This window comes from Halichoerus grypus, chromosome 1, assembly GCF_964656455.1.
Source record: "Halichoerus grypus chromosome 1, mHalGry1.hap1.1, whole genome shotgun sequence".
Lineage (NCBI taxonomy): Eukaryota > Metazoa > Chordata > Mammalia > Carnivora > Phocidae > Halichoerus > Halichoerus grypus.
Genome location: NC_135712.1, coordinates 22,062,597 through 22,134,685, shown reverse-complemented (window position 1 = coordinate 22,134,685; position 72,089 = coordinate 22,062,597). Strand labels below are relative to the sequence as shown.

The 72,089-nt window shown below is 41.1% G+C and overlaps 1 pseudogene; it reads left to right on the top strand.

Annotated features, from left to right (window-relative positions):
- Positions 1–39,648: 39,648 nt before the first annotated feature.
- On the top strand, positions 39,649–47,166 carry LOC144381386 (protein downstream neighbor of Son-like; annotated as a pseudogene).
- The last annotated feature ends 24,923 nt before the right edge of the window (positions 47,167–72,089 follow it).

Below are 72,089 nucleotides of genomic sequence, written 5' to 3'. Positions count from 1 at the left end.
AAACATTAAAAAAATAAAAAAATAATTCCTAAAAAAAAAAAAATAAAGTGATGAATACGATTTTTTAAAAAATCAGTTGCATTTCTATGCACTAACAATGAGACCGAAGAAAGAGAAATTAAGGAATTGATCCCATTTACAGTTGCCCCAAAACCCATAAGACACCTAGGAATAAACCTAACCAAAGAGGAAAAGGATCTATACTCGAAAAACTAAAGAACCCTTATGAAAGAAATTGAGGAAGACACAAAGAAATGGAAAAATATTACATGTTCACGGATTTGAAGAAGAAATATTAGTTAAAATGTCTTACGCTACCCAGAGCAATCTACACATTCAATGCCATCTCTATCAAAATGCCATTGACATTTTTCACAGAGCTGGAGCAAATAATCCCAAAATTTGTATGGACCAGAAAAGATCCAGAATAGCCAGAGGAATGCTGAAAAAGAAAACCAAAGCTGGTGGCATCAGGATTCTGGACTTCAAGCTCTATTACAAAGCTGCAATCATCAAGACAGCATGGTACTGACACAAAAACAGACAGACATCAATGGAACAGTATAGGGAACCCAGAAGTGGACCCTCAACTCTATTGTCAACTAATTTTCGACAAAGCAGGAAAGAAAATCCCAAAGAAAAAAAGTCTCTTCACCAAATGCCGTTGGGATAATTGGACAGCCACATGTGGAAGAATGACACTGGACCATTTCCTTATACCATACACAAAGATAAACTCAAAATGGACGAGAGACCTCAATGTGAGACGGGAATCCATCAAAATCTTAGAGGAGAACACAGCAACAATCTCTTAGACCTCGGCTGCAGCAACTCTTGCTAGACACATCTCCAAAGGCAGGGAAACGAAAGCAAAAAGGAACTATTGGGACTTCATCAAGATAAAAAGCTTTTGCCCGGCAAAGGAAACAGTCAGCCAAACCAAAAGGCAACCTATGGGATGGAAGGAGATATTTGCAAATAACTTATCAGATAAAGGGCTAATGTCCAAAATGTATAAAGAACTTATCAAACTCAGCACCCAAAAAACCAAATAATCCAGTGAAGAAATCAGCAGGACACATGAATAGACATTTCTCGAAAGAAGACATACAAATGGCCAACAGACACATGAAAAAATGCTCCACATCAGTCAGAATCAGGGAAATCCAAACCAAAACCTCAATGAGATACCAGCTCACACAGGTCAGAATGGCTAAAATTAACAAGTCAGGAAATGGCAGATGTTGGCAAGGATGCAGAGAAAGGGGCACCCTCCTACACTGTTGGTGGGAATGCAAGCTGGTGCAGCCACTCTGGAAAGCAGTATGGAGGTTCCTTAAAAAGTTAAAAATAGAGCTACCCTCTGACTCAGCAATTGCATTACTAGGTATTTACCCCAAAGATACAAATATAGTGATCCGAAGGGGCACATACACCCCAATCTTTATTGCAGCAATGCCCACAATAGCCAAACTGTGGAAAGAGCCCAAATGCCCCACGGCAGATGAATGGATAAAGAAGATGTGGTATCTGTACAGCATGGAATATCACTCAGCCATCAAAAAGGATGATAGCTGACCATTTACATCACCGGGGATGGAACTGGAGGGTATTATGCTAAGCGAAATAAGTCAGTGAGAGAAAGACAATGATCGTATGGTTTCACTCATATCTGGAATATAAAAAACAACACAGAGGACCATAGGGGAAGGGAGAGAAAACTGAATGGGAAGTCACAGAGAAGAAGAAAAACCATCACAGACTCTTAACTATAGGAAATAAACTGAGGGTTGCTGGAGGTGGATGGAGTGATGGGGTAAATGGGGGATGGGCATTAAGTAGGGCATGCGATGTTATGAGCACTGGGTGTTATATGAAACTGATGAATTATTGAGCTCTACATCTGAAACTGATGTTGTACTATATGTTGGCTAATTAAATTTACATTAAAAAAGGAAAAAACAAAGTAAAATAATTTAAATAAATCAATTATCAATGAAACTATCAAGTATTCAGAAATCTGCCCCAAAATATGCAAAGCCTCTATAGGATAGACCAATGGGAAACACTAAAAAGTTCAGAAAGGCAACACACCATACATGGCTATTAATTCACATCAGAAGAGGCAGAAAAACGGAGGGTATGGAATTTAAAATACAGTCACCTTTCCATGTAAAAACAAATGCAACTGGTCCCTGCCACAAAAACCCCATCAAGGTTTCCAAATTATCCAGATGTTACCTTCCCGATCTCTGGCCATTCTTGGTTTTGTTTGTTTGCTTGCTTGTTTGCTTGGTGGATCCTCTAGTTATAAACACAGTTTCAGTTGTCAAGAGGACAGAAGATAAAGAACAAGCTAACTGAATATCTGCCTTCTTGGTTGGTGTGCTTTGGAAAGTGAATGTGTGACGGACGAGAGCTGAAGTCACTGACAATGCCTCATCCATTCCGCCCTTAGCAAGCCCCATCATGATGGAGTTCAAGCCATCTCGGGATGTCCTCTTGTCCTTGAATTGAAATAGTTCTGGAGGCCGCAAGTCGAGATCAAAGTGTGGTGTCGTCAGGGTTGGTTCCTCCTGAGGGCCGTGAGGGAGAATCTGTTCCACTGTCTCTCCCAACTTCTGGGGGTTTGGTGGCAATCTTGGGCATCTATTGGCTTGTAGAAGCATCACCCCAGTCTCTGCCTGTATCCTCACATGGCGCTCTCCCTGGGTGTGCTTCAAATCATTCTGGTTTTCAAAAGATACCTAATGATCTAGAGAAGTTTTATTACATATAATATATGTATATAATATACCTGGCATATTACATTAAATTTAAAAATAGGCATCCAAAACAGTTGTATGATCCCAATTTTATAAAAATAACAATGTATGCATTTTTAAAAGATTAAAATGCAACAAAAACAGTGCTCATACATGATTCTTTTACATTTCTGTTTTCTAAGTTTTTCACTGAGAGCAAATACTACATCCACAGTATGACACGTAAACAAATGTAATCAATGAATAAAGTGTGGACAGAAATCATTTAAGTAAGAGGCTCTGGTACGTGTGAGAGATACAAAGAGATTTCCATAACAACAACCACACAATGAGCACTTGTTATGCACCATGTGATGCTCTAAGAGCTCTCTTTGTGTAAGTCACAAAAGCCCTATGAGGCCAATACTTTTTTAGGCCCATTTCACAGATGAGGAAAGAGCTGGATAGTCAGCAGATCCAGGCTGGTTCAAGGATCAAGGTAACATAATGTGTCTACTTGCTCACTTGTGTGTTTGAATTTGGTTTTTCAAACACAGGTTGCTGCCAGCACAACTACATTCATTTTGTTTGGTAATGGGGCAGAGGAAGAAACTAGTGGGTCAGTATCGTTATGGGTTAGTTTCCACGGGATCCAATAAGTACTTTGTTTGCATTTTTCACTTTTAACCTCAAAAAGCATTTTGTTTACTCCTGCCCTGCTACTGTTTCACCCTAAAAACCACAGCGGGCACAATCAAGCAGGAGTTTCAACTCCACTCCACTCTAGGGCCTCCCCAGCCCTTCCGGTGAAAGGAATCAGCAGGGTGGGAGAACGAACCGGCTCTAGTCCCGGCACGGGTGGTCCCATCCCACCGTGGTCCAGCCGGGAGACCTTCTATATTTGCTCCATCTACAAAGTGAGCTATCTGGGTAGATCTCCACCAGCTCCTTTCGGAAAGCCACAGCTGGTGGGTGGTAGAGCTGAGCTCAACCTCTAGGTCTCCACTTTAAATCAGACTAATATTTAAGGTTCTTCTTCCTTCTGTGAAGGGCAAGGTCACAGTATTTCTCCTCACGTTGTCTTAGAACAAGCTCTGTTCACCAGTTAGGATTTCTAAATCAGCTGTCGTTTCGTTCACTCCTTGATGTGTCACATAAAGAGCCAACTGATGGCTTGGTGTCTGTGTGCATCTGCACCATTTGGAGGAATCACGGGTTTTGGAACACTCTGCAGATACCCAATGCGGCCACCTCTCCTCCCAGATTGCTTTATCATCTTTATTTTTCTTTTCTTTTCTTGTCTTTTCTTTTCTTTTCTTTTCTTTTCTTTTCTTTTCTTTTATGATGTTATGTTAGTCACCATACTTCATTAGTTTTTGATGTAGTGTTCCACGATTCATTGTTTTCATATAACACCCCGCGCTCCATGCAGTACGTGCCCTCCTTCATACCCATCACCAGGCTAACCCATCCCCCCACCCCCCTCCCCTCTACAACCCTCAGCTTGTTTCGCAGAGTCCACGGTCTCTCATGGTTCACCTCCCCCTCCGATCTCCCCCGCTTCATTTTTCCATTCCTCCTCCTAATGTCTTCCATGCTATTCCTTATGTTCCACAAATAAGTGAAACCATGGGATAATTGACCTTCTCTGCTTGACTTATTCCACTCAGCATATTCTCCTCCAGTCCCACCCATGTTGATGCAAATGGTGGGTATTCATCCTTTCTGATGGCTGAGTAATATTCCATTGTATATATGGACCACATCTTCTTTAGCCATTCTTCTGTTGAAAGGCATCTCAGCTCTCTCCACAGTTTGGCTATTGCGGACATTGCTGCTATGAACATTGGGGTGCACATGGCCCTTCTTTTCACTACATCTGTGTCTTTGGGGTTAATACCCTGTAGTGCAATTGCTGGGTCATAGGGTAGCTGTATTTTGAACTTTCTGAGGAACCTCCACACTGTTTTCCAAAGTGGCGGTACCAACTCGTATTCCCACCAACAGTGGAAGAGGGTTCCCCTCTCTCCACATCCTCTCCAACATTTGTTGTTTCTCGCCTTGTCAATTCTTGCCATTCTAACTGGTGTAAGGTGGTATCTCCATGTGGTATTGACTTGAATTTCCCTGATGGCTAATGATGTGGAACATTTTTTCATGTGTCTGTTAGCCATTCCTATGTCGTCTTTGGATATATTTCTATATATAGTGTAGATAGAGAGATACATATGGTATTTCTGTATACCAGTGAGAAAGAGGTTCAAAATGAAATTTAAGTAAATTATCAATACCGTTTACATCAACGTGGACGCAACTAGAGGGTATTATGCTGAATGAAATAAGTCAGTCAGAGAAAGACAATTCTCATATGGTTTCAGTCATATGTGGAATATAAGAAACAGTGCAGAGGATCCTAAAAGGGAGGGAAAACTGAAAGGAAAGAAATCAGAGAGGGAGACAAACCCAGAGATGCTTAACTATAGGAAACAAACTGAGGGATCCTGGAGGGGATGTGGGGTTGGGGGTTAGATAAATGGGTGATGGGCATTAAGGAGGGCACCTGATGTGATGAGCACTGGGTGTTATATGCAACTCATGATAGCTGAACTCTACCTCTGAAACTAATGAGGTACTCTATGTTTGCTAATTGACTTAAAATTAAAAAAAAAAACTTAAAAAGAACCTGGCTGGCCTCCCCTCCCTCCGGCCCAACTGCTCTGCCCTGCTTGCCGGGCACCGGCTGACCTCATAGGTGGAACTCTCCACAGGGTTCTGAGTGGTCAGTTGCGGCCACAGGACTCTGGCGCTCGGAGACAGAGCTGTGGAGCCCGACGCAGCCATGGAGGGCCCCCCCTCGGCCGCCGGATCCACTTGCCAGCTGGTGTTGGAGCACCTGTGGGGGGCGCTGCTGCTGATTTCTGGAAGCTGGGGACACAGCCCGAGTCTCCCCGTGTTGCCCTGGGCGGTGCTGCTATGGACTGTGCTGCTGGTCCTCGTCGTGAAGAGACGACTCACTCGAAGAAGCGCGAAGGCGCTGGGCCACAGGGGCTCTGCCCGCCACGAAGTGTGTGGAGCCCGCCGTGAGGAGAGTGGCCCAAGCACACAAGCCGAGGCCGCCCTCAGGCCGCCCGCGGTGGTGGCCAGTCCTCCGTCGTTACGAGCCCTGTGCTTGTCGGCAATGAGCACAGACCTGAGCAGGCTGGTGCTTAGGGACACTGTCAACTTTCTGAGGAAGGCACTGAAGAGCCAGCCTCCCGACCTGCCCCAGCTCCCTGGGGAAAAACCCATCCGCAGAACATCGGAGAAGGATGGAGAACAGCTTCTGAGGAAAAGAACGAAGGATCCGAGTGAAAACACTCGTTTTCCAGAAGGACCCGAACCGCTCAACCAAGACGTTTCGACATGGAGGCCGAAAGGGCAGGAGAAGGAGGGGGAAGAAAGGCTGGAGCCGTCGAAGGCATGCATGGAGCCGGTCCCGAAAGATCAAGCCAGCCAGTCCGCGTCCAGAGCCAGACCCGGGCTGCAGGCCGTCCCCCCGCCTGACCTCCCTGCAGAGCACGCCGGTGCCGGGACCCGGGGAGTGCAGCCAAAGAGGGGGCAGGAAGTGGCCATCAGCCCGCCCATGGGGCAGCAGTGGATCTGAAGGGCGTCCCTGAGGATGCTGGCTGCCCTGGGTCCCCTCCAAGTCCTGAAGGGGAACAGCAACACAGAGCCAGACGACTGTGGGCAGAAAGGCGAGAGATGGCGGAGCTGACACGACAAATCCACAGCCTGCACACCCAGGAAGCCTCTTTGCAGAAGGCAACTTCACAGCTGACGCTGAACCTTCAGAACCCCCTGGATGAACAGGACCAGTCCATCCTGCAACTTCACCGAAAAGTGTTTCAAGCGGAAGCTCAGTGCTTGGAAATGAAGAAGAAACTGGCCAGCGTGTACAGAGAAATGAACTTCACGTGCCAGATTCGCAACCTCTACAAGAAGATGGCCCAAGACCTGGGCAAGGAGCTGGAGAGAACCACCTCCTACTATCGCAAGCTGGTCCTCTTCCATCAGGGCAGAGCCACAAAGAGCTGGGTGGGAGCTGCGCCCAGAGAGAGGGAGTTCCAGGAGCTAAGGGAAGAGAATGATCGCTTGAGGCGGATGCTAGCCGGTGTGGAGTCCAGCTGCCGGCCTGTCCTGAGGGACCCTCTTGGTCCTGCTGCTCCGCCCACAGCCCACGCAGGCTGGGAAGTGTCAGGGGGTCCCCGGGGTCATCGGGCCCCCAGGGGGGATGCAAGGCCCACCGTGAGGGCCCCGGGACCTGGAGTCGCCTGCAAGGGTGACCGGGCTCAGGGCAGCTGGGCTCTGAGCCGCCACAGCCCGGCTCAGCATCTGCGCGCAGCTCCGTGAAGAACGTCTGATGGCTCTCTCTCCAGTGAAATGCCTCCTATTTCGGAACTGACGCCACAGTGACTCTCCGCAGGAGAGCGGTGTAACCCCATCGCGGACTGTGTAACTAGAGCTTCGTCCACATTGTCATGAAGACATAGCTTCCCCGCCGGACGCTTTAGAACTCTCTGCTGTAGGTATGGTGTTCCAATTTAAATTAATGCCACTGGGGCTGAAGACATCCTCTAGCGTGGACATGGATAGAGACTTTCAAACAAGACCATTTCTGTGCTCTAGGACTAGGGTTTACAGTTCCGCTGAAATAACTCAGTATTTGTGTCAATAAAATGTGATTGCCTGAAAAAGAGAGAGAGAGAAAAACTTCAACAAAACATCCCACTCAAACTGTAGAAAACAGTTAGTGTAGTCCTAAGTTCAATTTTAGTCCTAACTCCTAGTTTAGTCCTAAATTCAAATTTTAGTCGTAAATCCAAATTTTAGTTCTAAATTCATATTTTAGTCCTGAATTCATATTTTAGTCCAAAATTCATTGCATTAGTTTAGTCTTAAATGTATAGATAGGAAAACTTAGCAATTTGCAACCATTTCTTCCTTGTTCTGCAATTTTTTTTTCTTCTTAATCTTTGTTGTTCTGTTTAAAATACTGTTGGTTGTTTAACATTGATGAATTTTATGCAGTCGAAATACACAGTTTTCTCCCGATGACAAGCATACACTCCCATGCACGTGGCCGCGTGCACACGCACACACCCCAGGATGCAGAATCTAGACTACTGTAGTTGTTTTGTGAGTCCCTGAAAATGTAAAAATAGAATTGAGAATTTAAAAAATTGCTTGTAGATAAATAAATTACTGAAAGGAAAAAACGTGTGTGTGCAATGTGTAAAGAGAGGACAGGCTCCTTGATCTTCTGCACCGAGGACAGAGTGCCTGATGGACCGGGGAAGATCCCAGGCAGGAGCGCTTCTCCCACCCGGTGCGGAGGAGGAGGCCAGGGGACAGTCCCCAGCTGCAGCAGGGAGGAGGGCAGGACCAAGGAGGGGGCTCCCAGCCTCCATCCACAGGGGCAGGCGGTCCCACCCCGGGCCTGGAGGCAAGACAGGGAAGTGGCGTCTGCTGAGCCCAGCGGGGGGCTGTCCCACTGCAAAGTGCCCCCCTCTGCCACCCGGGCCTCCATGGACTGCTGGTGCAGGGCAGCCCCCAGAGGGCCTGGACAGCAGGCAGGCGAGTAAGCCTTGGGCACAGAGCAGGCACAAAGGGGTTCGGGAGCAGTTTGGAGAAGGACACGCACTCGTGACTCTATTTGATCCAAAGTGTGCCTGTGTGTGCTCTTTGCCTTCATCCCCACCCACATATGGAGTGAGTATCTCTGTCGCTTCTAAGATGTCTTTGGTGCTGTTCTGGTTGGTGGGGTGCAGTGATGTCAAAAACCACCCAGTGAGGCCTGTGGACCCCCAGAGCTTCCGTCCTAGTGAGGGGGAAGGCCAGGGAATCAAGCACAAGAACAAGGGGACGAGGAGTAGCAATCTCTGCTGTGCAGAGATTTCGAATGGGGTGACGGCTCCCGGGGTCAGAGGCCACACCCAGAGGGGACGTTCAGGCTGAGATGAAGGTCACAGGAGGTAGTCTGGGAGGGCAGGGGGGCAGAATGTTTCAGGCAGGGAGCACAGGAGTATAAAGGCCGAGGCAGGGCTGTGCTGCCGGGGCAGGGCAAACAGGGCACAGGTGACAGGGAAGGGGGCAGGCAGCAGGGCCCCTGCACAGAGCTCTCCCTCGTGCAGGGTAGAGGCACCCGGGGCGGGTGTAGACCTGGAGACAGGGGGTGGTGGCTGGGCACGGGTGTGATGTGTGTTCTGCACAGATCTGCGTGGCTTTGGGGACAAGGGAACGAGGGGAGGGGGAGACGGGGCTGGATTCTGGGAGAGGGCTCACGGGGTCTGCATGGAGCACTGGGGGCTGGCACTGGGGTGGTCATCATGGAGATGGAGGGGGAGGACAGATCGGGGCTGTGTTGGGGCAGTTGGGGGGTCAGAGGAGAGGCAGGAAGAAAGACTCCCACCTTCTGTAAGATCGCTCTGTGTTGTCTGGGCGTCCTCAAGGAACCCTTAGAAAAATCTCTGCGTGGGGCCCTGAGGAGAGTCAGCAAGGCATGGACCCATTGCACGCAGTGAGGAGCCCGCATTCTGAGGAGTGCGGCGTGGAGTAGGCCTGTCCATTTGGGCTCCCGCCAGGTTTCCACCGTCCCTGAAGGCCCTCGTGAGCAGGTGGTCTCACCTCCCCGCTGCTCGCACGACAGGGACCCCAAGGGCAGCTTCGGGAGGGGCTGGAGTGCAGGGGGAGGATTTCCACGGGGACGCACGTCCTACCTGACGGTGCCAGCGCTGCTACCAGTGGGAACCGCGACAAATCCTACGTGTCCTCCCACAGAGTCACAGGCAGCAGGAGAGAGAGGCTCGGGGACTGGAAGTGCTCCTGAAGGTGGCATGTGCCCTCACTGCTGGGCCACCCCGCCTCTCTAACTGTCCCTGCTGCAGGCTGGGGTGGGGTGGCAGGGCAGGGGGCCTCTCCGGACGAGGAGGCCTCTGAGCTGAATCCTGAGAGATGAGGAGGAGTCCCCGATGGTGCTTCACAGTTTAAAGAGCACAGGAATCCTTGGAGACCTTGTCACAGAACGATTCCGATTCCTCAGGTTGTGGAGTTGAAACTCAGCACGGCCTCCATGTGAGCTCTGTGTTGGGACCAGACATGGAGTAGCAAGGGTCCTTCGATGATGATCGGAGAGGAGTGGGGGAAGTTGGTTGATACAGGGGCTTTTCTGGCAGAAGGCCCAGCACAGGCCAAACACAGGGCCGAAAACAGTCTAGTCTCAGGTAGCAAGGCAAGTTTGTGCAGTTAGCTTTCTGGAGTCCAGTGCCGATTGGCTCCTAAGGGAATTCTGTCAAACATTTAAAGAAGAATTAATACCTATTTTTCGGAAGTGGTTTCAAAAAATAGAAATGGAAGGAAAACTTCCAAACTCATTCTATAAGGCCAGCATTACCTTGATCCCCAAATCAGACAAAGACCCCAACGAAAAGAATTTCAGACCAATATCGCTGATGAAAATGGATGCCAGACTGTTGAATCACAGATCTGTACCTCTGAAACAAATAATTCAATATATCTTAAGAAGGAAAAAAGAAGAAGAAGAAGATAGCAGGAGGGGAAGAATGGAGGGGGGCACATCGGAGGGGGAGACGAACCATGAGAGACGATGGACTCTGATAAACAAACTGAGGGTTCTAGAGGGGAGGGGGGTGGGAGGATGGGTTAGCCTGGTGATGGGTATTGAGGAGGGCCCGTACTGAATGGAGCACTGGGTGTTATGCACAAACAATGAATCATGGAACACTGTATCTAAAACTAAGGATGTAATGTATGGGGATTAACACAACCATAAAAAAATTAAAAAACATTAAAAAAATAAAAAAATAATTCCTAAAAAAAAAAAAATAAAGTGATGAATACGATTTTTTAAAAAATCAGTTGCATTTCTATGCACTAACAATGAGACCGAAGAAAGAGAAATTAAGGAATTGATCCCATTTACAGTTGCCCCAAAACCCATAAGACACCTAGGAATAAACCTAACCAAAGAGGAAAAGGATCTATACTCGAAAAACTAAAGAACCCTTATGAAAGAAATTGAGGAAGACACAAAGAAATGGAAAAATATTACATGTTCACGGATTTGAAGAAGAAATATTAGTTAAAATGTCTTACGCTACCCAGAGCAATCTACACATTCAATGCCATCTCTATCAAAATGCCATTGACATTTTTCACAGAGCTGGAGCAAATAATCCCAAAATTTGTATGGACCAGAAAAGATCCAGAATAGCCAGAGGAATGCTGAAAAAGAAAACCAAAGCTGGTGGCATCAGGATTCTGGACTTCAAGCTCTATTACAAAGCTGCAATCATCAAGACAGCATGGTACTGACACAAAAACAGACAGACATCAATGGAACAGTATAGGGAACCCAGAAGTGGACCCTCAACTCTATTGTCAACTAATTTTCGACAAAGCAGGAAAGAAAATCCCAAAGAAAAAAAGTCTCTTCACCAAATGCCGTTGGGATAATTGGACAGCCACATGTGGAAGAATGACACTGGACCATTTCCTTATACCATACACAAAGATAAACTCAAAATGGACGAGAGACCTCAATGTGAGACGGGAATCCATCAAAATCTTAGAGGAGAACACAGCAACAATCTCTTAGACCTCGGCTGCAGCAACTCTTGCTAGACACATCTCCAAAGGCAGGGAAACGAAAGCAAAAAGGAACTATTGGGACTTCATCAAGATAAAAAGCTTTTGCCCGGCAAAGGAAACAGTCAGCCAAACCAAAAGGCAACCTATGGGATGGAAGGAGATATTTGCAAATAACTTATCAGATAAAGGGCTAATGTCCAAAATGTATAAAGAACTTATCAAACTCAGCACCCAAAAAACCAAATAATCCAGTGAAGAAATCAGCAGGACACATGAATAGACATTTCTCGAAAGAAGACATACAAATGGCCAACAGACACATGAAAAAATGCTCCACATCAGTCAGAATCAGGGAAATCCAAACCAAAACCTCAATGAGATACCAGCTCACACAGGTCAGAATGGCTAAAATTAACAAGTCAGGAAATGGCAGATGTTGGCAAGGATGCAGAGAAAGGGGAACCCTCCTACACTGTTGGTGGGAATGCAAGCTGGTGCAGCCACTCTGGAAAGCAGTATGGAGGTTCCTTAAAAAGTTAAAAATAGAGCTACCCTCTGACTCAGCAATTGCATTACTAGGTATTTACCCCAAAGATACAAATATAGTGATCCGAAGGGGCACATACACCCCAATCTTTATTGCAGCAATGCCCACAATAGCCAAACTGTGGAAAGAGCCCAAATGCCCCACGGCAGATGAATGGATAAAGAAGATGTGGTATCTGTACAGCATGGAATATCACTCAGCCATCAAAAAGGATGATAGCTGACCATTTACATCACCGGGGATGGAGCTGGAGGGTATTATGCTAAGCGAAATAAGTCAGTGAGAGAAAGACAATGATCGTATGGTTTCACTCATATCTGGAATATAAAAAACAACACAGAGGACCATAGGGGAAGGGAGAGAAAACTGAATGGGAAGTCACAGAGAAGAAGAAAAACCATCACAGACTCTTAACTATAGGAAATAAACTGAGGGTTGCTGGAGGTGGATGGAGTGATGGGGTAAATGGGGGATGGGCATTAAGTAGGGCATGCGATGTTATGAGCACTGGGTGTTATATGAAACTGATGAATTATTGAGCTCTACATCTGAAACTGATGTTGTACTATATGTTGGCTAATTAAATTTACATTAAAAAAGGAAAAAACAAAGTAAAATAATTTAAATAAATCAATTATCAATGAAACTATCAAGTATTCAGAAATCTGCCCCAAAATATGCAAAGCCTCTATAGGATAGACCAATGGGAAACACTAAAAAGTTCAGAAAGGCAACACACCATACATGGCTATTAATTCACATCAGAAGAGGCAGAAAAACGGAGGGTATGGAATTTAAAATACAGTCACCTTTCCATGTAAAAACAAATGCAACTGGTCCCTGCCACAAAAACCCCATCAAGGTTTCCAAATTATCCAGATGTTACCTTCCCGATCTCTGGCCATTCTTGGTTTTGTTTGTTTGCTTGCTTGTTTGCTTGGTGGATCCTCTAGTTATAAACACAGTTTCAGTTGTCAAGAGGACAGAAGATAAAGAACAAGCTAACTGAATATCTGCCTTCTTGGTTGGTGTGCTTTGGAAAGTGAATGTGTGACGGACGAGAGCTGAAGTCACTGACAATGCCTCATCCATTCCGCCCTTAGCAAGCCCCATCATGATGGAGTTCAAGCCATCTCGGGATGTCCTCTTGTCCTTGAATTGAAATAGTTCTGGAGGCCGCAAGTCGAGATCAAAGTGTGGTGTCGTCAGGGTTGGTTCCTCCTGAGGGCCGTGAGGGAGAATCTGTTCCACTGTCTCTCCCAACTTCTGGGGGTTTGGTGGCAATCTTGGGCATCTATTGGCTTGTAGAAGCATCACCCCAGTCTCTGCCTGTATCCTCACATGGCGCTCTCCCTGGGTGTGCTTCAAATCATTCTGGTTTTCAAAAGATACCTAATGATCTAGAGAAGTTTTATTACATATAATATATGTATATAATATACCTGGCATATTACATTAAATTTAAAAATAGGCATCCAAAACAGTTGTATGATCCCAATTTTATAAAAATAACAATGTATGCATTTTTAAAAGATTAAAATGCAACAAAAACAGTGCTCATACATGATTCTTTTACATTTCTGTTTTCTAAGTTTTTCACTGAGAGCAAATACTACATCCACAGTATGACACGTAAACAAATGTAATCAATGAATAAAGTGTGGACAGAAATCATTTAAGTAAGAGGCTCTGGTACGTGTGAGAGATACAAAGAGATTTCCATAACAACAACCACACAATGAGCACTTGTTATGCACCATGTGATGCTCTAAGAGCTCTCTTTGTGTAAGTCACAAAAGCCCTATGAGGCCAATACTTTTTTAGGCCCATTTCACAGATGAGGAAAGAGCTGGATAGTCAGCAGATCCAGGCTGGTTCAAGGATCAAGGTAACATAATGTGTCTACTTGCTCACTTGTGTGTTTGAATTTGGTTTTTCAAACACAGGTTGCTGCCAGCACAACTACATTCATTTTGTTTGGTAATGGGGCAGAGGAAGAAACTAGTGGGTCAGTATCGTTATGGGTTAGTTTCCACGGGATCCAATAAGTACTTTGTTTGCATTTTTCACTTTTAACCTCAAAAAGCATTTTGTTTACTCCTGCCCTGCTACTGTTTCACCCTAAAAACCACAGCGGGCACAATCAAGCAGGAGTTTCAACTCCACTCCACTCTAGGGCCTCCCCAGCCCTTCCGGTGAAAGGAATCAGCAGGGTGGGAGAACGAACCGGCTCTAGTCCCGGCACGGGTGGTCCCATCCCACCGTGGTCCAGCCGGGAGACCTTCTATATTTGCTCCATCTACAAAGTGAGCTATCTGGGTAGATCTCCACCAGCTCCTTTCGGAAAGCCACAGCTGGTGGGTGGTAGAGCTGAGCTCAACCTCTAGGTCTCCACTTTAAATCAGACTAATATTTAAGGTTCTTCTTCCTTCTGTGAAGGGCAAGGTCACAGTATTTCTCCTCACGTTGTCTTAGAACAAGCTCTGTTCACCAGTTAGGATTTCTAAATCAGCTGTCGTTTCGTTCACTCCTTGATGTGTCACATAAAGAGCCAACTGATGGCTTGGTGTCTGTGTGCATCTGCACCATTTGGAGGAATCACGGGTTTTGGAACACTCTGCAGATACCCAATGCGGCCACCTCTCCTCCCAGATTGCTTTATCATCTTTATTTTTCTTTTCTTTTCTTGTCTTTTCTTTTCTTTTCTTTTCTTTTCTTTTCTTTTCTTTTCTTTTATGATGTTATGTTAGTCACCATACTTCATTAGTTTTTGATGTAGTGTTCCACGATTCATTGTTTTCATATAACACCCCGCGCTCCATGCAGTACGTGCCCTCCTTCATACCCATCACCAGGCTAACCCATCCCCCCACCCCCCTCCCCTCTACAACCCTCAGCTTGTTTCGCAGAGTCCACGGTCTCTCATGGTTCACCTCCCCCTCCGATCTCCCCCGCTTCATTTTTCCATTCCTCCTCCTAATGTCTTCCATGCTATTCCTTATGTTCCACAAATAAGTGAAACCATGGGATAATTGACCTTCTCTGCTTGACTTATTCCACTCAGCATATTCTCCTCCAGTCCCACCCATGTTGATGCAAATGGTGGGTATTCATCCTTTCTGATGGCTGAGTAATATTCCATTGTATATATGGACCACATCTTCTTTAGCCATTCTTCTGTTGAAAGGCATCTCAGCTCTCTCCACAGTTTGGCTATTGCGGACATTGCTGCTATGAACATTGGGGTGCACATGGCCCTTCTTTTCACTACATCTGTGTCTTTGGGGTTAATACCCTGTAGTGCAATTGCTGGGTCATAGGGTAGCTGTATTTTGAACTTTCTGAGGAACCTCCACACTGTTTTCCAAAGTGGCGGTACCAACTCGTATTCCCACCAACAGTGGAAGAGGGTTCCCCTCTCTCCACATCCTCTCCAACATTTGTTGTTTCTCGCCTTGTCAATTCTTGCCATTCTAACTGGTGTAAGGTGGTATCTCCATGTGGTATTGACTTGAATTTCCCTGATGGCTAATGATGTTGAACATTTTTTCATGTGTCTGTTAGCCATTCCTATGTCGTCTTTGGATATATTTCTATATATAGTGTAGATAGAGAGATACATATGGTATTTCTGTATACCAGTGAGAAAGAGGTTCAAAATGAAATTTAAGTAAATTATCAATACCGTTTACATCAACGTGGACGCAACTAGAGGGTATTATGCTGAATGAAATAAGTCAGTCAGAGAAAGACAATTCTCATATGGTTTCAGTCATATGTGGAATATAAGAAACAGTGCAGAGGATCCTAAAAGGGAGGGAAAACTGAAAGGAAAGAAATCAGAGAGGGAGACAAACCCAGAGATGCTTAACTATAGGAAACAAACTGAGGGATCCTGGAGGGGATGTGGGGTTGGGGGTTAGATAAATGGGTGATGGGCATTAAGGAGGGCACCTGATGTGATGAGCACTGGGTGTTATATGCAACTCATGATAGCTGAACTCTACCTCTGAAACTAATGAGGTACTCTATGTTTGCTAATTGACTTAAAATTAAAAAAAAAACTTAAAAAGAACCTGGCTGGCCTCCCCTCCCTCCGGCCCAACTGCTCTGCCCTGCTTGCCGGGCACCGGCTGACCTCATAGGTGGAACTCTCCACAGGGTTCTGAGTGGTCAGTTGCGGCCACAGGACTCTGGCGCTCGGAGACAGAGCTGTGGAGCCCGACGCAGCCATGGAGGGCCCCCCCTCGGCCGCCGGATCCACTTGCCAGCTGGTGTTGGAGCACCTGTGGGGGGCGCTGCTGCTGATTTCTGGAAGCTGGGGACACAGCCCGAGTCTCCCCGTGTTGCCCTGGGCGGTGCTGCTATGGACTGTGCTGCTGGTCCTCGTCGTGAAGAGACGACTCACTCGAAGAAGCGCGAAGGCGCTGGGCCACAGGGGCTCTGCCCGCCACGAAGTGTGTGGAGCCCGCCGTGAGGAGAGTGGCCCAAGCACACAAGCCGAGGCCGCCCTCAGGCCGCCCGCGGTGGTGGCCAGTCCTCCGTCGTTACGAGCCCTGTGCTTGTCGGCAATGAGCACAGACCTGAGCAGGCTGGTGCTTAGGGACACTGTCAACTTTCTGAGGAAGGCACTGAAGAGCCAGCCTCCCGACCTGCCCCAGCTCCCTGGGGAAAAACCCATCCGCAGAACATCGGAGAAGGATGGAGAACAGCTTCTGAGGAAAAGAACGAAGGATCCGAGTGAAAACACTCGTTTTCCAGAAGGACCCGAACCGCTCAACCAAGACGTTTCGACATGGAGGCCGAAAGGGCAGGAGAAGGAGGGGGAAGAAAGGCTGGAGCCGTCGAAGGCATGCATGGAGCCGGTCCCGAAAGATCAAGCCAGCCAGTCCGCGTCCAGAGCCAGACCCGGGCTGCAGGCCGTCCCCCCGCCTGACCTCCCTGCAGAGCACGCCGGTGCCGGGACCCGGGGAGTGCAGCCAAAGAGGGGGCAGGAAGTGGCCATCAGCCCGCCCATGGGGCAGCAGTGGATCTGAAGGGCGTCCCTGAGGATGCTGGCTGCCCTGGGTCCCCTCCAAGTCCTGAAGGGGAACAGCAACACAGAGCCAGACGACTGTGGGCAGAAAGGCGAGAGATGGCGGAGCTGACACGACAAATCCACAGCCTGCACACCCAGGAAGCCTCTTTGCAGAAGGCAACTTCACAGCTGACGCTGAACCTTCAGAACCCCCTGGATGAACAGGACCAGTCCATCCTGCAACTTCACCGAAAAGTGTTTCAAGCGGAAGCTCAGTGCTTGGAAATGAAGAAGAAACTGGCCAGCGTGTACAGAGAAATGAACTTCACGTGCCAGATTCGCAACCTCTACAAGAAGATGGCCCAAGACCTGGGCAAGGAGCTGGAGAGAACCACCTCCTACTATCGCAAGCTGGTCCTCTTCCATCAGGGCAGAGCCACAAAGAGCTGGGTGGGAGCTGCGCCCAGAGAGAGGGAGTTCCAGGAGCTAAGGGAAGAGAATGATCGCTTGAGGCGGATGCTAGCCGGTGTGGAGTCCAGCTGCCGGCCTGTCCTGAGGGACCCTCTTGGTCCTGCTGCTCCGCCCACAGCCCACGCAGGCTGGGAAGTGTCAGGGGGTCCCCGGGGTCATCGGGCCCCCAGGGGGGATGCAAGGCCCACCGTGAGGGCCCCGGGACCTGGAGTCGCCTGCAAGGGTGACCGGGCTCAGGGCAGCTGGGCTCTGAGCCGCCACAGCCCGGCTCAGCATCTGCGCGCAGCTCCGTGAAGAACGTCTGATGGCTCTCTCTCCAGTGAAATGCCTCCTATTTCGGAACTGACGCCACAGTGACTCTCCGCAGGAGAGCGGTGTAACCCCATCGCGGACTGTGTAACTAGAGCTTCGTCCACATTGTCATGAAGACATAGCTTCCCCGCCGGACGCTTTAGAACTCTCTGCTGTAGGTATGGTGTTCCAATTTAAATTAATGCCACTGGGGCTGAAGACATCCTCTAGCGTGGACATGGATAGAGACTTTCAAACAAGACCATTTCTGTGCTCTAGGACTAGGGTTTACAGTTCCGCTGAAATAACTCAGTATTTGTGTCAATAAAATGTGATTGCCTGAAAAAGAGAGAGAGAGAAAAACTTCAACAAAACATCCCACTCAAACTGTAGAAAACAGTTAGTGTAGTCCTAAGTTCAATTTTAGTCCTAACTCCTAGTTTAGTCCTAAATTCAAATTTTAGTCGTAAATCCAAATTTTAGTTCTAAATTCATATTTTAGTCCTGAATTCATATTTTAGTCCAAAATTCATTGCATTAGTTTAGTCTTAAATGTATAGATAGGAAAACTTAGCAATTTGCAACCATTTCTTCCTTGTTCTGCAATTTTTTTTTCTTCTTAATCTTTGTTGTTCTGTTTAAAATACTGTTGGTTGTTTAACATTGATGAATTTTATGCAGTCGAAATACACAGTTTTCTCCCGATGACAAGCATACACTCCCATGCACGTGGCCGCGTGCACACGCACACACCCCAGGATGCAGAATCTAGACTACTGTAGTTGTTTTGTGAGTCCCTGAAAATGTAAAAATAGAATTGAGAATTTAAAAAATTGCTTGTAGATAAATAAATTACTGAAAGGAAAAAACGTGTGTGTGCAATGTGTAAAGAGAGGACAGGCTCCTTGATCTTCTGCACCGAGGACAGAGTGCCTGATGGACCGGGGAAGATCCCAGGCAGGAGCGCTTCTCCCACCCGGTGCGGAGGAGGAGGCCAGGGGACAGTCCCCAGCTGCAGCAGGGAGGAGGGCAGGACCAAGGAGGGGGCTCCCAGCCTCCATCCACAGGGGCAGGCGGTCCCACCCCGGGCCTGGAGGCAAGACAGGGAAGTGGCGTCTGCTGAGCCCAGCGGGGGGCTGTCCCACTGCAAAGTGCCCCCCTCTGCCACCCGGGCCTCCATGGACTGCTGGTGCAGGGCAGCCCCCAGAGGGCCTGGACAGCAGGCAGGCGAGTAAGCCTTGGGCACAGAGCAGGCACAAAGGGGTTCGGGAGCAGTTTGGAGAAGGACACGCACTCGTGACTCTATTTGATCCAAAGTGTGCCTGTGTGTGCTCTTTGCCTTCATCCCCACCCACATATGGAGTGAGTATCTCTGTCGCTTCTAAGATGTCTTTGGTGCTGTTCTGGTTGGTGGGGTGCAGTGATGTCAAAAACCACCCAGTGAGGCCTGTGGACCCCCAGAGCTTCCGTCCTAGTGAGGGGGAAGGCCAGGGAATCAAGCACAAGAACAAGGGGACGAGGAGTAGCAATCTCTGCTGTGCAGAGATTTCGAATGGGGTGACGGCTCCCGGGGTCAGAGGCCACACCCAGAGGGGACGTTCAGGCTGAGATGAAGGTCACAGGAGGTAGTCTGGGAGGGCAGGGGGGCAGAATGTTTCAGGCAGGGAGCACAGGAGTATAAAGGCCGAGGCAGGGCTGTGCTGCCGGGGCAGGGCAAACAGGGCACAGGTGACAGGGAAGGGGGCAGGCAGCAGGGCCCCTGCACAGAGCTCTCCCTCGTGCAGGGTAGAGGCACCCGGGGCGGGTGTAGACCTGGAGACAGGGGGTGGTGGCTGGGCACGGGTGTGATGTGTGTTCTGCACAGATCTGCGTGGCTTTGGGGACAAGGGAACGAGGGGAGGGGGAGACGGGGCTGGATTCTGGGAGAGGGCTCACGGGGTCTGCATGGAGCACTGGGGGCTGGCACTGGGGTGGTCATCATGGAGATGGAGGGGGAGGACAGATCGGGGCTGTGTTGGGGCAGTTGGGGGGTCAGAGGAGAGGCAGGAAGAAAGACTCCCACCTTCTGTAAGATCGCTCTGTGTTGTCTGGGCGTCCTCAAGGAACCCTTAGAAAAATCTCTGCGTGGGGCCCTGAGGAGAGTCAGCAAGGCATGGACCCATTGCACGCAGTGAGGAGCCCGCATTCTGAGGAGTGCGGCGTGGAGTAGGCCTGTCCATTTGGGCTCCCGCCAGGTTTCCACCGTCCCTGAAGGCCCTCGTGAGCAGGTGGTCTCACCTCCCCGCTGCTCGCACGACAGGGACCCCAAGGGCAGCTTCGGGAGGGGCTGGAGTGCAGGGGGAGGATTTCCACGGGGACGCACGTCCTACCTGACGGTGCCAGCGCTGCTACCAGTGGGAACCGCGACAAATCCTACGTGTCCTCCCACAGAGTCACAGGCAGCAGGAGAGAGAGGCTCGGGGACTGGAAGTGCTCCTGAAGGTGGCATGTGCCCTCACTGCTGGGCCACCCCGCCTCTCTAACTGTCCCTGCTGCAGGCTGGGGTGGGGTGGCAGGGCAGGGGGCCTCTCCGGACGAGGAGGCCTCTGAGCTGAATCCTGAGAGATGAGGAGGAGTCCCCGATGGTGCTTCACAGTTTAAAGAGCACAGGAATCCTTGGAGACCTTGTCACAGAACGATTCCGATTCCTCAGGTTGTGGAGTTGAAACTCAGCACGGCCTCCATGTGAGCTCTGTGTTGGGACCAGACATGGAGTAGCAAGGGTCCTTCGATGATGATCGGAGAGGAGTGGGGGAAGTTGGTTGATACAGGGGCTTTTCTGGCAGAAGGCCCAGCACAGGCCAAACACAGGGCCGAAAACAGTCTAGTCTCAGGTAGCAAGGCAAGTTTGTGCAGTTAGCTTTCTGGAGTCCAGTGCCGATTGGCTCCTAAGGGAATTCTGTCAAACATTTAAAGAAGAATTAATACCTATTTTTCGGAAGTGGTTTCAAAAAATAGAAATGGAAGGAAAACTTCCAAACTCATTCTATAAGGCCAGCATTACCTTGATCCCCAAATCAGACAAAGACCCCAACGAAAAGAATTTCAGACCAATATCGCTGATGAAAATGGATGCCAGACTGTTGAATCACAGATCTGTACCTCTGAAACAAATAATTCAATATATCTTAAGAAGGAAAAAAGAAGAAGAAGAAGATAGCAGGAGGGGAAGAATGGAGGGGGGCACATCGGAGGGGGAGACGAACCATGAGAGACGATGGACTCTGATAAACAAACTGAGGGTTCTAGAGGGGAGGGGGGTGGGAGGATGGGTTAGCCTGGTGATGGGTATTGAGGAGGGCCCGTACTGAATGGAGCACTGGGTGTTATGCACAAACAATGAATCATGGAACACTGTATCTAAAACTAAGGATGTAATGTATGGGGATTAACACAACCATAAAAAAATTAAAAAACATTAAAAAAATAAAAAAATAATTCCTAAAAAAAAAAAAATAAAGTGATGAATACGATTTTTTAAAAAATCAGTTGCATTTCTATGCACTAACAATGAGACCGAAGAAAGAGAAATTAAGGAATTGATCCCATTTACAGTTGCCCCAAAACCCATAAGACACCTAGGAATAAACCTAACCAAAGAGGAAAAGGATCTATACTCGAAAAACTAAAGAACCCTTATGAAAGAAATTGAGGAAGACACAAAGAAATGGAAAAATATTACATGTTCACGGATTTGAAGAAGAAATATTAGTTAAAATGTCTTACGCTACCCAGAGCAATCTACACATTCAATGCCATCTCTATCAAAATGCCATTGACATTTTTCACAGAGCTGGAGCAAATAATCCCAAAATTTGTATGGACCAGAAAAGATCCAGAATAGCCAGAGGAATGCTGAAAAAGAAAACCAAAGCTGGTGGCATCAGGATTCTGGACTTCAAGCTCTATTACAAAGCTGCAATCATCAAGACAGCATGGTACTGACACAAAAACAGACAGACATCAATGGAACAGTATAGGGAACCCAGAAGTGGACCCTCAACTCTATTGTCAACTAATTTTCGACAAAGCAGGAAAGAAAATCCCAAAGAAAAAAAGTCTCTTCACCAAATGCCGTTGGGATAATTGGACAGCCACATGTGGAAGAATGACACTGGACCATTTCCTTATACCATACACAAAGATAAACTCAAAATGGACGAGAGACCTCAATGTGAGACGGGAATCCATCAAAATCTTAGAGGAGAACACAGCAACAATCTCTTAGACCTCGGCTGCAGCAACTCTTGCTAGACACATCTCCAAAGGCAGGGAAACGAAAGCAAAAAGGAACTATTGGGACTTCATCAAGATAAAAAGCTTTTGCCCGGCAAAGGAAACAGTCAGCCAAACCAAAAGGCAACCTATGGGATGGAAGGAGATATTTGCAAATAACTTATCAGATAAAGGGCTAATGTCCAAAATGTATAAAGAACTTATCAAACTCAGCACCCAAAAAACCAAATAATCCAGTGAAGAAATCAGCAGGACACATGAATAGACATTTCTCGAAAGAAGACATACAAATGGCCAACAGACACATGAAAAAATGCTCCACATCAGTCAGAATCAGGGAAATCCAAACCAAAACCTCAATGAGATACCAGCTCACACAGGTCAGAATGGCTAAAATTAACAAGTCAGGAAATGGCAGATGTTGGCAAGGATGCAGAGAAAGGGGCACCCTCCTACACTGTTGGTGGGAATGCAAGCTGGTGCAGCCACTCTGGAAAGCAGTATGGAGGTTCCTTAAAAAGTTAAAAATAGAGCTACCCTCTGACTCAGCAATTGCATTACTAGGTATTTACCCCAAAGATACAAATATAGTGATCCGAAGGGGCACATACACCCCAATCTTTATTGCAGCAATGCCCACAATAGCCAAACTGTGGAAAGAGCCCAAATGCCCCACGGCAGATGAATGGATAAAGAAGATGTGGTATCTGTACAGCATGGAATCTCACTCAGCCATCAAAAAGGATGATAGCTGACCATTTACATCACCGGGGATGGAACTGGAGGGTATTATGCTAAGCGAAATAAGTCAGTGAGAGAAAGACAATGATCGTATGGTTTCACTCATATCTGGAATATAAAAAACAACACAGAGGACCATAGGGGAAGGGAGAGAAAACTGAATGGGAAGTCACAGAGAAGAAGAAAAACCATCACAGACTCTTAACTATAGGAAATAAACTGAGGGTTGCTGGAGGTGGATGGAGTGATGGGGTAAATGGGGGATGGGCATTAAGTAGGGCATGCGATGTTATGAGCACTGGGTGTTATATGAAACTGATGAATTATTGAGCTCTACATCTGAAACTGATGTTGTACTATATGTTGGCTAATTAAATTTACATTAAAAAAGGAAAAAACAAAGTAAAATAATTTAAATAAATCAATTATCAATGAAACTATCAAGTATTCAGAAATCTGCCCCAAAATATGCAAAGCCTCTATAGGATAGACCAATGGGAAACACTAAAAAGTTCAGAAAGGCAACACACCATACATGGCTATTAATTCACATCAGAAGAGGCAGAAAAACGGAGGGTATGGAATTTAAAATACAGTCACCTTTCCATGTAAAAACAAATGCAACTGGTCCCTGCCACAAAAACCCCATCAAGGTTTCCAAATTATCCAGATGTTACCTTCCCGATCTCTGGCCATTCTTGGTTTTGTTTGTTTGCTTGCTTGTTTGCTTGGTGGATCCTCTAGTTATAAACACAGTTTCAGTTGTCAAGAGGACAGAAGATAAAGAACAAGCTAACTGAATATCTGCCTTCTTGGTTGGTGTGCTTTGGAAAGTGAATGTGTGACGGACGAGAGCTGAAGTCACTGACAATGCCTCATCCATTCCGCCCTTAGCAAGCCCCATCATGATGGAGTTCAAGCCATCTCGGGATGTCCTCTTGTCCTTGAATTGAAATAGTTCTGGAGGCCGCAAGTCGAGATCAAAGTGTGGTGTCGTCAGGGTTGGTTCCTCCTGAGGGCCGTGAGGGAGAATCTGTTCCACTGTCTCTCCCAACTTCTGGGGGTTTGGTGGCAATCTTGGGCATCTATTGGCTTGTAGAAGCATCACCCCAGTCTCTGCCTGTATCCTCACATGGCGCTCTCCCTGGGTGTGCTTCAAATCATTCTGGTTTTCAAAAGATACCTAATGATCTAGAGAAGTTTTATTACATATAATATATGTATATAATATACCTGGCATATTACATTAAATTTAAAAATAGGCATCCAAAACAGTTGTATGATCCCAATTTTATAAAAATAACAATGTATGCATTTTTAAAAGATTAAAATGCAACAAAAACAGTGCTCATACATGATTCTTTTACATTTCTGTTTTCTAAGTTTTTCACTGAGAGCAAATACTACATCCACAGTATGACACGTAAACAAATGTAATCAATGAATAAAGTGTGGACAGAAATCATTTAAGTAAGAGGCTCTGGTACGTGTGAGAGATACAAAGAGATTTCCATAACAACAACCACACAATGAGCACTTGTTATGCACCATGTGATGCTCTAAGAGCTCTCTTTGTGTAAGTCACAAAAGCCATATGAGGCCAATACTTTTTTAGGCCCATTTCACAGATGAGGAAAGAGCTGGATAGTCAGCAGATCCAGGCTGGTTCAAGGATCAAGGTAACATAATGTGTCTACTTGCTCACTTGTGTGTTTGAATTTGGTTTTTCAAACACAGGTTGCTGCCAGCACAACTACATTCATTTTGTTTGGTAATGGGGCAGAGGAAGAAACTAGTGGGTCAGTATCGTTATGGGTTAGTTTCCACGGGATCCAATAAGTACTTTGTTTGCATTTTTCACTTTTAACCTCAAAAAGCATTTTGTTTACTCCTGCCCTGCTACTGTTTCACCCTAAAAACCACAGCGGGCACAATCAAGCAGGAGTTTCAACTCCACTCCACTCTAGGGCCTCCCCAGCCCTTCCGGTGAAAGGAATCAGCAGGGTGGGAGAACGAACCGGCTCTAGTCCCGGCACGGGTGGTCCCATCCCACCGTGGTCCAGCCGGGAGACCTTCTATATTTGCTCCATCTACAAAGTGAGCTATCTGGGTAGATCTCCACCAGCTCCTTTCGGAAAGCCACAGCTGGTGGGTGGTAGAGCTGAGCTCAACCTCTAGGTCTCCACTTTAAATCAGACTAATATTTAAGGTTCTTCTTCCTTCTGTGAAGGGCAAGGTCACAGTATTTCTCCTCACGTTGTCTTAGAACAAGCTCTGTTCACCAGTTAGGATTTCTAAATCAGCTGTCGTTTCGTTCACTCCTTGATGTGTCACATAAAGAGCCAACTGATGGCTTGGTGTCTGTGTGCATCTGCACCATTTGGAGGAATCACGGGTTTTGGAACACTCTGCAGATACCCAATGCGGCCACCTCTCCTCCCAGATTGCTTTATCATCTTTATTTTTCTTTTCTTTTCTTTTCTTTTATGATGTTATGTTAGTCACCATACTTCATTAGTTTTTGATGTAGTGTTCCACGATTCATTGTTTTCATATAACACCCCGCGCTCCATGCAGTACGTGTCCTCCTTCATACCCATCACCAGGCTAACCCATCCCCCCACCCCCCTCCCCTCTACAACCCTCAGCTTGTTTCGCAGAGTCCACGGTCTCTCATGGTTCACCTCCCCCTCCGATCTCCCCCGCTTCATTTTTCCATTCCTCCTCCTAATGTCCTCCATGCTATTCCTTATGTTCCACAAATAAGTGAAACCATGGGATAATTGACCTTCTCTGCTTGACTTATTCCACTCAGCATATTCTCCTCCAGTCCCACCCATGTTGATGCAAATGGTGGGTATTCATCCTTTCTGATGGCTGAGTAATATTCCATTGTATATATGGACCACATCTTCTTTAGCCATTCTTCTGTTGAAAGGCATCTCAGCTCTCTCCACAGTTTGGCTATTGCGGACATTGCTGCTATGAACATTGGGGTGCACATGGCCCTTCTTTTCACTACATCTGTGTCTTTGGGGTTAATACCCTGTAGTGCAATTGCTGGGTCATAGGGTAGCTGTATTTTGAACTTTCTGAGGAACCTCCACACTGTTTTCCAAAGTGGCGGTACCAACTCGTATTCCCACCAACAGTGGAAGAGGGTTCCCCTCTCTCCACATCCTCTCCAACATTTGTTGTTTCTCGCCTTGTCAATTCTTGCCATTCTAACTGGTGTAAGGTGGTATCTCCATGTGGTATTGACTTGAATTTCCCTGATGGCTAATGATGTTGAACATTTTTTCATGTGTCTGTTAGCCATTCCTATGTCGTCTTTGGATATATTTCTATATATAGTGTAGATAGAGAGATACATATGGTATTTCTGTATACCAGTGAGAAAGAGGTTCAAAATGAAATTTAAATAAATTATCAATACCATTTACATCAACGTGGACGCAACTAGAGGGTATTATGCTGAATGAAATAAGTCAGTCAGAGAAAGACAATTCTCATATGGTTTCAGTCATATGTGGAATATAAGAAACAGTGCAGAGGATCCTAAAAGGGAGGGAAAACTGAAAGGAAAGAAATCAGAGAGGGAGACAAACCCAGAGATGCTTAACTATAGGAAACAAACTGAGGGATCCTGGAGGGGATGTGGGGTTGGGGGTTAGATAAATGGGTGATGGGCATTAAGGAGGGCACCTGATGTGATGAGCACTGGGTGTTATATGCAACTCATGATAGCTGAACTCTACCTCTGAAACTAATGAGGTACTCTATGTTTGCTAATTGACTTAAAATTAAAAAAAAAACTTAAAAAGAACCTGGCTGGCCTCCCCTCCCTCCGGCCCAACTGCTCTGCCCTGCTTGCCGGGCACCGGCTGACCTCATAGGTGGAACTCTCCACAGGGTTCTGAGTGGTCAGTTGCGGCCACAGGACTCTGGCGCTCGGAGACAGAGCTGTGGAGCCCGACGCAGCCATGGAGGGCCCCCCCTCGGCCGCCGGATCCACTTGCCAGCTGGTGTTGGAGCACCTGTGGGGGGCGCTGCTGCTGATTTCTGGAAGCTGGGGACACAGCCCGAGTCTCCCCGTGTTGCCCTGGGCGGTGCTGCTATGGACTGTGCTGCTGGTCCTCGTCGTGAAGAGACGACTCACTCGAAGAAGCGCGAAGGCGCTGGGCCACAGGGCCTCTGCCCGCCACGAAGTGTGTGGAGCCCGCCGTGAGGAGAGTGGCCCAAGCACACAAGCCGAGGCCGCCCTCAGGCCGCCCGCGGTGGTAGCCAGTCCTCCCTCGTTACGAGTCCTGTGCTTGTCGACAATGAGCACAGACCTGAGCAGGCTGGTGCTTAGGGACACTGTCAACTTTCTGAGGAAGGCACTGAAGAGCCAGCCTCCCGACCTGCCCCAGGTCCCTGGGGAAAACCCATCCTCAGAACATTGGAGAAGGATGGAGAACAGCTTCTGAGGAAAAGAACGAAGGATCCGAGTGAAAACACTCCTTTTCCAGAAGGACCCGAAACGCTCAACCAAGACGTTTCAACATGGAGGCAGAAAGGGCAGGAGAAGGAGGGGGAAGAAAGGCTGGAGCCGTCGAAGGCATGCATGGAGCCGGTCCCGAAAGATCCAGCCAGCCAGTCCGCGTCCAGGGCTGGACCCGGGCTGCAGGCCGTCCCCCCGCCTGACCTCCCTGCAGAGCACGCCGGTGCCGGGACCCGGGGAGTGCAGCCAAAGAGGGGAGCAGGAAGTGGCCATCAGCCCGCCCATGGGGCAGCAGTGGATCTGAAGGGCGTCCCTGAGGATGCTGGCTGCCCTGGGTCCCCTCCAAGTCCCGAAGGGGAACAGCAACACAGAGCCAGACGACTGTGGGCAGAAAGGCGAGAGATGGCGGAGCTGACACGACAAATCCACAGCCTGCACACCCAGGAAGCCTCTTTGCAGAAGGCAACTTCACAGCTGACACTGAACCTTCAGAACCCCCTGGATGAACAGGACCAGTCCATCCTGCAACTTCACCGAAAAGTGTTTCAAGCGGAAGCTCAGTGCTTGGAAATGAAGAAGAAACTGGCCAGCGTGTACAGAGAAATGAACTTCACGTGCCAGATTCGCAACCTCTACAAGAAGATGGCCCAAGACCTGGGCAAGGAGCTGGAGAGAACCACCTCCTACTATCGCAAGCTGGTCCTCTTCCATCAGGGCAGAGCCACAAAGAGCTGGGTGGGAGCTGTGCCCAGAGAGAGGGAGTTCCAGGAGCTAAGGGAAGAGAATGATCGCTTGAGGCGGATGATAGCCGGTGTGGAGTCCAGCTGCCGGCCTGTCCTGAGGGACCCTCTTGGTCCTGCTGCTCCGCCCACAGCCCACGCAGGCTGGGAAGTGTCAGGGGGTCCCCGGGGTCATCGGGCCCCCAGGGGGGATGCAAGGCCCACCGTGAGGGCCCCGGGACCTGGAGTCGCCTGCAAGGGTGACCGGGCTCAGGGCAGCTGGGCTCTGAGCCGCCACAGCCCGGCTCAGCATCTGCGCGCAGCTCCGTGAAGAACGTCTGATGGCTCTCTCTCCAGTGAAATGCCTCCTATTTCGGAACTGAAGCCACAGTGACTCTCCGCAGGATAGCGGTGTAACCCCATCGCGGACTGTGTAACTAGAGCTTCGTCCACATTGTCATGAAGACATAGCTTCCCCGCCGGACGCTTTAGAACTCTCTGCTGTAGGTATGGTGTTCCAATTTAAATTAATGCCACTGGGGCTGAAGACATCCTCTAGCGTGGACATGGATAGAGACTTTCAAACAAGACCATTTCTGTGCTCTAGGACTAGGGTTTACAGTTCCGCCGAAATAACTCAGTATTTGTGTCAATAAAATGTGATTGCCTGAAAAAGAGAGAGAGAGAAAAACTTCAACAAAACATCCCACTCAAACTGTAGAAAACAGTTAGTGTAGTCCTAAGTTCAATTTTAGTCCTAACTCCTAGTTTAGTCCTAAATTCAAATTTTAGTCGTAAATCCAAATTTTAGTTCTAAATTCATATTTTAGTCCTGAATTCATATTTTAGTCCAAAATTCATTGCATTAGTTTAGTCTTAAATGTATAGATAGGAAAACTTAGCAATTTGCAACCATTTCTTCCTTGTTCTGCAATTTTTTTTTCTTCTTAATCTTTGTTGTTCTGTTTAAAATACTGTTGGTTGTTTAACATTGATGAATTTTATGCAGTCGAAATACACAGTTTTCTCCCGATGACAAGCATACACTCCCATGCACGTGGCCGCGTGCACACGCACACACCCCAGGATGCAGAATCTAGACTACTGTAGTTGTTTTGTGAGTCCCTGAAAATGTAAAAATAGAATTGAGAATTTAAAAAATTGCTTGTAGATAAATAAATTACTGAAAGGAAAAAACGTGTGTGTGCAATGTGTAAAGAGAGGACAGGCTCCTTGATCTTCTGCACCGAGGACAGAGTGCCTGATGGACCGGGGAAGATCCCAGGCAGGAGCGCTTCTCCCACCCGGTGCGGAGGAGGAGGCCAGGGGACAGTCCCCAGCTGCAGCAGGGAGGAGGGCAGGACCAAGGAGGGGGCTCCCAGCCTCCATCCACAGGGGCAGGCGGTCCCACCCCGGGCCTGGAGGCAAGACAGGGAAGTGGCGTCTGCTGAGCCCAGCGGGGGGCTGTCCCACTGCAAAGTGCCCCCCTCTGCCACCCGGGCCTCCATGGACTGCTGGTGCAGGGCAGCCCCCAGAGGGCCTGGACAGCAGGCAGGCGAGTAAGCCTTGGGCACAGAGCAGGCACAAAGGGGTTCGGGAGCAGTTTGGAGAAGGACACGCACTCGTGACTCTATTTGATCCAAAGTGTGCCTGTGTGTGTTCTTTGCCTTCATCCCCACCCACATATGGAGTGAGTATCTCTGTAGCTTCTAAGATGTCTTTGGTGCTGTTCTGGTTGCTGGGGCGCAGTGATGTCAAAACAACCCAGTGAGGCCTGTGGACCCCCAGAGCTTCCATCCTAGTGAGGAGCAAGGCCAGGGAATCAAGCACAAGAACAAGGGGACGAGGAGTAGCAATCTCTGCTCTCCAGAGATTTCGAATAGGGTGACGGCTCCCGGCGTCAGAGGCCACACCCAGAGGGGACGTTCAGGCTGAGATGAAGGTCACAGGAGGTAGTCTGGGAGGGCAGGGGCGCAGAATGTTCCAGGCAGGGAGCACAGGTGTATAAAGGCCGAGGCAGGGCTGTGCTGCCGGGGCAGGGCAAACAGGGCACAGGTGACAGGGAAGGGGGCAGGCAGCAGGGCCCCTGCACAGAGCTCTCCCTCGTGCAGGGTAGAGGCACCCGGGGCGGGTGGAGACCTGGAGACAGGGGGTGGTGGCTGGGCACGGGTGTGATGTGTGTTCTGCACAGATCTGCGTGGCTTTGGGGACAAGGGAACGAGGGGAGGGGGAGACGGGGCTGGATTCTGGGAGAGGGCTCACGGGGTCTGCATGGAGCACTGGGGGCTGGCACTGGGGTGGTCATCATGGCGATGGAGGGGGAGGACAGATCGGGGCTGTGTTTGGGCAGTTGGGGGGTCAGAGGAGAGGCAGGAAGAAAGACTCCCACCTTCTGTAAGATCGCTGTGTGTTGTCTGGGCGTCCTCAAGGAACCCTTAGAAAAATCTCTGCGTGGGGCCCTGAGGAGAGTCAGCAAGGCATGGACCCATTGCACGCAGTGGGGAGCCCGCTTTCTGAGGAGTGCGGCGTGGAGTAGGCCTGTCCATTTGGGCTCCCGCCAGGTTTCCACCGTCCCTGAAGGCCCTCGTGAGCAGGTGGTCTCACCTCCCCGCTGCTCGCACGACAGGGACCCCAAGGGCAGCTTCGGGAGGGGCTGGAGTGCAGGGGGAGGATTTCCACGGGGACGCACGTCCTACCTGACGGTGCCAGCGCTGCTACCAGTGGGAACCGCGACAAATCCTACGTGTCCTCCCACAGAGTCACAGGCAGCAGGAGAGAGAGGCTCGGGGACTGGAAGTGCTCCTGAAGGTGGCATGTGCCCTCACTGCTGGGCCACCCCGCCTCTCTAACTGTCCCTGCTGCAGGCTGGGGTGGGGTGGCAGGGCAGGGGGCCTCTCCGGACGAGGAGGCCTCTGAGCTGAATCCTGAGAGATGAGGAGGAGTCCCCGATGGTGCTTCACAGTTTAAAGAGCACAGGAATCCTTGGAGACCTTGTCACAGAACGATTCCGATTCCTCAGGTTGTGGAGTTGAAACTCAGCACGGCCTCCATGTGAGCTCTGTGTTGGGACCAGACATGGAGTAGCAAGGGTCCTTCGATGATGATCGGAGAGGAGTGGGGGAAGTTGGTTGATACAGGGGCTTTTCTGGCAGAAGGCCCAGCACAGGCCAAACACAGGGCCGAAAACAGTCTAGTCTCAGGGAGCAAGGCAAGTTTGTGCAGTTAGCTTTCTGGAGTCCAGTGCCGATTGGCTCCTAAGGGAATTCTGTCAAACATTTAAAGAAGAATTAATACCTATTTTTCGGAAGTGGTTTCAAAAAATAGAAATGGAAGGAAAACTTCCAAACTCATTCTATAAGGCCAGCATTACCTTGATCCCCAAATCAGACAAAGACCCCAACGAGAACAATTTCGGACCAATATCCCTGATGAAAATGGATGCAAGACTGTTGAATCACAGATCTGAACCTCTGAAACAAATAATGCAATATATCTTAAGAAAGAAAAAAGAAGAAGAAGATAGCAGGAGGGGAAGAATGAAAGGGGGCAAAACGGAGGGGGAGACGAACCATGAGAGATGATGGACTCTGAAAAACAAACTGAGGGTTCTAGAGGGGAGGGGGGTGGGAGGATGGGTTAGCCTGGTGATGGGTATTGAGGAGGGCCCGTACTGAATGGAGCACTGGGTGTTATGCACAAACAATGAATCATGGAACACTGTATCTAAAACTAAGGATGTAATGTATGGGGATTAACACAACAATAAAAAATTTAAAAAAATGGTTAAGTTCTCTTAACTGGGAAAATCAATTGGATCAAATGCACAGAATAACGAGACTTCTGAGAAATTATTGTCAGATTCAACATTTAGAGGTTAATTGCTGCTTGAGAGAAATGATGACGACAAGACCCTGTTCAGAGTCAATTAAAAGAATAGAAATATTATCGCTGTAAAATGAGCAGAGATATTGACCAATAGCTGGAGGACATGTAGAGTTGTAAGAGAGATTTACTATTTTTTTTTCCTTTTGTGTGTGTGTGTACTTTTCATCTCTGTGACTTATTTTAAAACTGAATATTTGGGGCGCCTGGGTGGCTCAGTTGGTTAAGCGACTGCCTTCGGCTCAGGTCATGATCTTGGAGTCCTGGGATTGAGTCCCACATCGGGCTCCCTGCTCAGCAGGGAGTCTGCTTCTCCCTCTGACCCTCTTCCCTACTCATGCTCTCTCTCTATCATTCTCTCTTTCTCTCAATAAATAAATAAAAATCTTTAAAAAAAAATAAAACTGAATGTTTGTGCCTCTTCATCTCCTTTACCTATTTTTCCTATCCCTTCATCTGCCTCCCGTGTGGCAATCACTAGTTTATTTTCTATGAGTCTTTTTCTCTTTTTTGGTTGTCCCTTGTTTGTTCATTTGTTTGTTTTTTTTTAGATTTGACATATAAGGGAAATCATGGTATTTGTCTTTCTTGGACATATTTAATTTAGTATGATACCCTCTATGTCTATCTATGTCATCACAAATGGCAAGATTTCATTATTGTTTTCATGAATGAGTAATATTCAGTTTATATGTATTCCACATCTTCATCCATTCATCATCAACGGATGGGGATTTGCTTTTTCTTCTTCTCTTGTTTTTTCATGTGCTGGCTTGTACAATGACAGGACTAATTCACTAAAGATAAAACCATCATGGGGCGCCTGGGTGGCTCAGTCGTTAAGCATCTGCCTTCGGCTCAAGTCATGATCCCAGGGTCCTGGGATCGAGCCCCGCATCGGGCTCCCTGCTCAGCGGGAAGCCTGCTTCTCCCTCTCCCACTCCCCCTGCTTGTGTTCCTGCTCTCGCTCTCTCTCTCTGTCAAATAAATAAATAAAATCTTAAAAAAAAAAAAAAAAGATAAAACCATCATGAAGATTTGAACAAAACAGGAATAACTGCATATGTAATGTGATCAAATAATCAAACACCCATTGGATTTGGGACACAAGAACACCTGGCATTACTCAGGACAACAAATGATTCATCATTCAGTCAAGAGGCAAGGAAGCTAAGAATTCTGGTAGTTTTGTGTGTTTGAGTTTGGCTTCATTTTTATACAAAGCCCTCTGGAATTGAAATACTAGATTAGAAGGGAAGTACTAAAAAGTCATGCATGCAGGCTAGAATGTGGGTTGCTTGGGCACCATGGAAGTGTTAGAACTGATATGGACAAGACCTAGGATTTCACCATGGAATGATGGGTTAGTAGACAAGAGGAAAAGATATTTGGGATGAATTCAAGGATTTGAGGATGCATAATCTGTGTAGCAATATCAAATAAAGGTTATTTACTTTTATTTTACTCAGAGTAAATTTCCTCCCAGAAGATCCCTGAATCTCTCATCAAAATAGAACAAAATGATCATCTTGGGCCCCTGAAGTGTAAACATCTCCTGAGGTATTGCAAAATCCTGCTTAAGGACACTAAAGAAAATATGCCTGCTGTTCTGTCTCATAATAAAGATAGAAAATCAGAATTTAGCTAACTTAAAACTAAAATTTACTTTAATAAGCTTGACATCCTAATTCTTTCTGTCAGTTTATCCTTGGTAATTATATCAGAATTAAACATAAAAATTAATTCATTACTCTTGTTCTCAATGCATGAATATCAATCAATCAGAAAGGAAAAAGTAGAAGCAATAAGAATTTTCTAAGATGAAAATTTTAAATTGAATAGAATTAAAGAATAATGGCATACAAGTATGCCATTCTAAAACAGAGTTTAATTTAAAGCAAAATTTTCTTTTTTAAGGAATATTAATTTGACCCCAAACCTCGTATTTCATTAAGTTATTAAATTCCATTTTTTTCTTAATTTTGACTGCAAATATCTAGATGTTTTAGTTTATAACAAAAGACTCAGTATCGTTTTTAAAACACACTTGATCAAGAAATAAATGTAATTGTTAATACCAATTTATAAACTAATATGTATATTAAAATACTGCTCAGGAAATATTAAGATATGAGCGAACAGAAGTCCAAAATTAAATATAACTGGGTCTTTTCTACACTGCACTTTCAAATATATCAGAAAGGAGGAGGAAGGAAAGAGGGTGGAAGGAGGGTAGAAATTAAAAAAAAAAAATATATATATATATATATATATATATATATGAATAATTTTCTTAGTTGCAGGAGAAATGATGTTACATTGCAACATACATTTAAAATCAAAGGAAAAAAAGCTCAATTCACTACTTTCCTGCTACTCTTCTTTCCGGAGTCCTGCCAAATGTCATTATTAAGGGTGGCTATTTACCTACAGTGCCATAATATGATAAGCTTAAAGGTCAAAGTCTATAGCAGAAAGAACTTCATTAAAAGGCCACATTTTAGAAATAAGAAGGCCTTTTTACAAGTAATGTTAAATGTGGAATTAAGGTAATGACCCAAATAATTAAAGTAAAACAAACCCTATGAATCTGAGAGAAAAATAGAAGTTCGAGGCTTAAATCATCACAAATTACTGTCTACATTCATCAAATTAATGGGGTAATCACTCGGCTTGCCCTTTAAACAGGCTACGTATCTTCCAACTGAAGTCATATCTATATGCAGACACTGATTTATTGACTTTTGTTTTATTCTTTCCAAATGTCTTAGTGATTGATTTCTTTTAATAAAATGAACTAATTTTGATATTAAGACACTAAAAACTTTGTAATTGGTCTATCTTAAGTGATTGTGTTTATTTTCACTTTTGGAAATCCGTATGTTATAAGGGTCATACAAATATTAAAATTGTATTGTAGCAAAGGTCGAAACAATAAAATTTTATCCATTTACTATCTAAAAAGTGGAAATTAGAAGCACATGACTCCTACAGGTCTGCATAGCTATTATTTCCTAAAATCCTTTTAAAACCAATGCTGCCAACGTCCATGATCTCATATATGTCACAGTCGTCAAATGATGGACATTTTTCTGTTCCAACTGTTTCTTTGGGTTCCTTTCCTCTCTTCCTCTCTCCCTTTCCCCCACCCTCTATCCCTTTCCTCTAGTTCTTTCTTTCTTTGCCACAGGAGAACAATGGGAAACAGGATATAGTAAAGAATATAGAAAACATTTACTAAAAACGGGATACCATCTTGGAGTTTTGAGTGTTTAAGCCCAAACTAAGTTAGTTACAACTATTTTTTAAAAAAATAAAGTTCAAATTTTAAATTGGATGGTAATTTTAAAGCAAAAGAATTAAAATAAGAGGAATTCTACAAGAAATAAACCACTGTAAAAGAAACCAAAAATATTTTTAATTATGAGAATGAGTCTGGCTGTTGCCTGGGTATGAGGCGGGAGCACAGATAAAAACCAGAATGGCACACCTAGAAAGTGTTATCAAAACATTCTGCGGTAGAGGTTGTTACACTTGTGAGACTAATTGAATATGTCTGGGAGATAAAATTCTTCCCATCCCCCAAACTCTCCAAGGAAGCTTGAGCAACTGATAGTCACATTCCTCTTAAGGCATACAAAGTAGTAGTGAGGGAAAGGCATAAATTTTAGGACAGAGATAGCTAAATGTATCCTCTCTACCAGACAGGTTGACTCAGAGAGAATTAGAGTCATAGAAATACAAGACACCTTAATTGTGGATTTAGCAACATGCTAAATATTAGCATTATGTAAGGCGTATTGGTGACCGGTAGTGAAGTGAGATGGTTAAGTATGGAAATCTAAGAGGGAGGAGAAGTCAATTCCAAGAACAATTTGTAATTTGCCCATCCTCGAATACTTGCCAAATGACACTGGAAAGACTTTTATTTAAATCCCACTGCAGGGCGCCTGGGTGGCTCAGTTGGTTAAGTGACTGCCTTCGGCTCAGGTCATGATCCTGGAGTCCAGGGATCGAGTCCTGCATCGGGCTCCCTGCTCAGCAGGGAGTCTGCTTCTCCCTCTGACCCTCCCCCCTCTCATGCTCTCTCTCTCTATCTCATTCTCTCTTAAATAAATAAATAAAATCTTTAAAAAATAAATAAATAAATCCCACTGCAGACTATAGGAGCATATGATACACCTGTTGTTCTCAATAAAAGATGTCATCTGGACACTGCAGGTAAGGATATCTCAGAGGAAGATAACAAAGATGAAAAATTAGTCAGTACCCTTTAAGTCTGAAATTAAAACATAGGGAGAAAACATTCAAGTAAAAATTAAAATAGCACTTGTGTGAGAACAGATCAGAGACAAATCTACCAATGAGATGGGTATAAGCACAAGTTTCTGAGTTAGAGATGAATCACTGGAAATCACATGAGAATTGCCAAATTTGCTAAATAATGTCGCATCCAGTCCTGAAATGTTATTGGAGAAAATTAAATCCTTATGATTTGGCAAGGAACAGTAGCATATGTACAGCTCAAAAGGAAGATTACTGATTGACTTTTTTTTCCACTTTTAAGGTGCAATTTAACCCCACCCACCTAAAGATTTCTACATTCCTATTTTATATTCTTTCTGTAGTTGTTGAGAGAAGTATATGTGGAACGGTCACACTGGTAGGCATTTCAGAGTTCACACTGAAGGACAGTGTTCCTATAGTTCAGGGGGAGCTTAAGGAATATACAAAAGACAGCCCTGGACTTCTCTGCAGTCATTGTCACATCTGTGGAATGTGGTCTAGAGCGCCTGCTTTATGGGGGACTGTTAGATTGGGGAAGTTTGGGGAATTCCTTCATTCTCATCTTTTATACCCCAGACTTTGAATATTGTGAACCGTAAATTTGATGCGAATTTCATAAGAACAAATCTGACAATAATAGATGTTCAAAGTTCATGCAAACATATTCAATTTTACTATACAGAAAACTTATCCCAAATTGTGAAAAGATACTAATTTTGATATTGAAGGATAGTTTATCAAATAGGTAGGTAATATGAAAGTTACTTAACCAGAATTAAGGTAACTGTCTGGATTTTTGTATGCTTTTAAATTCACAGACTTAATAAAGGGGTAAATTTGAACTCTTGAAATAATGAGTTTTTTAAACACCTCCAAAGTTATTAATATTTACACTATATAGAGTGAAATGGTGGTTTAACAAATAGTTATTCTTCCAAAAGACTGAGTCATGAAAACACTCATTTTATAATACCTGTTACATCTTACTACTAAATAACTACTACTAAAAACATCAAGGAAAAAAGCAGACAAAACGTTTATTCCCCCAGGATTCAGGGTTTAGTGGCTTATTGCATGTGATGAAAGAAGAAAGAAACCAGGCTAGCTACATTTAATTCAAATAATGATCATAGTCTCACTAATCCAAGGGAAGTATAAGATTTTCAAGTTTTTTGTTGTTGTTGTTGTTGTTTCTCAACTCATATGTGGCATTTACACAGAGTATTCAAATCTTAGGTGTATGGTTTGATGTCGTACATATATACTCATGTAACCCCTCACAGACTTCCATCAAATAATAGAACATCTTCATAGTTCAGAATCCTATCCGATGCCCTGTCATTGGTACTATCAATTCCCCTAGTGAGGATAATGACTATTTTTATTTCTATCAGCAGAGATTAGTTTTGCCTGATCTGGAATTTCTTACATTTTCCATTCGACATTGTATCTGTGTTCTGTGTGTAGCTATTTTTCTACTTATTGCTATGTTGTATTTAATTGTATAAATATACAAACATTTATTTATTCAACTGATAAAGGTACTTGGAATCAGGTTTAGTTTTGTAGTACTGTATATAAAGTTTCAAAGAAATAGGTGTATGGGGCACCTGGGTGGCTCAGTTGGTTAAGGGTCTGCCTTTGGCTCAGGTCGTGATCCCAGGGTCCTGGGATCCAGCCCCACATCAGGGTTCCTCCTAAGCGGGGGGTCTGCTTCTCCCTCTGCCTCTCCTCCTCCCCCTGCTTGTGCTCTCTCTCTCTCAAATAAATAGTTAAATCTTAAAAAAAGAAAGAAAGAAAGAAATAGGTGTGTATGTCTTTCAGTGGGCATATGTGCTGCGCTCATATCTGTTAGATGTTCTATTATGAAAAATTCAGGGTCATAGGTCCTGAATATACTTAATGCTAAAGTGTTTTCTGACATGATTGCACTAATTTACAATCTTCCCAGCATTGTCTGAAAGCTCAGTTATCAAGTTTTCCATACTCTCATCAAAAGTTAGAATTTCCTGTCTTTTGAATTCTAATTAATCTCATATTCATGTAGCAGTATCTCATGTTGGTTTTAATTTGCATTTACTAAAGAAAAGTTACACTGAAACAAAGTCTACTGAAAGAAAAAGTTATACCGAAAACAAATTTATATGTTTATTGACTATTGAAATAGTATTTTTCTGAATGCCTTTTTCTCTCTCATTTTATTATCTTTGCTTTTTTTCTCATATACATTAGGGTTTTTAAAATACGTTTTTACACAGCAACAGATATATGTTTAGAAAAAATGCATGTATTTTCAGAAAGGAATAATACTCCTCATGACTGGTTTTCATTATTTTAATTGGATATTTTCATGAAGAGAAGTTCTTGACTGTATATTTGGTTAATTTTGATTTTTTTCACAGGTAATGCTTTTGACATTCTATTTAAGAAAACCTTATCTGAAGTTACTACAAGTTTATAAAGATATTCTTTATGTTTATTCTGTAAGCTTTATTGTTATACATTTCTGTTTTAAGTTTACCAAACTTCTGAAATTAATTTTTGTGTGCAGTATGAGTTAAAAATTAAGGTTCATAGTTTTCAAACAAGGATAACCAATATATCCAGTGCAAACTACTGAAACTGAAATGAAATGGTAACTGTTGTAAGTTAGGTGACCATATTTTCAGGCTTCTGTTTCTGTATTCTCTATTCTGTTCCACTTGTTTGTCTATCCTCATATCCATAACTACATTGTTTTAGTTATTATAGCTTCATTATATGTCAGCAAACCTGGTCCTATAAATTCCCCAATTTTTTTCATATTTAAGTTTACCCTTTACATTTTAGAATCAGTTGCTCAAATCTCAGATTTTTACAAAATCTTTATTGGGATTATTTTCCCCCAATAGACAGACAATATAGATTGAACTTAGTTCAGAGTGGGTTTTTTTTTTTTTTTTTAAAGATTTTATTTATTGGGGCGCCTGGGTGGCTCAGTCGTTAAGCGTCTGCCTTCGGCTCAGGTCATGGTCCCAGGGTCCTGGGATCGAGCCCCACATCGGGCTCCCCGCTCAGCGGGAGGCCTGCTTCTCTCTCTCCCACTCCCCCTGATTGTGTTCCCTCTCTCGCTGTGTCTCTATCAAATAAATAAATAAAATCTTTAAAAAATAAAAAATAAAAAATAAAAATAAATAAAAATAAAGATTTTATTTATTTATTTGAGACAGACAGAATGAGAGAGAGAGAGCACATGAGAGGGGGGAGGGTCAGAGGGAGAAGCAGGCTCCCCGCCGAGCAGGGAGCCCGATGCGGGACTCGATCCAGGGACTCCAGGATCATGACCTGAGCCGAAGGCAGTCGCCCAACCAACTGAGCCACCCAGGCGCCCCAGAGTGGGTTTTAAGCATTGTTCAGACTTGCATGTCTGTATTTCCTCTTACAGCTAAGAGATAGTCCATACAAGATGTACCCATTTTGTGTCTCTATTGAATATCCGAGATATTTCCCAGGTTCCCTACAGCGTCATGTGCTCTGGATCTCATCCTCTGTCTTAAAAGTAGCTCATGGCTGCTAAATATTTTGTCTCACCCTTAGCTTCCCCACTACTACCTTCTGTTGGAATTCTTGGTTCTCTTATAGCAGAGCCTCATCTATTACTCTACCCTGCCTTGCCTTGGCTATCACCGTTGCCTCATGTTGGAGCTGATAAAAAATGGCTGGAAAGAACACCCCTTAGTCAAATGATGAAAACTTGCTACACATTTTAATGAGTGGCTGGTCAGTGGACTTTGCTTCCCTATATAATCCATTTGTCCCGAATGTTGAGGGGGCGGAGCAAGATGGCGGAGGAGTAGGAGACCTGGATTTCGTCTCCTCTCAGGAATTCAGCTGGATAGGGATCAAACCATTCTGAACACCTACAAACTCAACAGGAGATAGAAGAAAAGAATAGCAACAACTCTCTGAACAGAAAAGCGACCACTTTCTGGAAGGTCTTTTCTGATTTGTATAGAGTATATTTTCTGGGGACATTGTTACCCTGCTAGCATTTTGTTCTCTCATTAATCTATTCTCCTCTGCACAAAATGACAAGACGGAAAAAATCACCTCAACAAAAAGAACAAGGGGTAGTACTGACTACCAGGAACCTACTCAATATGGACATTAGTACGATGTCAGATCTAGAGTTCAGAATCATCACTTTAAAGATACTAGCTGGGCTTGAAAAAAGCATGGAAGTTATTAGAGAAACCCTTTCTGGAGAAGTAAAAGAACTAAAATCTAACCAAGTAGAAATCAAAAAGGCTATTAATGAGGTGCAATCAAATATGGGGGCGCTAACTGCTAGGATAAATGAGGCAGAAGAGAGAATCAGTGAGATAGAAGACCAAATGATGGAAAATAAAGAAGCTGAGAAAAAGAGAGAGAAACAACTACTGGATCACGAGGGCAGAATTCGAGAGATAAACGATACCATAAGACGAAACAACATTAGAATAATTGGGATCCCAGAAGAAGAAGAAAGAGAGAGAGGGGCAGAAGGTATAATGGAGCAAATTATAGCAGAGAACTTCCCTAATTTGGGGAAGGAAACAGTCATCAAAATCCAGGAAGCACAGAGAACCCCTCTCAAAATCAGTAAAAATAGGTCAACACCCCGACGTCTAATAGTAAAACTTACGAGTCTCAGAGACAAAGAGAAAATCCTGAAAGCAGCTCGGGAGAAGAGATATGTAACCTACAATGGTAGAAACATTAGATTGGCAACAGACTTATCCACAGAGACCTGGCAGGCCAGAAAGGACTGGCAGGACATATTCAGAGCACTAAATGAGAAAAATATGCAGCCAAGAATACTATATCCAGCTAGGCTGTCATTGAAAATTGAAGGAGAGATAAAAAGCTTCCAGGACAAACAAAAACTAAAGGAATTTGCAAACACGAAACCAGCCCTACAAGAAATCTTGAAAGGGGTCCTCTAAGCAAAGAGAGAGCCTAAAAGCAACATAGACCAGAAAGGAACACAAACAATATACAGTAACAGTCACCTTACAGGCAATACGATGGCACTAAATTCTTATCTTTCAATAGTTACCCTGAATGTAAATGGGCTAAATGCCCCAATCAAAAGACACAGGCTATCAGATTGGATTAAAAAACAAGACCCATCAATATGCTGTCTGGAAGAGACTCATTTTAGAACCAAAGACACCCCCAGATTTAAAGTGAGGGGGTGGAAAACCATTTACCATGCTAATGGACACCAAAAGAAAGCTGGGGTGGCAATCCTTATATCAGACAAATTAGATTTTAAACCAAAGACTGTAATAAGAGATGAGGAAGGACACTATATCCTACTTAAAGGGTCTATCCAACAAGAAGATCTAACAATTGTGAATATCTATGCCCCTAACATGGGAGCAGCCAATTATATAAGGCAATTGATAACAAAAGCAAAGAAACACATCGACAACAATACAATAATAGTGGGGGACTTTAACACCCCCCTCACTGAAATGGACAGATCGTCTAAGCAAAAGATCAACAAGGAAATAAAGACTTTAAATGACACACTGGACCAAATGGACTTCACAAACATATGCAGAACATTCCATCCCAAAGCAAAGGAATACACATTCTTCTCTAGTGCCCATGGAACATTCTCCAGAATAGATCACATCCTAGGTCATAAATCAGGTCTCAACCGGTACCAAAAGATTGGGATCATTCCCTGCCTATTTTCAGACCACAATGCTTTGAAACTAGAACTCAATCACAAGAGGAAAGTTGGAAAGAACTCAAATACATGGAGGCTAAAGAGCATCCTACTGAAGAATGAATGGGTCAACCAGGAAATTAAAGAAGAATTAAAAAAATTCATGGAAACCAATGAAAATGAAAACACAACTATTCCAAATTTTTGGGATACAGCAAAGGCAGTCCTAAGAGGAAAGTATATAGCAATACAAGCCTTTCTCAAGAAACAAGAAAGGTCTCAAGTACACAACCTAACCCTACACCTAAAGGAGCTGGAGAAAGAATAGCAAATAAAGCCTAAACCCAGCAGGAGAAGAGAAATAATAAAGATCAGAGCAGAAATCAATGAAATAGAAACCAAAAGAACAGTAGAACAGATTAACGAAACTAGGAGCTGGTTCTTTGAAAGAATTAACAAGATTGATAAACCCCTGGCCAGACTTATCAAAAAGAAAAGAGAAATGACCCAAATCAACAAAATCATGAATGAAAGAGGAGAAATCACAACGAACACCAAAGAAATACAAACAATTATAAGAACATATTATGAGCAACTCTATGCCAGCAAATTAGATAACCTGGAAGAAATGGATGCATTCCTAGAGATGTATCAACTACCTAAACTGAACCAGGAAGAAATAGAAAACCTGAACAGACCTATAACCACTAAGGAAATTGAAGCAGTCATCAAAAATCTCCCAAAACACAAAAGCCCAGGGCCAGATGGCTTCCCAGGGGAATTCTACCAAACATTTCAAGAAGAATTAATACCTATTCTTCTCAAACTGTTCCAAAAAATAGAAATGGAAGGAAAACTTCCAAACTCATTTTGTGAGGCCAGCATTACCTTGATCCCAAAACCAGACAAAGACCCCATCAAAAAGGAGAATTACAGACCAATATCCCTGATGAACATGGATGCAAAAATTCTCACCAAAATACTAGCCAATAGGATCCAACAGTACATTAAAAGGATTATTCACCATGACCAAGTGGGATTTATCCCTGGGCTGCAAGGTTGGTTCAACATCCGCAAATCAATCAACGTGATACAATACATTAACAAAAGAAAGAACAAGAATCATATGATCCTCTCAATAGATGCAGAAAAAGCATTTGACAAAGTACAGCATCCTTTCTTGATCAAAACTCTTCAGAGTATAGGCATAGAGGGTACATACCTCAATATCATAAAAGCCATCTATGAAAAGCCTACAGCGAATATCATTCTCAATGGGGAAAAACTGAGAGCTTTCCCCCTAAGGTCAGGAACGCGGCAGGGATGTCCACTATCACCACTGCTATTCAACATAGTATTGGAAGTTCTAGCCACAACAATCAGACAACAAAAAGAAATAAAAGGCATCCAAATCGGCAAAGAAGTCAAACTCTTTGCAGATGATATGATACTTTATGTGGAAAATCCCAAAGACTCCACCCCAAAACTGCTAGAACTCATACAGGAATTCAGTCAAGTGGCAGGATATAAAATCAATGCACAGAAGTCAGTGGCATTCCTATACACCAACAACAAGACAGAAGAAAGAGAAATTAAGGAGTCGATCCCATTTACAATTGCACCCAAAACCATAAGATACCTAGGAATAAATCTAAGCAAAGAGGCAAAGGATCTGTACTCAGAAAACTATAAAATACTCATGAAAGAAATTGAGGAAGACACAAAGAAATGGAAAAACGTTCCATGCTCGTGGATTGGAAGAACAAATATTGTGAAGATGTCAATGCTACCTAGAGCAATCTACACATTCAATGCAATCCCCATCAAAATACCATCCACTTTTTTCAAAGAAATGGAACAAATCATCCTAAAATTTGTATGGAACCAGAAAAGACCCCGCATAGCCAGAGGAATGTTGAAAAAGAAAAGCAAAGCTGGCGGCATCACAATTCCAGACTTCCAGCTCTACTACAAAGCTGTCATCATCAAGACAGTATGGTACTGGCACAAAAACAGGCACATAGATCAATGGAACAGAATAGAGAGCCCAGAAATGGACCCTCAACTATATGGTCAACTAATCTTTGACAAAGCAGGAAAGAATGTCCAATGGAAAAAAGACAGTCTCTTCAACAAATGGTGTTGGGAAAATTGGACAGCCACATGCAGAAGAATGAAACTGGACCATTTCCTTACACCACACACAAAAATAGACTCCAAATGGTTGAAAGACCTCAATGTGAGACAGGAGTCCATCAAAATCCTAAAGGAGAACACAAGCAGCAACCTCTTCGACCTCAGCAGCAGCAACTTCTTCCTAGAAACATCGCCAAAGGCAAGGGAAGCAAGGGCAAAAATGAACTATTGGGACTTCATCAAGATAAAAAGCTTTTGCAAAGCAAAGGAAACAGTCAACAAAACCAAAAGACAACTGACAGAATGGGAGAAGATATTTGCAAATGACATATCAGATAAAGGGCTAGTATTCAAAATCTATAAAGAACTCATCAAACTCAACACCAAAAGAACAAAGAATCCAATCAAGAATTGGGCAGAAGACATGAACAGACATTTTTCCAAAGAAGACATCCAAATGGCCAACAGACACATGAAAAAGTGTTCAATATCACTCTGCATCAGGGAAATCCAAATCAAAACCTCAATGAGATACCACCTCACACCAGTCAGAATGGCTAAAATTAACAAGTCAGGAAAGGACAGATGTTGGCGGGGATGCGGAGAAAGGGGAACCCTCCTACACTGTTGGTGGGAATGCAAGCTGGTGCAGCCACTCTGGAAAACAGTATGGAGGTTCCTCAAAAAGTTGAAAATAGAGCTACCATATGATCCAGCAATTGCACTACTGGGTATTTACCCCAAAGATACAAAAGTAGGGACCCGAAAGGCTACGTGCACCCCGATGTTTATAGCAGCAATGTCCACAATAGCCAAACTGTGGAAAGAGCCAAGATGTCCATCAACAGATGAATGGCTAAAGAAGATGTGGTATATATATACAATGGAATATTATGCTGCCATCAAAAGGAATGAGATCTTGCCATTTGCAACGATGTGGATGGAACTGGAGGGTATTATGCTGAGCGAAATAAGTCAAACAGAGAAAGACATGTATCATATGACCTCACTGATATGAGGAATTCTTAATCTCAGGAAACAAACTGAGGGTTGCTGGGGTGGGGGGTGGGGTGGGAGGGATAGGGTGACTGGGTGATGGACACTGGGGAGGGTATGTGCTCTGGTAAGCGCTGTGAACTGTGCAAGACTGTTGAATCTCAGATCTGTACCTCTGAAACAAATAATGCAATATATGTTAAGAAAGAAAAAAAGAAGAAGAAGAATGTAGCAGGAGGGGAAGAATGAAGGGGGGGAAATCGGAGGGGGCGAAGAACCATGAGAGACGATGGACTCTGAAAAACAAACTGAGGGTTCTAGAGTGGAGGGGGTTGGGAGGATGGGTTAGCCTGGTGATGGGTATTGGGGAGGGCACGTTCTGCATGGAGCACTGGGTGTTATGCACAAACAATGAATCATGGAACACTATATCTAAAACTAATGATGTAATGTACGGGGATTAACATAACAATAAAAAAATTTAAAAAAAAGATGTTAATAATGTTGATATCCTGGTTCTAATGATTGTATTTTGGTTATGAATAAGAGTATCCTTTCTTGTTTGTAGAAAATACACATTAAAATATTCAAAGCTGAAAAAAAAAAATAATCCATTTGTCCCTATTTCTATGTTTATGTCTATCAGTGTCTGGGCATCAGGAATAGCAGGAAATGATGCAATCATGGCTCCCATGTCCCCTAAAACTAGAAGTGCAAGAGAAGCTATAAAAAAATGGAAGTATTGGGGCGCCTGGGTGGCTCAGTTGGTTAAGCGACTGCCTTCGGCTCAGGTCATGATCCTGGAGTCCTGGGATCGAGTCCCGCATCGGGCTCCCTGCTCAGCAGGGGGTCTGCTTCTCCCTCTGACCCTCTTCCCTCTCGTGCTCTCTCTCATTCTCTCTCTCTCAAATAAATAAATAAAATCTTTAAAAAAAAAAAAATGGAAGTATTGAATTTTCTGTTTTTAATGAAAGAAAAGGGGCATAAGAAGCATACAGCATCCAGAACAAGCTTGGGATAGGGAGGAGCAAGCAATCAGTGATGAGGATGAAAAAAAGATTTTCCTGGCTGAAAGAGATAAATGTGCAAGAGAAAATTAAAAAAAAAAAAAAAAAAAAAAATCCCAAAAAACCCAGACACACTCTCTACCAAGCAGTATAAAGAGAAACATGAAATGCAAATGGATCACAGACCTGGGTCTGTTGTGTTGATGAAAGGAACCAACATTTTTACTTTGTTAATTTTTTTGACATACAGGAAGAATCTCCTTGCTACCTCTGGTTCACAGGCTGGGCTTCTCTACCAACCGTCTTATCCCTTGCAGCTTCCTGAGGTATCACAGTGCAAATGCTTAAAGCATGACATATGCATGTGAAGACCCAACCCCTTTCTGGATACAAACCAATTTAGTTTGGAGGTTACAAACCCTATCATGCCTCATTCTCTGCATTCTGTGACCCTGCTACTCAAATCTTCACAGAGTGCATCATTTTCTGCAGGACTGTAGACACATGAGCCAACTGCTGTGTTTAATATCTGCCCACCAGTGAATAAAGTCCTTGATTAGGAGACTGCTCATGGGGAGCTTACTAACTGTATACTGTACCTGAAGACTACAAACCAACTTAGTCAAAGACCATTACTGGAGAAATCCTCTTGACAGCATGTGGAAGTGAGTGACTACGTTTAAAATTGGAGATCCTGGGACACTTGGATGGCTCAGTTAGTGAAGTGTCTGACTCTTGGTTTTGGGTCAGGTCATGATCTCGTGGCGGTAAGACTGAGCCCCACATGGGGCTTCACACTCAGAGTGGAGTCGGCTTCAGATTCTCTTTCCCTCTGCTTCTCTCCCCACTCGCACTCTCTCTCTCTCCCCATCTCTAAAAGAAGTAAGCAAATAAAATCTAAAATCAGAGACCCTAAACCCCAAAGAAAGACTAAAAGGAATCTTTGAGGAAAAAAGGCTTCTAGCAAGGAAATTCAAGATTCTTATACCCTTGGCTTTAACGTTCATTTTGGAAGTTAAAAGAAATATAATTTTTTGTAGAATTATTCTTTTTTTTATTATGTTATGTTAATCACCATACATCACATCATTAGTTTTAATATTCAAATGTTATTGATAAATATTAACTTTTTACGTTAGCTTTTATTACATGCATTAAGCAGTAGGATTAAGGTTTTAAATCAATATTTTGTTTTTATTATTTTCAGATTAGATATTCAGATATGAAGATAACTCAAAACTTTTTTTAAAGCACCTCAGATAACTTGAATGAGAATTTTAGATCCCTACAACCTAATTAAAAACTGAGAATACAATTGAATTAACGTGTTTCCTTCCAAATGGGAAATTAAGGCTAACTTAATAGCAATTATCTCCTGGTATTGTGACCAATGGCATTAGGCAAAACTATATTACTTTAACAATTTAAGATTATTAGCAGGCTCTAGTTTTATAAAGGTAGAAAACAAATGTAGACAATATCTCCTGAGCTGATTGTTGTTGCTTCTACTCTAGCTTCTTTCCCACTGATTTACAATTCCTCTATTCTCCAATATATTAAGTTTGTTTTTTAATGCATGTTAATTCAGATAAGGGTAATTTGTATTCTATACAGAGTAATGTTAAGGGCTGTAAAGTATGCTCAGCTGTCATAGCAAAGTAATATTAATGTGCTTGTAGATATTTGTGTGTGTGTGTGTATGTATATATACATATATATTTCAAATTTTCTTAAAAGAAAATAAGCATTGAGAAGGGTAGCAAGGGAAGGCACAATTTTGGTATCTCAGAAGTAGATAAAGTATTTCAAGAACATATGAACTATTTTCTGCATCAATAATGGTGGAAGGTTGACTAATATTGTATCAGAAACAAGGCCACTGGGATTTGTCAACATGGAAGCTACTGGTGATCAAAAAACAATAATCTTGGTGACAAGGGGAAGATGAAACTCAAAGTGCAGCGGTTTGAGAAGAGAATGAGAGGTTAAAAAAAAAAGTAATTAACTCCTTAGAGAAGAGAAAATTGTGTTCCTTTTTTTCTCTGACACTTTAAAAACCTAAGACACAATGAGAGACAGTTTGGAGTAGTACAACTTTAGACATGAAGAAGTAGATTTATTAATGAAGCAGAATTTTAAGATAGACTGAGTAATTGGAGACCTTCAGTGTGTATCTACTAGTACTAAGCAAGGAGAAACATTTTGTAAAACTTGTTTCTTTGTGGGGACAAGAAACTGACTTAGTAAAGGCCTTCTTTGGTTCTGCTTTTACCTGACCTACACTATGTAACTTTTAAAATAGCTGCCTGTCTTCCCTAAAATAGGCTTTAGGATTAATTTGTTCATGACTTTCCTCTAATTCATCCCCCAGGCTTTTCCAGGGTTGTGGGGAGAGGGAGGGGAAAACAAAATTGATTCTGAATCAAAAAGAAACAATGATTCTGACAAAGAAATGTATCAAAAAAGTATATGATTTCTTTGACACTCCATGTTTCTTATGCCCCTAAGGCAGAGAGATATTAACCACACTCCTAGAAGACAATGAGCTCAGCTGTTGGCCCCATTGGGGTTACTTAAGAAGAAAAAAATATATATATATCAACCAATCTGCCAGTCACTCAGTGAGGATAAGGTTTAGCTTACACTTAAAGGTTCCTATTTTATTTCTCACCTATTGTATCACTCAGCATTAATAATGGGTCAGGATCTATGCATTTTTCTCTGCCTTGATTTAGGTATTTTCTCTTTCTAAAGTGAATTTTTTCAGTGAGGTTGAATTGAAGGCACGTGGTATGTACTCACATTATCCTAAGGCCTTTTGGATGTTATATGTATTAAGGATTTGTTTCCTTTCCAGTGATGGGTTTCGATCCACATTTTAAGTTTGTGGGTTTGGGATAGATGAAGGCAAAACCGCCTACTGATGTTAATACTGCCTGCAAAACACGAGGCCACTCCACACACCATCACAGCCCAGTCACACTCTATACTGAATTTAGGAGTGAAATATTGAGACAGAATTAAAGTATCATCCTGTCATGCTTCATCATCTATTCATAAATGCCCCACTTAGATTTTGAGGGGAGGGGTGGCTGGCTAAGAGTAGAATCCAGTTTGGAGAATCTGATATCACAGATGTCTGTCTTCATCTGCATCCATTACTGATATGACTAAGGATTTCTGCCCACTTCATTGTAAACAATGACAAAATCTCATTTCATTTCTAGTTTTTCATACTTTAAAGTGATGTCTCAGGAGTCTTATTTTATTTTTTAAATATGAAGAATCTTCCTATTTAAGGGAAAATCAATGTTCCGTAGATCTCAGGAATGAGCTGATTATTTGTCATAATTCTAAACAAAAAGGTAGGATCATTTAAATGGGATTTCAAATGTCTGAGAGGAATATTAGCATTTAAGCTATAACCACAGCCTTTTACTGTTATCAGATCTGATCAGTTAACAGAAGGGGTCATTAGACCCATAGCTAGGACTTTCATTAATGCACAAATAAACCAAAATAATATTAATATTTCCACACTTGCCTAACATGCACGTAGAAGTGATGTTTACATCAGTATGTATTCAAGCACTGATTTCTTTTTTCTACATTACTAAATTTTCCTAATCACATGTTGTGCTTTCATGTATTAATATAAACACACTGGGGAAAGAAAACATAAGAGGCAAAAACTGAATTCACAGTTGGTCGCTGAGTGGAACCGGGGACATCAGCTCTTACATAGTCAGATGGATATTTTCCAGGTCTTTTCTAATTTCATTTTGCAGCACACATCTTACCCCTTCTTACCAGGTGGCATAGTCCCTACATTCTCCTGATTGTCCTCCTGTCTCTTTGGCTGCTCCTTCTTCCCACCCTCTTTGTCTTCATCCCTGCTCAAGTAGAAACTGTGAGCCAACCTTAATGTCACACCCAACTTGCAATAAACACAGATCCTGTGGATTCCATTTTCTCATAATCTAGAGTTTCACCTATTCTTTATTTCACTATTTTGGCCCAAATCACCAAAATCTGTTGTCTGACCACATAATATCTGTTTTTTATTGACTTCTCCCCAAGGAACTCACACTTTTCATAGCTGCACATTGTCAATGTTGTTCGTTGTTTTTTTGTTTTACTGTCAACGTTTATTGAGTAATATTTTTATCATCCTTGTGCTTATTATAGTGAAAGAGCTTCATATTTGAAAAAACCTTTAAATTATCATATCTGTTATTAATATAATAATCTATTTTATGGCTATCATTCCATACCATAATTTTCACAGCATACCTTTCCAGCATGTTTTCACCCTTGTCATGCATTTGTATTCATGATCTAGTCTTACAGGCATTCCTTGGGGGAAAATATGATATGTTCTTTCTGGACTCAAGGATTGCTTTACTTACTATCTTAAATAGCGTTTCCGTACTTTTATATTGACTAACTCAGATTTGACATTTAAGTATCTGCTTAAATGTTACTTTATAATTAAGCATTTATTGATCTCTAAAATCGATTGAGGGCCAGAGTCTATGATGGACTCATGGCAAGCTGCATTTTACATATTCTAAAACTTATAACACGCTTCATAATTTATTTGACTGTCTAGCACACTACAGTGCAAGCTCTACAAAGGAAGTGGTGATATGTCTGGTGCACAAGTGTGTTTCCAGCATTGCTCCATGCTGCACAGGGGAGGATCAACTGATGAATTAATACACCTTGCCTTAGAATTCACTAGACTTTAGGAAAACATGAAAATGCAATTGAAGTTAATTCTCCCAATGAATTAATAACTGTTCTTTATGGTAAGAAGAATCTTTTATCTCACAAAAATCTCCATTTGCTGTATGTTGGTATTATCTCAGAATAAGGTAGTTTATTAGTTTTAAAAATCAGGAAAACATAAGAATATGTGTAAGGGCACGAAACATTCTGGAATGAACACACCAGTCTACAGCTGCTTTTTAAAATGAGCTTACATGAAAATAGTGGGTTTAAACAATAAAAATAAACTTAAATGACCAATATAGTAAGAAGTGAAAACAGAAATTGGAAACAGAAAAGCAAAGGGATGAAAGAAAGAAAATAAATAAATAAATTGACATTATGGGAAACTATGAATAAGGCTGAGATTCTCAGAATGTCTCAGGAATTAGATGAGCCCATTTCCTCTGAAATTGTGGGGTGCCTATGAAGCTAACAATAGGAGAAATCATATATCTGTAAAAACAGAAAGTAGATCCATGAGAGTTTTCATTATACCTTCACACTGGTAAATTGCGCCCTCTCCATTTGACAGCAGACTGTGAATTTTCTCTGGAGAAATGAACTCAACCAGATAGATTCAAAAGAGGTCTGAGATTAAAGCTGAGATTAACCTAAGATTAAAGCTACTATACTTTAAACATGGAAAGAATTATAAAGTTCATCTTCAGAATAAAAGTGAGAACTCCTCCCAGGACACTATCTGCCACTAGCTATAAGAACCTATAAGAACATGATAGCCAGGCTTAAAAATGTCACATAGGAGACTAAAGACTCCCTCTCAGGAACACTTACCAGCCTAAGGAAACAAAACAAAACAAAACAAAACCTTAAAGACACTCACTTTTATTTTTTTTAAAGATTGATTTATTTATTTTAGAGAGAGGGTGTAAGAGTGGGAAGAAGGGCAGGAGAGGGAGAATCCCAAGCACACTCCCCACTGAGAGCTTAGCCTGCTGCCCTGGGACTTGATCCTAGGGCTCAGAGATCATGACCGGAGTTGAAATCAAGACCTCTGAAACAATAATACATTATATGTAAAAAAAAAAAAAAAAAAAAGAAGATAGCAGGAAGGGAAGAATGAAGGGGGGAAAATCGGAGGGGGAGATGAACCATGAGAGACTATGGACTCTGAGAAACAAACTGAGGGTTCTAGAGGGGGAGGGGCTGTGGGGGGATGGGTTAGCCTGGTAATGGGTATTAAAGAGGGCACGTTCTGCATGGAGCACTGGGTGTTATACGCAAACAATGAATCATGGAACACTACATCAAAAAGTAATGATGTAATGTATGGTGATTAACATAACATAATAAAAACAATAAATAAAAAAAAGGAGCCTGCCACTTAACCAACTGAGCCACTCAGGTGCCCTGCCCCACCCCTTTTTAGATATCCTTTCTGTAATGGACTGGAAAGATCACTCCACAAGACCAAAACCAAACCAAACCAAAACAAAACAAAAAACAGCAAATCCCATCAACCTACAAGAACTTCCAATGAACTTAGATACAGTCTTACTCTTAAATATGAGGAAAGAGCCAAAGACTTACCCGACATTTGCAAGAAAACTCTAACACGAAACACAGATACCAAAGCAAGCAGACCCATAAAAGGAAACAAGGGAAAGAGAGAATTCAGGGAACTGAAAAAAGCAAAAGAATTGGTAATTAGATAATATTAACATCCTGAAGAAAAGAATATTTATTAGATAGGTAATCCATGCAAAACACTAGTAGACTCTACAAAGGGACAGTAATAAAGACTTGCATGAGACTTTCTCCAAGTAATAAACAAAATTGCTAAGCTAGCTGAAAGTACTGAGAGCAGTTATGCTTCTTGTGGAAAGTTAAGACACTTTTTATTGCAGACACATGAAAAATCAAGCAAACAGAAAACAATTCTTTTATTAATTCTAGGGAAAACACAAACTGTACATGTAAGGGAATAAAATCATAACATGGTAGATTTGCATCTATAAGTAGTAATTAATTACCAGATCTTTATAATGTTAACATGTAATACTGAAGTAGCAAAAAATTATAATACAATTATAATATAAAATATATGGGGGTGTACGTGTGAGGACAGATACAGGGGAGTTAGTTGTATTTTTCCTAAGTAGGAATCCTTAGTTACATAAGGCTATTTCAAAAGAGGTAAACCAAAAAATGTAAACATACTATTTTTGAGAAATGGAGACAAATTCAAAAAGAATAACTAGAGATGATCAACCCTTTGCTTCTGGATAATGGGAATCAGAATGGTGAGAGATGGAATGCCCTGAGTTTTTCATTATCTGTTAGGTGGAACTCTATTTTAACTATAAAAATTTATACCTCTGATACAAATGTTTATAAACAAAATAAAACACTTCATGCCCAGGTATTCTAAAAAGCCTTGCAGGCAGAAGCATATCATGACAAGCTTTACTCTAATCCTAAGTAAATGCATGATTACTCAGGACTCAGGTAAGGAAATTAATGAGATTTCTCTTTGAATATATGGGTTGGAAATTTTGTATATTTATTTCCCTGAAATTATTTTCAATAATTAATAAGTGGCAATTAAAATTTTAAAATAGCTGATTTTATTAAGATATATTTTATACCCATATACATATAAAAAGGTGATGAAGTGAATCAAAATGAGGTATGATTTTCCTAATACAATAAATGTAATTTTTTTAAAATTCTGATGCTATTGCCATGGAATCATGCATAACCTGGTGCTTTGAGTATAAATGAAGACATTCTAAACAAGATAACTTATTTCCTTTGTTCTATAAGAACTTGCCGATATATCAATATGCATGAAAAAAAAGTTTGGCGGTCTTTTTTAGATTTATTTATTTATTTTGAAAGAGAGATAGAAAGCTCAAGCAGGGGTAGGGGCAGAGGGAGAGAATTTCAAGCAGACTCTAATTCTTTCAAGACATATGAAGTATTTCAAATATCCTGTATTTGCTAACCAGTTCCACTGGATGCAAAACACAATTTTTTAGAGTTATTCTTTTAGATACTGCATCTTTTGTCTCTCAGATGACTTGTTCAAGACTCAAACTCAGTAAACTATATGATTATCATTTTGTGATTTTTAATGCCTTTTGCCATTATTCACTTTATTATACAACTCTATTATACAACTTTGTTTTGCCCATTAGAATTGTGTTTTCTAATTTTTTCACAATAGTGTTTAGTTACATAAAGTTATTGACTGACCACATGTATTTATCAATTCTCAAGACACTACCAAAGTGATACTAATTTTAATAGTAAAAAGGAATGAAATGCCCATGGCCATAATTCATTTAAAGACTCAGATTATCAAGTGAGAGATATGCCTCTATATGAAATAAAACACCAAGTAAAAGAAAGGTAAGAAAAGATTTAGAAACCTGGGATATCCAGTATCCGTCTATTATAATATTCAGAGAGAGAACAAAGAAATCAAAATAAAAGGCATTATCATAAAATGGTAGGCATTAAGTGATGAGAGTTGAAATTTAAAAACATATATATACATGTTCATTTTTTATTTTAAATTATATATATATATATATATATATATATACACACACACGTGTGTGTGTGTGTGTGTGTGTCATACCGATGTTCAGATAGAAACTTTTTTTTAAAAACAAGTAAGACACAATCTGAAGGAAAAAATCTGGCACCAAGCAATGTATAAAGAATGGGGAAAAAAAAAAAAAAAAGAATGGGGAGAAAGATAATTTGATTTAATGCAATGTTACAAAGTGAAAGTCTAGTTCTTGATCACAAAAGCCAAATGGAATTGAACCATAAAGTTATCTCTAATGTAAGGACTGAACAGATGCAGAAGACATTTATCAAGAAGACAAAACTATTTCCCTTCCCCTTATTATAAGGATCCTTTGATAAAAGGATGTGGATACACAAAGCTAATATGGTCCAGATGTAAGTAGCATGCAACCCCTATTGCTCCCCGCCCCCCCCCCCCAGAGCAATAGGGAAAGGGGAAATCTTAGCTAAAGTCAGAGAAAGGACAAAAAAGTCTTTATAAGATTTGTATAAATACATAAATACAGACCAGAGTTTTTAAGATCTGCCATGATATTCCAGACTTGAAGCTTCTGTCATTGAATTCAGACAACTTATTTTTTCTAATAAGTCATATAATTACATAATTTTTTTGCTTTGATCTTCTTAATAATCCATCTACATTAACATATAGCAATATGTGGTGGAAATCATCAACTAGGAAAAAACAGACCTATAGAAGAGCTGCACATGGATTCAGGATGAGTACTGTTTTGTCTTAGTTGTCTGGTCCCAGACCAGATGGAATATACTCAGCTCTTCCTGCATCCAATCATTAGTACAACTAAATACCCTGGAAATAATTCAAAAGGAAACCATAAAGACATTGAGACCTGAAAACCGAAAGGCAAATGGCTAGCAAGCTCCGGTCTTGAAGTATGATACTGTGGTGATTTTCCTGTTTTTTTCTGCTTTGTTTTTGTTTTTGTTTTTGTTTAATCTCCCATTTTTTCTTCCACATTCACAAAATTAACCCTGAGAGTATTCCAATCCAGAAAAACCATCAAAAAAACAAAATTCAAAAAATAATAATAAGACCTGGTGCCATGAAACTTCTAAGAGAAAACAGTCCAACAAGTTCTGGGCAATGCTTTTTTGGATTTGACATAAAAAACACAAACAACAAAGCAAAAATCAATGAGTTGAGACTACATCAAATTAAAAAGCTTCTGCACAGCAAAAGAAACAAACAACAAAATGAAAAAACCTACAGAATGGGAGACGATTTTTTTGTAAGCCATATATCCAACAAAGGGTTAATATACAAAATATATAATGAACTTACACAACGCAGTAACATACACACACAATCTGATTAAAAAATGAACAGAGGACCTAAACAGACTTTTTTTTCCCAAAGAAGATATCCAAAAGCCAAACAGACACATGAAAAGATGTTCAACATCACTAATCATCAGGGAAATGGAAATCAAAACCATAATGAAATACTGCCTCACACCTTTTAGAATGGTTATCATCCACAAGAGATAAGTCTTGTTCAGATAAGGGAATACTTGTGCCTTGTTGGTGGAATTATAAATTGGTACAGCCCCTATGGAAAATAGTATGGAATTTCCTGAAAACATTAAAACAGAATATTGAAATGATATATGCATTCCCATGTTCACTATAGCATTATTCACAATAGCCAAGATACAGAAACTTAAGTGTTCATCAATGGATGAATGGATAAAGATATGTGTGTGTGTGTATATACATACACATATACATATATATGATGGAATGATATTCAGCCCTGAGAAAGAAGGAAATCTTGCCATTTCTAAAACATGGATAAACATTGAAGACACTATGCTAAGTGAGTTAAGTAAGACAGAGAAAGACAAATACTGCATGATATCACACATATGTGGAATCTAAAATGCTGAACTCATAAGAACAGAGTAGAAAGGTAGTTACCAGAGCCTGGGGGTGTGGAAAATGGGAATATGTTGTTTAAGGGTACAAACTAGAAACTAGTAGATAAATACGGAGTGGGGATCTAATGTATAATATAGTAGTTATAATCAACAATAGTGTATTATAAAAGTCAAATTTGTTAAGAGCTTAGATCTTATTTGTTCCACCACAAACACAAAAATAATAATTATTATGTGAGGTGATAGAGAGGTTCGCTAATGCTATGGTGACAGCCCTACTACAATATATAAAAATGTATCAAATGAACATGCTGTACACTTTACATTTACATAATATTATATGTCAATTATATTGAAATAAAAATAAATTTAAAGAAGAAACAAAAACAAACATAACAAAACCAAGAAAAAAACAAGTCTCTTTGGTCTAAGCACCAGGATAAAGAAAGCCCGGTGGAGATCTAGAAAAGGGCTGCATCTTATGATCATATGCAGTAATAACTGTGAGCCTGAACTTCCCCTAGACATTGGGGCCACCAGAGCCTGGCTAGGCTGATCTACTCTATGTGTCACAGCCACCAGCAGAGGTGACTGATCTACTGTCAAATACAACATCAGCTTCATCAAGTTAGGTCAACGCCTTACTTATGCCACACTCACTAGCAGCTCTAGACTCCGTCAGTCTGCAGGTATGGGATCCGTGTAGTCCCAGCGGGCTTACCCATTCTCTGCTCCGTGTAAGAAGGCCATGGCAGTGTCCTAAGGACAAGAAGCCACCTGTTCTCCATCCAATATTTGGTGAATATGGTAGGCCTGATCCCTGCCCACCACAGAGTCACTAAATCCAGTTGGGAGAACCATACCTTATCTTACAACAGGCAGAAATAGGCAGGCATCTTAAACTCAACATGAATTAACATAGGTCTCATTTTCTCTGACCCACCATACCATGGCACAGAGGCAAGTAAGATCCAGGATCTCCCACATCTCTACCCAGGAGTAAAAGGTGAACCCGGCCCCATGTCCCATGGCTGTCCACCTAATGATATAAATATCTCGATCTAGCTACTCATGGTCAGCCACCCAACAGCAGAAGATCATTCAAGCCAGGCATTTCTATACCCCCTCCCCCACCCATGTCAGGAGGCAACGGGAGTAGTTGTTTCCTTCTTCTGAGGGCACTGACAGAGCTATAATGAGAAGTTACAGGAACCCAGTGGCTGGAGAACAGGCCAGGAGACATGCTCTTGTTCTGCAAGTCCATCTCCTTCTCCACTTACCAATACCAGGTGGCCAAGGAAAGCACTCTGCTACCAACATAGATGGAACTAGCCTGGAGCCAGTAGGTGCTCCAGTGAAGCCCTAAGAGCAAAGCTGACTAGAATAACATTGCCAGGCATCAGAATGTTGAATTAGAATTACAGTCTACAAAAGTATTCCAAAACCTACCCATGAAACCATGGTAAATGAATGCAATGAAACCCATTACATAGCCAGGTAATACCAAGAACCATTAAAATACAAATGGAATGAGGAATGACAGTCAACTGATACTCAGACTGAAAGGAATCACATTAGTCAGGTAATGGAACTATGTGACAAATTTCAAAGCAGCCACAAAAGAGTTACTTACAAAATCTATTAAAACAAATAGAACATAATAAACAAAAAAGAGAAAAAGAAGGAAAAAAAAAACAAATGTAAAAACAAGGAGACAATACCCACAAAGAAATTAAAATTATATATATAATATTATATATAAAACTGAAAATAAAGTAATTAAAAAAAGGCTCATTTGATGGGCTCCATAGCAGAGTGGAGATGACAGGACAGAATCAATGAACTTTTGAGGAAAAATCAATAGAATTTACTCAATCTGAACAACATAGAAAATAGAGAAAAGAGGAAGGAAGGAAAGAAAGAACAAATCTTCAGGAATCTGTGGGACTGAGACAGTAAATCTAACATTTTACTGTTTGTATTATTGGCATCATAGGATGGTAAGAGAAAAAGAGTGAGGCTGAAAAGTTATTGAGAGAAGAGCTGAAAACTTGCCATATTTGGCAAACGACATAAACCTAAAGACTCATGAACTTGAGAAAATCCACATAAAATAAGCCCAAATAAATCCATGCCATGCCATGTTATCATTAAACTTGTGAAATATAGAGACAAGGATAAAATCGTGGAAATGGCAAGAGAATAATGACCTTACCTATAAGAGAAAGACAAAAAAAAAAAAAAAAAAAAGTAGTAAAATGTTTTTCAGGGACTGGAAGTAAAGGAATCTTCAACCCAAAATTCTATACCCAGATAAAATATTGTTCAGGAATAAAACAGAAATCAAGCATTCTCAATCAGAGTTGTGGAGGGAGGGAGAGAATTATTGCAAAGAGATTTATCTATCATCATTAATGGCAAAAGGAATATCTCAAAACAGAAAGGAAATAACAGAAGAGGCTCCGAATGTCAAAAAAAAAAAAAAAAAAAGAAATAAATAGAGGTAAAGAGAATTAAATTTTTCTTCTCCTTAAATTTTCTTAAATTTCATGAGATTTTTGAAGCAAAAATTCTACAATTTAATGTGGTACCCAGTGAAAGTAAAGGAAATATTTAGGGCAATTACATGTTTTCTGTTTTTTTTTTTAAGATTTTATTTATTTATTTATTTGACAGAGAAAGACACAGCGAGAGAGGGAACACAATCGGGGGGGAGTGGGAGAGGGAGAAGCAGGCTTCCTGCTGAGCAGGGAGCCCGATGGAGGGCTCGATCCCAGGACCCCGGATCATGATCTGAGCCAAAGGCAGACACCTAACAACTGAGCCACCCAAGTGCCCCAATTATATGTTTTCAATGCGGAGGGTAAAGAGACCTAAATGAAAGTAGGGATTTAATATTTCATTTGAAGAAATAAAACAATACGCCATACAGTATAGTATAAGATGTGATATTGCACACATATATTGTAATACCTAGAGTAACAAATAAAAATACTTGAACATATTATAAATAAATCAAGACAGAATCTTAAAAGTATCTAAGTAACCTAAAGGAAGGCAAAAAAAAAAAAAAAAAAAGAGAGAGAGAGAGAGAGAGAATGCTGAGAAACAGATGACAAAATTCAAAATTGAGAATAAAGAACTCTTGATACTCAACATTTTTTTTTAAAAAATCCAGTTAGAAAATGGGCAAAAGACATGAGAAGTTGTTTCACCGAAGATAATCTATAGATGGCAAATAAGCACAGGAAAAGGCATTCAGCAGCATTAATCACTAGATAAATGCTAATTAAAATCAAGTATCAACACACACCTACCAAACTGGCTTAGAACTGTGATAATATCAAATGAGGATGTGGTGAAACTGGATCACTTATACATTTCTGGCAGGACTGGAAAATGGTACAGCCACTCTAGAAAACTATTTGGCAGTTTCTTCCAAAATAAAAATTCATCTGCCATATTACCCAGCAATTGCAAACTTGGGCACTTATCCCAGAAAAATAAAAATGTCTGTCCACACAAAAATTGTAGGCAAGTATTCATAGAGCTTCGTTTGTAATAGGCAAACACTGGAAGCAATCCACATATCTTCCAATGGGTGAATTAAACTGTGGTGCATCCACACCATGCAGTACTACTCAGCACCAAAAATGCATAAATAATCCATACTTGCAACCTGGCTGGTTATCAACAACATTTTGCTGAATGGGGAAAAAAAAAACAACATTAAAATATTACATACTGTGTGATTCCATTTATATAATATTCTTGAAATGACAAAACTATGGAGATAAAACAGATTAGTGGTTTCCAGGGGTTCTGGATGGGGGTGGGCAGGAAGGAGAAAGTGTTAACTGTGGTTATAAAAGGGTAGCATGAGGGAGCCTCAAAGTGCGGGAAAAGTTCTGTATCTTGATGTCTAGATGATTCCATGAAGCTACACATGTGATAAGAAAGCATAGAATTACACACATACACACACACACACACATAACATATACATAAATGAGTGTGTACATAAATGGTGAAATCTAAGTAAACTTACTGGTTTCTACTAACTTAATTTTCCTGGTTTTGTCAATGTGCTATAGTTGTGGAATTTATCAACAGAGGGGGAGGAATAGTGGAAGGTACATCGAACCTCCCTGTACATTTCTCTGCAACCTCCTATGAATCTATATCAAAATTTAAAAATAATTAAAACAATATAAGGACGGGCTACATAATTTTTAATAATTATGTAAATATGTTAAGATGAGGAAGGTATAAAACTGAAGCATATAGGTAGGTCAGTATCAGGACAGACTGAGCACTATGACAAATCACCAAAAATTCTCAAAATAGGGCGCCTGGGTGGCTCAGTTGGTTAAACGACTGCCTTCGGCTCAGGTCATGATCCTGGAGTCCCTGGATTGAGTCCCACATCTGGCTCCCTGCTCGGCAGGGAGTCTGCTTCTCTCTCTGACCCTCCCCCCTCTCATGTGCTCTCTCTCATTCTCTCTCTCTCAAATAAATAAATAAAATCTTTAAAAAAAATTCTCAAAATACAGGACTTTTTCAGAAAAACAGAGCTCAGAGAATTTATTACAAGCAGACCCATGCTATGTCATGTTAAACAACGTCCATCACACCAAAGGAAAATGGTGCTTGTAGAGATATCAAATCTACAAAAAGCAAAGAGGAGCACCAACTAGGTAAATATGAAACTTAATTAAAACAAGTTTTACACTGGTAAATTTCCTTAATAGACAATTAAAACAAATTGATTGCTTAGAGAAAAAAATAATCATAATAATTGCATTATGGAATGTATAATTTATGTAGAAATAAAATGCATGACTGCTACTGTACAAAGAGCAACAGGAGAGGTAGAAATATAAAATTATAAGGCATTTATGTTACACACAAAATAGTATAATATCATAGCAAGTTAAAATGTATGTTAAAGATAGGTTATAAACCTTAGGTGAGATTTTATTTTTTTTAAAGATTTTATTTATTTATTTGACAGAGAGAGAGAGACAGCGAGAGAGGGAACACAAGCAGGGGGAGTGGGAGAGGGACAAGCAGGCTTCCGGCCGAGCAGGGAGCCCGATGTGGGGCTCGATCCCAAGACCCTGGGATCATGATCCTAGCCGAAGGCAGACACTTAACGACTGAGCCACCCAGGCACCCCTTAGGTGAGATTTTTTTTAAATGAAAATTAAAATAAAAAGAGGTACCTTTCATAAGCCTCTAGTGGAGATTAAATGGATTATTAAAATTATGCAGTTTGCCTGCAGAAGCAAAGAAGATAAAATAAAAACAGAACAGACAACATGAAAACCCATCACATATCAATATAATAGACCTGAAGTAAACAATATTCATGATTACAGTAAGTTTAAATTATCTACACACAATTAGAAGTCAGAGATTTATTTTATTTTTTTATTTTTTTTAAAGATTTTATTTATTTGACAGAGAGAGACACAGTGAGAGAGGGAATATAAGAAGGGCGAGTGGGAGAGGGAGAAGCAGGCTTCCCGCTGAGCAGGGAGCCTGATGTGGGGCTCGATCCCAAGACTCTGGGACCATGACCTGAGCCAAAGGCAGAAGCTTAACGACCGAGCCACCCAGGCTCCCCAGAAGTCAGAGATTTTAGACTAGATAAAACAGCAAGACCCAAATGTATCCTGAATTAAAGAAATATTTTTTTAAACATAAAGGTACAGTTAGGTTGGAAAGAAAATAACAGAATATGTTATTCTATGCAGGCATTCTTCACAGGAGAGCTGAAGAAATTATATTAATCTCAGACAACCTAGATGTCAAAGCATGGACTGCAACAAGGACGAAAGAAAGATGAGGCAGTGTTTAAGATGGCTGGTGATGCAGGTGGCAAAGAATTGCCCCAAGAGTAGAGAAACAAGCAGGAGAGAGTTTATTCACTCTCCAGGGGAGGAGAGGGGGCAGACATCAAGAGAGATGTCACCTGGAGATTCTGTCCGGCTGGGCCTTTTAGGGGGTTTTGAAGGATGTGAGAAGGTTGCAGCTGTGCCCATGGTGGGGGTGGTGTGGGGAGGGTACCTTGGCCAGGTACAGCAGGAAGTGGCAGGTTTTCCAAGGGGCTCTGTCCAGGCCTCCTCTGGGATGTGGGTTGTTGTCAGCCTAGAGAAGAATACATTTCGTAGTTGGGGTCCACTTTCTGAGAATGGAGGGCACCATGACCTAGAAAAACAGAGTTAGGGCCAAGTGCAAACACCTGTGAATTCTGTCTGTAAGCAGGGGCGGGGTGTGGTAGGGGTGCGGGTGTGTGGACCTTGAATAGATTCCTTCGAGATAGGATGATAAAGGGGTCCAGTGATCAAAAAGATTAAACAATGGTAGCAGAATATGTTTTCAATTAAAAACTTTAATATACAAACAAAACAAAATGTTGACAGAGCTAAAAGGAAGGTTAGAGAAATCCTCACTTTTTGTGAGGGACTTAACAATCTTTCATACGTTTACACCTAAGCGTCAAGGTACATGAAAGAAAAGCTGAGTGAAATGTGAAGAGGGACTACGACACCTCCTTCTCTAGAACAAGTAAACCAGAAACTAATAAGGATATAGAAGAACTGAATATAACTATCTGTATTTTCAGTAATTCATATCATTCTTTACACTATAAAACAAAGTCTCAAATCTATAAGCTTCTGCCTTTAAAAGAAGAAAAAATAATAAGATCAAATTAAACCCAAGCCAAGGGACATTAAGAAATTAGTGAAATAGAAAACAGGATAGCAACAGAGAAAATAAATCAAATCAAAATCTGGTTCTTTTGAGAAATCTTTCGCCAGACTCAGAAGATAAAATTTCAGATATTTAGAATGAAAGATGGAATATCACTATAAATAATACAGATATAAAAATATAATAGAATACAATTAACAATTTTGTGGCAAGGCATTCCATAAATTATACAAAGCTTACCATAACTAACTGGGATCTACTGAAGGAATGTAAGGATGGTGTGACATTTAAAAATCAAGTAATATGGATTATCATATAAACAGACCAAAATATAATACTTCATGTCTTATTCATGATAAGACTATCTTAGCTAACTGAAAATATAGGGGAAATTAACCTAAACAAAGACACCTAACAAAAGCAGTTTACACCATACTTAATGATCAAATATTGAATGATACTTTTCTAATATTAGGTATAAAGCAAAGATGTTCACATTCATCAGTTTTATTCAACATTATATTGCAAGACACAGACAGTGCAATAAGCCATAAAAAATAAGCATATAGATAAGAAATGAGAAATTGAAACTACCCAGCCGAGATGTTCTTGATTTCTTGACTCACAGAATCTATAACAAAATTATTGTTTCACGCCATCAAAATTTTAAGTGGTTTATTATGCAGTACATAAAACTTAAATTTAAGTTTCTGAACAGGAAGCTATGATAATATTCCAGGGAATTATAATGGTGACTTGAAAACGTTGTAACAGTGATGTTAATACACGTGGATGCTGGATATATATTTTGAATATGGAGATGTCTTTTAGACATCTAAGTGGAGAGGCTAGGGAAGCAGCTGAATATAAAAGACAGGATTTCAAGGAGCATCTCTGGTTGAAAGGTAGACATTTGAAAGTCATCAGAAATTATATGGTATTTAAAGCCTTGAGACTGGATGAACAAAACTATGGTAGTGAGTTTAGTTACACAAAGGGAGAAATTTAATAATCCTTGGCATTTTATATGGAAGAACTGAGAGATGTGTAATAATAAAAGGTAGATACTGAGAAGTCAACAAGGCTAAAAGAAACCAGATTTTTTTAATGAAAGACAAATGAAGCAAATAAAATTGGAAGCCAATGGGATCAACAATATTAGACTATGCTGAATTAAAAGAAGAACCCAAAATTGATGAGCCTTTAATATAGAGGTCACTAGTAACTAGGTCAAGGTCAGTTTCAGTAAAGTGGTAAGCAACAAACTGACTGGAGTTAACTTAAAAGAGGGTTGCACAGTAAGAATTAGACAGATATAGACAACTATTTAGGTGCATTTGGCACATTGGCAAACAGGGAGGGATGTGGGTCAAGAAAATGTTTTTCTCTTCTTTTTAAAGTAATATTGAAGAAATAAGAATATGTTTGCATAGTTATAATCCAATAACAGGGGAAAATTGAAAAAATGTAACAGAAAGATTTTTGAGATTAATCTATCTTAAAATTATAATTCATGAGTGAGATTTAATTTTAGCTGACATATATATATATATATGAGTTGAAGAATAAAGTCAATTTTTTCCCATTACTGAAAGTAAATCTGATTGTTTTGACACTGCAGATTGCCGGTTAGTTTATAAGGTAGATATTTTCCACAGATTAAATGAAATCAATCTGTAAATGTACATACTTAGAAAATTATATGTAGGGACTCCTGGGTGGCTCAGTCGTTAAGCGTCTGCCTTCGGCTCAGGTCATGATCCCAGGGTCCTGGGATCGAGTCCCACATCGGACTCCCTGCTCGGCGGGAAGCCTGCTTCTCCCTCTCCCACTCCCCCTGCTTGTGTTCCTGCTCTGGCTGTCTCTCTCTCTCTCTCTGTTGAAAAATAAATAAAATCTTAAAAAAAAATTATATGTAAATATATGATAATATAAATATATTACAATATATACAGTTTGCATTATATGGAAATTTTAAAAATATTTTGATTTTCTAAAACTGTAAGTACATTGTGTTAAGCAGGACTTCTTTAAAAGTGTAACAAGTGTATTTCTATTATTTCTTCTCAAAGTTTTTATTACATTTTTATATCACTAAGATTAATATTTTTTATAGATGAAACTTAAAAAGAATAATATACTCTAATCCAAAAAAAAAATTGCTTTCTTAACATTACACAAAATAATGGATGATCTCTTCTTTCAGGATAAGTTAGAAATTATGTAATATACATTAACATGTTACTTGAAATGTTTTGGTAAAAAAAACAAAATTATGCTTCCAGACTCTAAAGAAGAAGAAATTCTTTTTGTATTTTACTTATTATTTTATTTTATTTTTTAGGAATGACCATGAACTTTTGTATTAAAGAGGGCACGTTCTGCATGGAGCACTGGGTGTTATGCACAAACAATGAATCATGGAACACTACATCAAAAACTAATGATGTAAAATATGGTGATTAAGATAACAATATAATATCCACTTTTCATTCTAATTTCTTAATGTGGAAGTTTACATCCTCATCCATTGATATTGAACCTTTCTTTTGTCATGTATGTAGTATTACAGACATAAAGATTTTTCTAAACAATGTTTTAATTTTATCCCAAGAATTTGATTATATGGTGTTTTCCCTATTGTTTGGTTAATAATATTTTCTAATTTCCTGTTTGTTTCATACGTTATCTAGAAGGGTAATGTTTAATTTGTAAACATTTGGAAATTTTCTAGATACCTTATTGTGCTGAATGTTAATTTGATGTCAGAAAACAGAACATTCTATGATTTCAATCCTTTGAAGTTTATAAACATTTTTCATGCCCCAATTTATAATTTGTTTGCTATTTGTTAAATTAAGATACATACCTGAAAAACATAAAATCTAAAATTGTTGGATAGAATATTCTATAAATAACAATTTCTTTTTTTTTTTTCTTGGAGAGTGGGAGAAAGAGAATGGTGGGGGGCAGTAGAGAGGGGCAGAGGGAGAGGGAGAGAGAGAATCTTAAGCAGGCTCCACACCCATTGTGGAGCCTCACACAGGGCTGGATCTCATGACCCTGAGATCATGACTTGAGCCAAAATCAGGAGCGGGATGCTTAACTGACTGAGCCACTCAGGCACCCTCATAAATAACAAATTTGCCAAGTGAATCATTAGACTTATTCAAATAGCCAATATCCCTACTTTTTGTCAACTTCTACCACAAATCTTAGAGAAAATACAATTGAATCTATAATTATTCTTGTAGAGCTTTCTATTTTTAAAAATCAATTACTTCTTTTATATTTAGAAGTCTGCACTAGATACATATTATTTTTGGAATACAACATTCTACTGTAAATTCACACTATCATTCTGAAATTATTCTCTGTAATCCTGGTAACACTAAGCTAGATACACTTGATTTTATATGTTTAATATTGACCATTTTTTCATTCTTATTTTCAAACTTGTCTGAGATTTTATATATAAAGTTATATATATATATATTAACTAGGATTTGCCTTGTTTTCCATCCTGACAGCCTCTGCATATTATACCCTTTGATGGGAGAGTAAAGTAGGTACCTGAATCTAGGTTAAAATCAGATTGTAGGAAAAATTCTAATAAAAGGCATACTTTCTTTTCAAATCCTGTTTTCTTTTAATCTAGCTAAGGCATATCTAAAATATGTAAAAAAGTAAAATAAAAGCTGTCTTTATTTTTTAAAAAAGCGTTTTGTTGTTTATTTGTATTTTCTGTAATTATTGAAATTGTTGAGATTAAGGTTACCATTTTGTTATTTCCTTTCCACTTTCCCCCTTCATGCTGTTTTCTGTTTTCACCATCTGTTCACTATTATTTCTCTTTTCCTTCCTTGGCATTGATCATTAGTGTTTTTAACATTCCATACCAACGCTTTTATTTGTACTTGCCTATATGCGTTTATTTGTGGTGCATGTGGTAGACTTTTCAGGAAATTAAAATATCCTTTTTAATCATATTCTACATAGTATCAATATTGTACCAATTCACATAAAATGGGAAACTTCACAACAGTATAATCCTACTGTTCCTGTGTGGAAGACTGGATGTCCAATCTGTTACTGAATACAATTTGTTCTATATCTTTAATACAATGTGTTCAATATCTTTAATGGATATACCTAATATCCACATCAAATGGTTATTAAAGATATAGATGATTTTGTTTTTATCACATTTGCTGCTGTATTTTCACTGGCACTCATTATCTCTTGTAGCTGCCATTCCAAAATCTACTTTAATATTTTCTCCACTCCAATATCATAGTCCTCTTATAAAACTTTAGAGTGATATAACGTGCATCCCATGTCACATTTCTGCTAGTGTTTACAGTGCTTTCTCATTCTCTACAGTCTGAAATGACCCCTTGGGATGACATACAAGAAATCCCATATTTTATTTATTTGTTTCTCAGAACTTACCCTCCAGAAATATAGATTATCTTCCAGCAATACATATCACCTATTTCCCAACATGACACATCCTGTCACACATTCATGTTTTTGCACATGGCATTATTATTTTTTTGACTAAAATAACTTGAGGATCAGTTTCAGAATTAGTTTTTTTTTTTTTAGAAAAATTTGTTGTATGCAATCCTGTGGGATTTTTATATTTTTCTGTTTCAAAGTTATCAAATTTTATCATTCTTTTCTGCTTAAATTACTATTCTTTAAATAGACCTCAAAATTCCTAGAGATGTTTTCATACCTTTCAGGGAATTTTCAATAAATACTAACATGATACTACAACATGAATGAACATGAGGCTGGGTAAAATAAGCCAGTCACAAAGAACTTACATTCCTATTTTAGGAAATGACCAGAATAGGCAAATGCATAAAGACAGAAAATAGATTAGTGGTTGTCTAGGCATGGAGAAACGAGGTGAAGGGAAGTAACTGCTAATGAGTTCAGGGTTTCCTTTTTAGATGATGAAAATACCCTAAAATTCATTATGGTGATGGTTGCACAACTGTGTTAATGTATTAAAAACCACTGGAGGCTTTAAATGTGTATATAGTACTGTATATTAATTATATTTCACTAAGTCTTTAAAAAATAATAAAAAATAATAAAAAATTAATGGATACATGGGTCCAAAATTACAAAAAACAGGCTACACAAATTAGTTCCCTTAAGTTTGTTCTTATAGCTGCAATGAATATTATGATGATCTAACATTATTTATAATTTTGGACACCTATACTAATTGATTTCCATTTATGAACATGATTTAGCTTTTGCTACTTTCTGGTGACTTAAGTAGTTTTTGATCCACATGTAAATTCTAATACATAAAAATAGCTTATATTGTTTAAATTTCCTTGTTTTATTTCTAAACAATGTAACATTATTCTCATCTGTAGCACTTTATTTGAAAATCAATATCCATTAGATATATTGAAGTGTGATTGCTTATGAATGGAAATGTAATCTAACACAAGCTAAATATATTACCCATGTTTAAATACAAACTTTGAAAAAAAAACATTTAAAAGGAGGTTGAATAGTTAGCTTATAATGAAACATTAATATTATCTTTCTGTATAGAGAAAATTTCAACAAGGAATTTTAACACGGTAATCACATACACTGTTTAAATACAAGATCTGACATTTTAATTAATGTTTCACCATACTTCATTTTCAACTATTACTTTTTTACCTTTCTTTTAATTGTGGTAAGAGTATTTAGCATGAGATTACCTTTTAACAAATTATTACAATACCATAGAGTATTATTAAGTATAAGCACAATGTTTTATAGCAGATATTTAGAAATTATTTTTTTCAGGGTTTTTTATTCATGTTTCTTTTTTTTCTCATTTTTTTTTTAAAGATTTTATTTATTTATTTATTTGAGAGAGAGAGAATGAGAGAGAGAGCACATGAGAGGGGGGAGGGTCAGAGGGAGGAGCAGACTCCCCGCAGAGCAGGGAGCCCGATGCGGGACTCGATCCCGGGACTCCAGGATCATGACCTGAGCCGAAGGCAGTCGCTTAACCAACTGAGCCACCCAGGCGCCCTCTCATTTTTTTTTACTATAGTTGACACACAATGTTACATTAGTTTCAGCTGTACAACACAGTGATTCAACTTCTCTGTATGTTATGCTGTGCCCACTGTCAAGTGTAGCTACTCTCTGTCCCATGAAACACTATTAGAGTATTATTGACTATATTCCCTCTGCTGAGCCCTTTATTCCCATGATTTACTCATTCCATAACCATAAGCCTGCTTCTCCCATTTTGCCAACGCCCCCCCCCCTCCCCTTTCCTGGCAACCATCAGTTTGTTCTTTGTATTCTTAGGTCTGATTCTACTTTTTGTTGGCTTGTTTTTTCATTTGTCTCATTTTTAGATTCCACATGAGTGAAATAATTTTGATTTCTTTCTTTAGCAGTTTATTTTTTGTCCTGAGTCAATTAGAGCTGAACAGTAAAGTGCATTTTTGTCACTCCATCTCTTAGCTTCCTTCAATTTTCAGAGACTCACCCTAGAAAGGACAGGAAAAGATGCATAGGTGTTATGACTACATAAACTAGGACTAAGTTCCAATTCCTCTATAAATGGAGAAAGACAGGTATATTTTAACCTCTCTGACCATCAGCATCTACATCTATAAAATACTGGTAATAACTCTCCTTTTAGAGAGGCTAAAAATGAACACAATGAAAAATAAAATATCTAACATAGCACCCGATACCCAGAAAGTTGACAGTATATTATAATGATTATTGTAATATGTATAATATGTAATGATTTTGCTGGCTCCTGAAAGGTGCATGAGCTACCTTACTGTGGGGAAACTATTCTAGTGAAAAATCCTATTAAATAGATTATGTACAAAAGAAGGCTTGAGTCTTAATTTTAGATTTAAGTACATCCTAAAATCTCACTGCAATCTTAATATTATTCTGTAGTGTTCTTATTATCCTATGATATGATACCAGATTGGGATTGCTCCCATTCTAAAAGTTTACTTAATGAGATTTTTTAATCTCTAATTTGCCTGATCAATTAGCTCCGTGGGTTGGGTCAGTTTCCTAAGATTATCTTTATGTAGATTTAAATAAGTATAAACAGCTCCTTATTATTCTCACTTTGCTTTACCTGAGGTTTATATAGTGCACAGTAGCTTTCAAGTAAATGTATTAAAAACTAAATGAAATAAACTGCATGAAGATGTCTGCAACATGATAGACATTCAATCTTTGCTATATTCTCTGATTTAACCTCCAAAACCACCTTAGATCCTCTTCAGCCAATACATTTCCATTTTTGTTTTATTTCCCAAAGAACCACATGTACTCTAGATCAGAGACCAAAAAGATTCGTTATATAACTGTTTTGTACTGAGTGCATTCACAGGAAAAAAAAAAAAAACTCAAAAAAGAAGATAATAAATGAATTGTGAGTATATATTTTGGGCTTGATAGATATTCATGTAGTTGGTACATTAAAAAGCAAATTTTGATGGTCTTAAAATTTTCTATGAAGTACGACAAGGTTGTAATTTAAGTCTAAAGTGTCATGTTTCACTCCTAGAATTTTGATGTGTAACCATTTTTATTTTTTATTATTATTTTTAAAGATTTTATTTATTTATTTGACAGAGAGAGAGAGAGAGAGCACAAGCAGGGGGAGTGGCAGGCAGAGGGAGAGGGAGAAGCAGGCTCCCAGAAGGGAGCCTGACGTGGGGTTCCATCCCATGACCCTGAGATCACGACCTGAGCAGAAAGCAAGAGTCAGATGTTCAACCAACTGAGCCACCCAGGAGCCCCTAAACTGCATATTATATTAATACAGCTATCAGTTACATTAGGGTTTTATGTCATTTACATAACAACACAAACTTCTCATAAACTGGCATTTATACAGTTGGCATGTGTTAATATTTTAAATATTTACAACAATATACGATGCCCTAATGGAGGGACAGCACATAGCTCAACCAAAGAAGCACATTTTTCCTTTAAATTTTGTTAAGCTTATATACAATGTCAAAAGTTTTAAATTCACCAAACACAACACGCATTATCTAAATGGTATTAAGACATACAATTACCGAACATTCAGATTTTTTACATTATTAATAAGCTTGATAGTAGTTAAGTTAAATTATAAAAAAGACAAAGTATTTGAGTACATTGATATCATGTAAAATTATTGTTTTATAGCTAAAAGTCATAACCATAAAATCATTTCACTAGCAATTTTTACCATGTCTTACTACCTTCTTATCATTTTACTCCCAAATGCAACATAAACAGATGAACCAAAGGTTACAGCATGTACCAACTAGAAATACAAAAACATTTAAAGTTCAAAATTCCTATTAACTTTCCAATTTCAGTTTCCAAAATTGCTGCTTCTTTCATCTCACCTGATTACTACAGAGTTAGGTCTAAACCTACACTCCCCATTAAATGCCAGATTTTTGAATTTTTATCGTCTACACCGTGGAATATGAAAGTATTTTTGACTGACAGGCCTAGAATAAAAGATAGTCTATCAAGAAAAAGAGATGTCAATTAGATTAACAAAATAGAACTACCACTTGACACAATGTGAACTATTGCTTAGATATGTCAACATTTTGAAATAGTAAAGATAATATTTAAAAAAGGAGAAAGCTATTTGTACCTTTTAAAGTAAAATTACATTATTGTTAAAAGATATATGTTTGTTGTCTTATCTGTAAACATGTAAACACTGAAATGAAAATTTTAAGCTTCATTTGGAACAAGTTCTTCTTAGAAACAAGAACCCTGACAAGTTGGACCCCTGACAGATAGCACCAAATACCTAAGCTTTAGTGTACAGTAGACCCTTATCCCCAGGGATACGTTCTAAGACCCCCAGGGGATAACTGGAACCATGGATAGTACCAGACCCTATATATACTCTGTTTCTTCCTACACATAGACACCTACAATAAAGTTTCATTTTTCAATTAGGCACAGAGTAACAAGAATAACGAATAAGAAAATAGAACAATTATACTGTAATAAAAGTAATGTGAATGAAAAAAAATATCTGCTTTTCTCTAATTGGAGACTGTGATTTTAAAAAGAGATTAACTTTTTACATAAATTTCTACGTTTCTTTATACATGTGCATTAGATTTATGTACATACTTTTTGATGTCATTATTATGAGGAATATT